This window comes from Cupressus sempervirens, chromosome 4, assembly GCF_028749045.1.
Source record: "Cupressus sempervirens isolate cs-2001-9-10 chromosome 4, ASM2874904v1, whole genome shotgun sequence".
Taxonomy (NCBI): Eukaryota; Viridiplantae; Streptophyta; class Pinopsida; order Cupressales; family Cupressaceae; genus Cupressus; species Cupressus sempervirens.
In genome coordinates this window covers 611,768,057-611,836,692 of record NC_143121.1, presented here as the reverse complement: position 1 = coordinate 611,836,692, position 68,636 = coordinate 611,768,057, and the positions used below count along the sequence as shown (strand labels likewise).

Genomic DNA, 68,636 nt, shown 5'->3' with positions numbered 1-68,636 from the left:
CATTGCATTGGAGGAGCATAGACATTGCATCGAAGGAGCATAGGCATTACAGCCAGTGAAACCATTTGTAAGAAGATATCTATCGTCAGGGTCTAAGTTCGGTTCTCATATATTAGAAGTCGCACCCAAGTAGACAATGACCATTAGAGAAGAATCATTTCCACAAACATTTTCCTGCCCTTAAAATATATATAGACACTCGGCAGTATTGTTTCACCGAACAGGAACTAGCAATACGAACTTTCTGATTCCGAAAGTTATTCAAATATTTCAAACAACCTGACAGTCTTCTGCCTGCAAATATTTATTTAATATATACTTCCACATATGATGAGCAAATCCATTCATCTTCACAAATCAATTTAAAGCCACAATAAAAATCATAATATTAAAAACCCTATCTCAAACTCAGGAGGTGTATATCTTTATTTCATTGAATACGATTGAAGCGTATATTGACTATATTTGTTTCAATTCGATCCAGGAGCGCAAATCTTGAACTCCATGTGACTAGAAAATTGAACACCCAATCCTTGTCATATGTAGCAGTATCTAAGAAGCCTATATATTTGGGCACTTGATTCCTGCCATACTCCTCTGATGAACATGCAGACCAATGCAACACCCAACTATAAATCTTAGTGCCTCTCTCTGAAAAAACCACTTTTGCGGTGATTTGGGGCACACCCTGTGCAAAACAAACATTTTAAACAGAGATGATACCACGATACAAGATCACCAATCTCTGATCACCACCGCTTTTCTTGTGGCCATGAAATGCAGTTCACAACTATGATGGGCCCTTTCCCTCAAATTTCACCTCGGATTTGACTAAATAGATACCTCATGGAGATTTCAGGTTGAGTCACAAGCAGTAACAGATCTCAGTCTTCTCCTGAAGTGGCATTCAACGAGGCACACAATTTCTAATTATCAGGTACATATGTTATCAACTAACAGACTTTTAAATAGGGTTGATCACCTCATAAAAATTATGTCTATCAAATGTTAGTAGTGTTGTCCTCTTGTATTCGATCACGCTTTAACTTCCTGACCAACCTGGTTCTGATAGCATGTTAATCTATTATGATTGTTATAAGTATATTAGCACTGTGCGTATATGGTATGTGTGTTCCAAGGACAACTCGTATTTTTATAGAAGAATAAACTATAAGGAGACATGTCAACTGAGACAGGTCTATTTGTTAAATTTGATATTATATATATATATATAGTAAGGTTTATTTGATTGAAGTTACTATACATCAGCAACTCCATACTTATTCAACCTTCTATTAGTAATAATGAAAAAGTAATAAAATAACTGCTACAATATTTTACACATATCAATAGTCATCTATTTGTAATCCAAGTGACTAAAATTTCACTATTTAGTTGGAGTTGTACAACTTTATTCATACCCATAACACCCAGTTGCTAGGCATTTGTGGCCAAGTAGTGGGAAAGATAGTTACTAGATGAAATGTATTGGTTTTTAGGGTTATATGCTTTGAAATAGTTGTGCAAATGTTTGTGATCATTTCATTGCACAATTATTTTAGCTAGTACCAATTGTTAGCTCTTAATTACCATTTTTTGACCTTTGTGCACATAATAAATCCCCTTTCATTCTTTGCAACCATCCAAAAGCTGAAATAATAGCTTTATAGAACGACACCATGATACCTAGGTATACTCATACATGTACATACATGTATGTGTATATATGCATGAGTCAGGTAAGATGTACACATCTATTTTTTTGAAAAGTATATATATATATATATATATATATATATATATATATATATATATATATATATATATATATATATATATATATAGGATTTATGCATGTAGGTGTATATACACCTATAAGTATAGCTTAGTACGAAGATGTCCTTATATAAAAACGTTAAGAGATTGGAATTGTTAATATTTTTTCAACTTAGTGATTGCCCTAATGTTTTTACCTTAAGTGGCCACCTTGCATATTCCTCTTATTCCATCGGACCTTATATTTGAATAATGAATCATCATAAATTATTCATATTCTGAACCGATGACCTTGTGATCACATTGCCTCCTTAAAAGATTCTTGCACAACTAAGCATGTAGGTACGTCATTTTCTTACATGTCTATATTCACCCATGGTGAGGGATTATCATCATTGTTTTTCACATATTCAGTCTGGAACACTAAAGATTCATTGGTGTTGAGAACCATTCTTGTCTTGCCATAGTTTATGATTCTATCTAAAGCTAGTGAGTGATCACCAGTGTTGCTCTAAGAGAGCCATGTGTAGGACTAGATATCTAGCATCCATATACAAAACTATACCATAAGTTTGATTTGCATGGGACATTTGGCCTACTCAGCTCTACCTAGTTATTTTTGTAAGTCAAGTTATACCTCTCACCAAGTTGTGCATTATAATATGAACTTCTTTGCATCTTTCCAAGATTATGCATTTGAATTAATCGATTCCCTAACAAAGAATGCTTCATTATTCTTCATAATCCAAATTTTGAAATGCTTTTCAGCCTACATATTCCCATTATGTTTCTCCCTCTAGAACTGGTACAATTAAGGAACCATCATGATAATAGAAATATATGTTTATTGAATATGATTTTCTATTCTTCTTAAATATCTGTCAAAAGTGACAGCTCTGATGCAAGGTTATTGTCAATATGCTCTCTAAGATGAAAGCAACACCTACATAGTAATGGATTAATGTGAAGGGAGATTACAATTCTCATTCATAATACCATAGGCCAGCTTGGGCATGATAAGATGGCAATGTTTATATTCCGAAAACCAAATATCACTTGAGGAATCACCAAGGAATTCATCCATGAGGACCAACATGGTCGTGATGAAGGGTGTGAATGGGAATATCCTTGGAAGAAAAATAAATATAAATCAATAGAAAATGTATAAATCTAAAATTACACTGTCATCTCATGGTAATCCATCAAATATATATTTTTGTTGTTCAATGGGTGATCGAGCTTACATGATGCCGATCTGAAATCCTTGGCCAATGTAGGTTAGTACCATGAATGTCATTGTGGTCAACAAAGGTCATAGTAGTAGTAGTTTGAAGATAGGTTGATAAAAGGTGTCCACAACCTTGTCACCTAACTAATTGTAATGCCTACCCCTACTTGACTTTTTTGTTCTATTCCCATATTTTTTAGGCCAATTTTTTGATTGTGTTTTATGATTATCCATGGTTGGTTGAAACCAGATTTAATTATATGGCATTTCATACTCAGTTGATTTTTGAGATGAGTTATTCAATTATTTCATGTGTTTATGATGACAGATGTATATCCATTTAATCACTTTCAATTATTTCATGATTTTATTTAGAGGAATGATTTATATGCAGTTTCCATGGATACTTAGCCCATACTTCAATGTGTATGGTGGGCATGTTTGTTTTCTTTATGTTTGACACTTCTGATGTGGTTCAGGAAGGGAGTCATTGTCACTTGCTAATCTGGATCTACACAATGTACCACTTCCTTCCATTTCCTATTTAGTTTAGAATATATGTGCTTGTACATGCATGGATTTTATGCAGATTGTAGGTACCAAGTATTGACTTCCCTGAATTATCCAGATGAGCATACCCTATCATAGTATCTCAATGGTATAAGTGGGGAGAAAACACTTGAGTCCAAATCCTAACCTAAGCCAATTGTCCTAGAAAGTAGGACAAGTATATGAGTTACTTTCACCTTTCTAAATTCATCAAACGACATGAATTGGTGACTTTGAACTTGCAGTTTGACTTTTTTTTTTACTTTCAGTTGAGTTGTCATATTTGGTTTTGTGGGTATATTGTGATTTTATGTTATAATTAAATCCAATTAAAAGATAATTTAATGAAAATTTAATATTTAATTATATTTAATTAATTGAGAAATAAAAGAAATAAAAGAATTAAATTTAAAAGATTATATTAAAGTTTCATTTTTGATGTATTTATATTTATTTAATTTAATTAAAAATATTTAAGAGTTTTATATTAACAATAAACTCTAAATAATGCTATTAATTAAGTAAATAAATATATTATTACAAACGTCTCATATATTAATTAAATAAAAAAATGAAACATAAAGATAAAGATATGGTTCTAATTTAGGTGCAATTATATTAATTTAATTTAATAATTATTATTTCAGAATTTAATTTTAAATAATACTCTAAATAATATTATTAGTTGACATAATAAATATATTATCAAAATTTCTTATAATTAACTAGAGAAAGAAAACATAAATTTAATAAAGTTTATTTTAATTAAATTGCATAAAACTTATGCATAAAATTAAAATATAATAAATTAATTAAAGTCAGAAATCTAATTATTTAAATAAAGATTATTTGTAATTAAATATCTAAAAGTTGTGCATGAAAATGTAAAATATAATAAAATAATAAAAGATAATGATCATCAAATTCCTTCACGTGATTGCATAATAAGAGCTCCAAATTTAGGAGAGAACTCTTTATCAAAGATCTACAGCTCATTTCTGGGAAAACGAGGTTTCGGAGAAACATTTTTTGGAGAAGGAAGTTTTTCTGAAGGAAGGGGTTTTCTCGCGCGCTTTGTGTATTTGTGTCTTTGCATGTTAGCATCAGATCTAGGTAGGAGTTCATGGTTTAATTTTACAGTGGATTTCTATCCTTTGGATTCCTATCTTCTCTGTGTCTATTGTATTTCTATTTTCAGAATTCTTCTAGGTTGAAACCCTTGTTTTCGTATTTATTTTTCTTCATTTTTAGAAACATCCCTAAGCAATTTGATGATTAAAAACCTTTTGTGTGGATTTGATTTTTCATCGTTCTCATGAAACATCTATATACAAATTGGAAATTGGAAAACCCTCATTTATGTTTTATCATTCTTCATTTCATGAAAACATCTATGAATGATTATAGTTTTGAAACCCTTGTTTGATGGATTTGAAGGCTTGTTTTGGATTGTTAAATCAAGTTGTGGGTTTTGTAAAGAAAATAAATTTTATTTTCTAGATTTTGATTGTTTAATCCAGGTTTCTCTATGAGTTTCTTATTTGGAAATATATATATATATATAAAATAATGCAATAATTTGTAATTACTATGTAATTTACATTATCAAAATTGAATTTAATGATTAGGGGCCTTGTTTTGTTTTTAAAACATCTTTAAAAATAATAATAAATGATGGGTAGAGGCCACCACTCACTGACCCCCCTTTGTTCCTTATTCATCTTTTATCGCTAGTGGTGATTACTACTACACTAAAAATATTGTTGTGACAACAGTAGGTACTGCTACAATAGTGCTCTACCGTGATAGTCTTACCTTTTAAGTCAGCGGGCTATAAACATTTGTAAGATGTTAAATATTTTAAATATTTATTTATTTTTACTAAATTTAATTTATTTTAAGTTCTATTATATTTTATTTAATATATATTAAATGTTATTAATTTTGACAATTAAATATTAACGATATTATTATCGTTATTAATAATAATGATTTATTATTAGATTAATAATTATGTTATTAATAATTGAATAAAAGTTATTTTTATTAATAAATAAATAATTATAATTTTTGATCATTTAATGATTATTATTTATTTTAATAATGTTCTTTTAAATTAAAGATTTAATTTTTAAGATGAAGATAATGCTGTTGCTGCTGACGATAGATGGGCTCCACCTGAGTCATTTACTCACCCCACCCTTGGCTAGGGCTCTAATGATAAGGATCCTCCTCCCTTAGCTAGTGTTGCACTAGCATCTTGAGGATTTCTCTATTTTATGGTGTTTTCTAAATTTTTTTTGATGACTAGTTGATTTTCGGCCTATGGCCATTTGATCTCGTAGGGTGATCCTATTTCCCCTAGCCCCTTTTTTGTGAATATTTAAATTTTTTGCATTTAATATAAGGAAGGGACTATTCATCAAAAAATGTATTTGGGGAGTAAAAATGATTATTGATTTTTAATAATATCTAATTAAAGTATTTCATTAAATTATTATTACAATGAATTAGAACTGTAAGTTGTGAATTGTTAATGGGTAAACTTGGGTTTTTCCTTGATGAATTTTATATGAAAATAATTTCTATCATGATTTGGGAAATATCAGTAAACTTTGGTTTTGGTTAACAATTCAAGGTCATATTTAATTGTGTTTTTAGAAGATCTATAAACATATTATTCTTGTGTACTCGTAAACATTAGAAAATCAACATTAGGGGAATTTTATGATTCGAAAACCTTTTTTTTTATCATACTTTGAAAAGATAGAAATTGAACTTTGATTGTAGTCAAGAACTTTAGTGAATCCATGACTAAAAATGAAATAAAAACTGAAACCCTAGTTTTGAACATCAAATCTTGTGTTTGTTTGATAATGAATTGAACTATGAAACTATGCTTAAGAAACTCCATATGATTTGATGTATCATCTAGGATTCTAGCAAATGTGGGAAACCTTAGTCAATTTGGTAACTAGAGAAATAAAAATTGAAACCCTATTATTGTATATCTTAGAAATCTTGTGCTTGAAAGCAAAACTAAAAACCTAAAACCAATAAGTGAGAATTAAACTTGTGTTTTCAAAACCTAATGTATTGAGAAAATGACTTTTGCATGTAATCCTTTTTCGATGTGTGATTTTACTATTGGGTGTTGGGTTGAGTTAGTATTTTGACCAAATCAAGATGTTTACCATAGGCTTGGGAGTTCTGTTTTGTGATGTCATGATGATTTTTTGATCATGATCTTTTGTACTCAACCATGGTAATGTGTCTTGTATTCTCCGATCTATTGATTGTTATTTCTTTCCAGTGTTCTTGAGTGAAACTGAAGTGAATGATGTGACCTATTTGATATAACTTTTGAGTCTTCAATCAATTGTATTTTGATAACTTTTCAGTTGTTGTATATGATTGAGGTGTTTGCATGTTATGACATGGATTGGTTTATGTGTACTTGATCTTTGATTAGTTCTGTTAGGATGACTGTATTGGTGGAATATGTGATTATGATCAGTAATATCATAGTGCTTTTTGGTTGCTTGTTTAAGAACTAATGTATTGTTTAAGGTCATTTGAGATCTCTTGCATTTTTTGAGCTTAGGGTAGGTTATCTGTATGTCATGTTGGAAAGTGACTTGCAATGGAGGCTAAGGCCCTAAAGAGGTTGATAGGTTACCCATTGCAGGTTATTTTAAAAAGTGATAATATTTCATTAAATAGGTTTAAAATAAATTAATAAGATATTGGTACCACAAAAAGTCACTAGGGAGCCATCAAGGTTCAAATATAATTGGGATGACGTTCTCCATTTTTGGCCTCATTGGTTCATAGCTCCAAGTCAAATCATTTACCCCTCTATAAAAAAAAGTCACTAGGGAGTCGAAGGATTAAAAGACTACTCAAGTAACCTTAGAGCTGACTCATTAGTTTTTCTTATCAATATGAAAGGATAATAGTATAGCATAGAGTCACTATGGGGCTAGAGGATTAAAATATTAGTTGGGCAACCTTAGATTTGGCTCGCACAATGACACTCACCCACATGCATAATAGATTCCCTACTTGTCATTGTTGCCTTTGGGTTACTTTGAGTTAGATTGCTTTGAGGTTTTTCTTGGCATAGATGATTGGATTTGACTTTTGATTTTGTTATCCTATTTGGGACTTGAGATTATCTCCTCAACATAGTGGCAATGGACCTTTTTAGGTTACCATTAGGTTGAGTTGTAGTACTTTTTCTTATACCATTGAGATTTGACAATTTGATGTCGTGACTGGAGTTCCCTATTTTGTATTCCTTTCATTATATTTTTGCGTACTATGATGGATGGTTACACCTTTTGTATTGTATTTGATTTCATGAAAATTATGAGATGCTGTTGTAATCTATTTTCATGTTGTATATTCTTTTAGCCTTCCATACCCTGTGACCTGTACAGTGGATGATTGTGCATTTTGTTTATTACCAAGTGAAATCTTATGTAATTGTATATTATTTAAATGGAATTTTTACTTGTAGTTATTCTTTAATATGGATGTGACATATGTTAGATTTAATATTAATTAAACTTAAAAGTGATTCAATGTCATGGAACTCTTAAGAATTGTAATCTGTTTATGACGTTTGTTATGTACATGAGTTAATGCTTCCACTATTATTTTATCTCTTTTTATTATTGGTTTTGCTATACTGTATGTTGTTGTTTACATTATTATCTTTCAAAAAAAATTTTTTGTCAAATTTATTAAAACTTTAGGTTAATTTGTTTTGGGTTCCCTGGTGGGGCATTACACTAATTGACAATCTAACACCAAGATTCTTAGTTCCCTAGGGTAGAGAGGACATTTCTCAATAGAGATTGTGTGGGATACGTAAAGGTCCACAGTTGGGAGGTTAAGCACGTGGAAATGCCTCTCCTATCTTCTAGATGCCAAGGTTTGTACAACACGGGGACAATACTTACATTTTTTGTGGGTATGTATTTTGTGTTTCCACATTTTTAAACATGTATTTAATTTTTTAATTTTTGTTATAATAGTTGTCATTATTCAATTACGTATAAATGTAAAGGATATGATAGGTATTATTGAATTTCATGTTAACCTAGAAGTTGAAATGTTAGTTTATCTTTCAGATAGATGAATTGTAAATTATAGTTAACTCATATTTTCTTTTTCATGTGAATAAGTAGAATAACTTATATAATTGTCACTCATTTCATTTGGTTAAGATTTAAATGGTATTTCATTTAATGAATGGTTGAATAATTTGTGAAAAAATAGCATGCTACAAGACATACGAAAGACAACTATTTTCAAAGGATACAGAGAACAAGATGTTATAAGCCCTTACCCAATGAGTTCTCTTAAGTTCCATAATGTGTTTCGAGGGTACAGGTTAGATAGAGTGAATGTTATTAAAATAGTGTCAGCCAGAGATTGTAGATTATACATGTATGTGTGTGTATATCTTACATACACTCAAATACATATATAACCATAGTCTAATACTACATCCAAAATCTGATCGAGCACTTCACATCAAACTAAGTTTAAATTAGTACATGTGTATTTCATTTGATTCCTTACATAATTCTCTTATGATCGATCATATATATATATATATATATATATGTATATGTATATGTATAACATAGAAAAGTCACATATTAGTTAGTGCTAACTAATTAATCTGATCTTGTAGAAAATTAGATTAGCTATTTAGTACTAACTAATTCATTTTCAAATCCCATTAATATTGATATTTAAGGATTGTGACTCTTCTATGAAGGTGTTCATTGGAATCATATATATGCACATTGATGCCTAAAGTATTAACATTGAAATTAATAAATGTTCAATACCTTCAACTACAAATTGATATATGTTATTGTTCACTATCGTTTGTATACCATTTGATATTATATTCCTTCCATATTACATTCACAATACTCTATGATTATATATATTGCAGATTGAGTTATATGATTAACCTATTGCAGATCTATTGTCAATCATTATTATATTGCAGATCAAAGATCAGAGATCATCCATATTGTAGTTTGGGCCTTTCACATACAAGATAGATTAGTCAATCTAAAGATATTATATAGAACACGTTACTCAATATTTGAAGACGATAGATACTATACTCCTACCTTCAAGGATAAGCACAAATTGGTTAGTATATTGGGACTAAATTTGAAAGATACTACAATCTAAAAGAAGTTTGATTAACTTACATGGTATTAGAGCACACATTATAACAAATAAAAATTAATCTTGATTATTCATACTACACACTTTTTAGTTTTAACATATAAAATTTGTATTTCAAAATGCAAAGTGCGATAAGACTCAAGGATTGCCTTGAGGGAGAAAATAACTTCACAGTTTGGATGCTACGAATTATGATGGTGTTAGATAAAAATAAAGTAGATTCATTAGTTAAAATTAAAATTATTGAACCTGAGAATGAGCCTAAAAAATCACAATGGATTAAAGAAAACAAAAAGGATATTCAATTAAAAGTTGATTCTCTAAGGAGTCACATTGTGCCCATTTTAGCAAAAAAAACTATGACATATCTCATGATCAAATCCTTAGAATATAAATTTGAGATAAATAACATCAGAAAGAATCTTGCATTCAAAACACAACTAAATCACATAAGAATGAACAAAGGTGAATCTGTAAATGCTTATTTATGAGAATTATACAATTAAGAGATCAATTTTCAAATTTTGGATATGACATAGACAGTAAAGAATTATCTCTAACAATAGTAGGTGGTCTTCCAAGTTCATGAGAAACATTCAAACAAGGCATTAGTACAAGATCTAAACTTCCTAAACTAGACTGATTGAGATCTAGTTATCTTCAAGAAGAAGCTATAATATCAACAAAATAGAATCAAATGAAAATCTTTAGATAAAGACATCCAAGTTCTCAATACAATTTTGAAGAACTTCAAAAAGAAGAAGAATTTTCATGGGGAAGAAAAATATAGAAAAGATACTTCTCAAGTTCAATGTTTTACATGTGACCAATATGGACATTATATTATAAAATGTCCTAACAAAAAAAAGAAACACACATCTTATGCCCATGTTGGAAAATTAAACTCACAAGAAGAATTTGAAAAGTTTTTATTTTATCTTGCACTATCAAATCAAGTATCAAACAAATCTTGCAACTAGGTAATTGATAGTAGATCATCTAGACACATTACAATATTTTGAGAAAATATGGAAACTATGGTAGACGAAACTAATGAAGAAGTAACCATCAAAGGTGATTCTACACATCCTATAAAAGGTGTAGGCACATGTATCATCAAATTAGAATTAGACATGGAAATTCAACTATGTTATGTACATACCTGAAATCAAAAGAAATTTAATATCCATTTCAGCTCATGAAGATAATGGATATAGAATCACATTTATGAATGTGAAAGTTTTGGCTTGGAATAAATCCACCACATTTAAGAAAGAAAAAACTTATAGGGATAAGAAAAGGTTATTTATATACAAATTGTGTACCAAGCATAAGAAAGCTCTCATCCTTGAATCATTTGACATAAATGAATTGTGGCACAAAAGACTAAGGCACTTACACTTCTGAGCCCTAAATTCCTTGGATAAATAGGTGTCTAGACTATCCAAATTAAAAATTCTCAGATACTGGAACTTATAAAGGATGTGCTCCAGGAAAAAATCTCAAAAGATCATTTCATTCTAGTACTAGAAAAACCAAGAATATATTGGAACTAATACATTTTGATCTTTGTGGACTAATCTCAACACCCTCTAAAGGAGGAACACTATACTATATAATCTTCATGGATGATTTCTCAAGAAAATCATGGATATACTTCTTAAGATACAAAGAGTATGAGGAAGTCCAAAATAGATTGAAAGAGTTTGAAGCACTTATTGAAAATTACTCTAAAAGGAAGGTAGAGACCTTGAGAATAAACAATGGAACATAGTACACTTCAAAATTGTTTAAAGAATATTGTATTAGTTTTGCGATTAAGAGGGGGTTCACTATAACCTACAATCCTCAACAAAATGGAGTAGCTGAAAGAATGGAAAAAATTGCCTCTCTAAGGTCTTAGATGGTGAGAAGCTACTCACAAAAAGCACGTTGCTCAACCGCTAGGTGGTTTGGAGTAATAGAAATACACTTTTTGAGGGCTTCCTCTTGAGTAACCAAATTTTCTTGCACTACAAACACATTTTTGTAATGGTGAACAAAAGATAGTTGGATGTTAGGGAGACTATCTAAAGAACATAAGTGCCTTGTTCGATTTTTATAATCTCAAAATTGGTATGACGGGCTCAAAGAGCCTGAAAAAACTCCTTCGAAGCTTTATCACCAACCTCCAACCAATGGAGGCAAGCTTTGATTTGGGCCCCTTGAGTAGCATAATTATTCACAACCTATTTTTCATGGTGCAGTTTGGCAAGTTGAATTTGTAAATCAACATCAAATGGGTTAAGGGTGAGAGCCTTAGAGGCTTTCTTGAGAGCAGTGGTAGTGGATTCATAAGACTGCCTTTTGAAAATTACCAAATGCCACATAAATGTGTAAAAATTGAGCAGTTATAGTAATGACATGATTCTACCACTGAATCCACCTTGTTCAAGAATGTGGACATGGCACCAAATTCTAGACACATAGGATATGAGCAATAGTGGAAGCATGCATCGACACTAGTGTATTAAAGAAAAATTGAGTCTTGACAAGTCACTGGACAACTGTGTGCCATGAAATAGAAAACATAATGGGACAACGATCTAATAACATCTAATCTCACAAGAGAATGACATATAAGTCATGATCCTTAGAAAAGGAGAAAAAATATTGTGTGGTAATCATGGCATGATCAAGATGTTTTAAAATATAGTCAGAGCCAGGTTGAAAGTTGGACCAAGTGTGCCAAACCCCACTATGTTGGTAGTGGTTAGTATTGGGATTCAAAAGGCCCAATTTATTATGCATGTAGTACTAGCTTCCCTTTCCTAGCTATCCAATGAAAAGAAAAAATGTCGTATTTGTCAGAGGCTAGCTCAACCATATTGAAGTCACTACACATAACCCAAGTAGCTAGAGGCAAGTTGTTAGTCATCCAACCCCATAATTGAGATCTTTCCACAACATCATTGGAAGCATAAACATTAACTACTCCAAAAGAATAATTGTTGATAGAAAGAAAAAGCCAAATGATTCTATGCATGGGGTCAGAACCATGTAAAATAATAGCAGAATGAGAATGAGGTGACAGAAGAGTAACTGCACCACCTCTACCATAATTGCGTTGAGAGGAAAACATAATGCCATTCGACCAAATGATGTGACGTGTAGAGGAAAGCATGAAACTAGGGATCTTAACTTCTTGCATATAGAGAAAATCTAAATTACCAAGTCTATGATGGGTATCCCTGACATAGTACTTTTTGGAGAGGTTTGTAAGACCTCACACATTTCATGATAAAAAATTCATGAAAATTATTCCATATCTTCCTCGTCCTCGAGAGAGGAGTACCTATTATGCAAGAAAGTTGAAACTTGGTTAAAGCCAAAAGGAAAATTCTCTAGACTGATGGCCTAACGTTTCTCCTTTGGTTTCTCAGCATGTTTGAGAGGATTGTGAGAATACCACACATTCTGAGTCACAATGGAGGAACCAACAAGAGGAGTGTGAATCACAACTAAGGTGTTAGCCCTGGCGGCCACCTTGATCCCTTGTGAACTAGGGTTTGAAACCTATGAAATACTAGGGTTTAGTTTCAAAAAAACTACTTGCATTCCTACAATGGATGGGGTTTGTGCTCCTGTTGAAATAGGAGGAACCGAAATGACAATCACACATGACTACTTAGGAGCCAACAGAGCCTTGCCCTTGCACCTAACAGTGTCCATTCTTCTTTTTTCTTTCCTTCTACTAGTTTGACAAGGGCCTCTTTAGGTGGGGGTTTAACCCTGGGCATAGGGAAAGGGAAATCCCTAATCTTGTGTTCTGTTGACTGGCACCTATAATAAGTGTTAGGCAGGTTCAAATAAAGCACCTTCTGAGAGAAGGTTTGAGAACCAATCTCTATCTCTACAAAATCCTTAAGATCCTTGGAGAGATCAACCTCAACGCATACACGATTCTAAGTATGAGCATTGAAATTTTTTCATGTTCCTTTGTAATAACTTTGCCAAGAGTATTGGCAATAGACTCAATAAAAGGCCAACATAGCAAGGGTAAACTCGGGAACTCTACCCACATAAGAACCTTAAGCTTTTTGTTGTCAGAGATAGTGAAATCTCTTGACCATCTTTGAAAAGCTAGCAAGGAAGAATGCACAGACCAAGGACCATTACTAAAAACCACATTTTCCTGCGACATGTTGGTAAAACGAAGTAAAAAAAACCTTTGGTAAGGTTTTACACAACATCAAGGTGGACTCCATGAGGATTTCAACTCTTGTTAACCCATTCTCAGAGCATAGCCTTAGGAGGAGTCCTATCCACAAAATACCCTATTAAGGTATGTTGCTCTAACCGGGGCCATCATAAACTAGCCTAAAAACTCTCACAATAAATGTGGTTTGATATGTGGAAAACACAAAAGGAAAGCTCAGACAAAGAGTCGTATGCAGGGAAACTCAAAGATCACATGAAACCCTAGCAGAGCAAAAATCCAAAAACCAAATATCTATTTAACTATTGGTTCCTAAAATTGAATCAACTTAAGCTCTCACAAATGAATAATAATTTACAGTCATTTAATGAACATAAACACAAAATAGAAATAGTGTACAAAATACTTAAATAAAATTCATAAAATAAGACTTAGAATTTACTTATATTTTATGTATATTTCAAATCATTCCAATAGTCTAAAAATTAAAAAATAAAATTTATCATCACACTGATTGGATGAGAATATAAAAAATAAAATTTATCATCATAATGATTGGATGAGAATATAAAATTTGAAAATTTATAACAATGAGAAAACATGCTTTGAATTTATTTAAAATAAATTTGAGTTTTTATTTTTTAATAAAAATCACATAGTTGTAATCATTAGGTTATAAATCATCAACACATGATTTTATTCAAAATATTTATTCTATTAATTGAAGAGTTCAATTTTCTAAAAGCTTGGTAGAAAATGACAAATGGAAAGAGAATATAATGGATGTGACTATCCTCCCTACTAACTATAGACCAATTATTAAAAATAAAAAAATCATGAATTTTTTTGAAAATTTCAGTATTTGATCTTCATGATCTGCAGTTTGGAGTCAAAAATACTGAAGAAAATAAAATTTTGACTTTATTTTGTTTTTAGTACATTTTGTGTGACAGCCTTGTACAACAACGTGTAGCTCCCCAACGCATACATTAAAAGCCCTATACAACGTATCCAGTGTACAAATTATAAGATTTCCTAGGCCCTCACCGGACATCGGTAACTTATCTGTTTTGTACGGAAATTAAAATAAAATTGAATTTTCGGTGAATTTGAAGATTCATTCAGAGTGCATCTAAGCTTAATACAGAACACTATGAAGTGAGAAGGGTTAGGCTGCAAAATTACTAGGAGATGAGAAAATAATTTGCTGCTAAGAATCCATGTCTATCTCTACGCAACTCGTCTAGGGCTTGAATCTCTCGCGTTTACAAATGGTTAGGAAAATGTACAGAAAAAAAGGAGCCTACCAGTATTAACTGTTGATCGCTTCTTAATCTTCAAAGATTATATTTTCCAACAGCTTGCAGATATCGTCGGTGGTTGAGAAAAAAACAACTTTATTCTGTGTGTCCAAGCCTCTACCTGCACCCAGTTTGTAGGGGTAGACTGCACATAAAGCCCATGGTCCGATTCATTCCGATCTCTGCATAGTGAGGGATGAAGAAATTTGGATCCATGTGAAATGAAAATGATACTACCTTTCAACATTGGAAAGAAAAAGAAGACCCAAATCTGATTGCCTATGTTTCAAAAAAGGCTTGTTGAACAATAACAATATGCCCAGCTTCTGTGTAGTGTTAAAATCCTCCATCAAGGAGGAGAAAAGCAGGAAATTCCACAAATTCTTAAATCTGTTCTTCTGAATTTTTGCAGAACAGAATTGACAGCTGACCTTTTATCATGATTTTAAAATTGAAAGTTTGGCACATAGTTGTAAATGTCGATTAGCTGTAACTCCAAATGCTAGTCGGCAACATAATAAGTGAAAGACCCTGCATCATTGTTATCGAAGCCCAATGTCGGTGGTTCTCCGCAGCCAGATCAATCACACCTTTTTGCCACCAACTTTCCTCATGCTCAATGCGAAATAAATGCATCTATATCTTGTCTTCACTATTTCCTATTTTATCAAATATTTAATTTTTACAAAATCAATAAATCCCAGCAGGAATTGTTTAGGCCAATCAGAAATTCAAATTTGACATTAGATAAGTATATTTTTTTAATCTAACTTTACAAACTTTGTAATATGATGCTGATTTAACAAAATAAGAAATAGGCAACGGGCAAAGGAAAACATTAGTTCCCTGCTTTATTTTTAATCAAACTTTACAAACTTTGTAATATGATGCTGACTTAACAAAATAAGAAATAGGCAAAATAAGAAATAGGCAGCGGGCAAAGGAAAACATTAGTTCCCTGCTTTATACAAGGCAGGGACTGACAACATAAACATGTTGAAGAAAACGAATTTAATTGTTTCAATAAAAAATTAAACAAAAATTCCAAACTCATCGAAAGTAACTCACGTCAATTTTTTTGAAAAAGAACTGTGAAAAAACTAAAATACGCTTATAAAGTTAAATCTGTTGAAAAATACTATAAAATAGAGCAGCCAATCAAATCACATTTGAAGTCCAGGTGCTTACTAAGACCGAACCAAATGCACTAGCTTTGATTTGTCTAAATCAATAAGCAGCGAACATACTCTCGCTTTAGTATTAATATTGAGTGATAAAAACCCAATTGAGAGATCATATAAGTCATTTAACTCTCAGCAGTAATAAATCCCAATTCAGAGATCATATGTATCATTTACTCTCAGGAATAATAAAACCTAATCCTGAGACGAGTGAAAGAGTCTTAGAGTACATATCTGAAGGGAACGAGAAATATTACGAGGATGATCACTAGCTAGGCATGTGAAAGCGGGAAAGCCAAGGGAGGAGTGGAGGCAGATGTGATGGAATGTGATCTTTTGGTGGATCCTCTTTCAGAGCGGCTGTTGTCAGCGAATTTGATGCTACCCTGGTGAAGACCCTTTTGTTTCTCTTCTTCAGACCATTCGGAACCGTAATACTGCTCCTCCGTAGCAGTGGGTGAGTTGGAGGCGGGGAAGATCATTCCTCCCCACTGGGGGAAGAGCACCAGACACACAGGCGTTGTGCATGCCACTATCATCACTCCCATCAACATGATTCCTCTTCCTGTTGAGTATGCGGAGCTCGTGAAGAAGAGAAGCTGAGTTAAGCCCGCACCCAAATTCCCTCCTGCGCCCGTCATCCCCGAAAGCACCCCAAGGGACCTGCGGGAGATGAAAGGGATGATACCGAAGGTTGCCCCGCAGGTAGCCTGGGCACAGACGGAGAAGGCGACCATGGCGACGACAGAGAGAGGAAGGGAAGACGCTCTTCCGAGCCAAATGCAGAAGAGGCCTCCTCCCGTCTGCAGGATCCACAGCAGCCAGAGGCGTCCTCTCATTCCGAACATGGCGGCGCTCTTGTCTGAAAGGTAGCCGCCCAACGGCCGGGCCCAGATATTCGCCAGCCCAAACGCAGCCGCGATAGTCCCCGCTGTGTGCAATGTCAGATTGAACTTGTCGAAGAAATACTCGGCAATCACATTGTTCGTCATCAGCTCCACCCCCATCGAGTATCCGTACAGAAGCGCAAATATCCATGTCCGGTAGTTGCTCACACCATGCAACAACACCTGGTGCATCGTCACAAATTCATTGTTATAAGAATGCACTGATGCTTAAACGAACATGAGGATCCATATATTATAAGTAGATGAGATATGGATATTTACCTTGGAGAACTTGTCTTTGACCTTGTCCCCGCTCTTCTGGAGGGCCTGGAAGTTACCATCGGGAAGGTCTTGACCGAGAGTGAGAACGAGAAGACCCATCAATATATGCAACGCACCGGGGACAAAGAAGGCGATGCGCCAGGCAGTGAAATCGGGAGAACTGAACTTGCTACGAATGAGCTCGAAAACGAGAGGCATGAGCAGCTGAGTGGCACCACCGCCCATATTTCTCCACCCAGCGGCGGTGCCATTGGCAAGCCCCACGATGTTGGTACTAAACATGGAGCTCATCGAGAACTGGCAGGAGACGAAGGTGGCGAGAGAGAAGCCGATGAGAAACCGCATAGCGATGAACCCCGCAGCGGAGGAATTGAGGGACATGGAGAAAACGGTGGGAGCGGCGAGCATGATGAGAAAAGCGCAGCCGTAGCGGGGGCCCAAGAGATCACACACGGCGCCCATCGCCAACCGCGAAAAGATGGACCCCGAAACGGACGCGATTCCGGCTTTGCCGATGTCCCGCTTCGTCAGATCCAGATTGTCTCTTATCATCGGCAGCAGCGGCGCAGCCGCAAACGTCGACACGAAGCAGACGCAGAAGGACATCCACGAGAGGTGGAAGGTCCGCATGTGGGGATTCGCGAATGAAAACAGCCTGAATTGGGTCGCCTTGTGCTCCGAATCCACCGCAACCCTAAATTTTCCAGGCGCCACCGCCATTTCAGTCCCAAATGCGGCCGCCTACCCCTTCGTAACTCCGTTCGTGGAATCATCGGCCTCCATGTCTTCATGACTGGATCACCTCTGATCTGCCATCTTTCTTATCTATCAATCAGCGCAGCTGATTTCTCTCTCTCTCTTTCTTTGTTTGAATGGGGGGAACCGTGCTCTTAAATAGACGGCTTTGCCCGTGCCAGGTTTCTAATATGGAATCTGAGCTCCATTTGACCTGGCAATGCATTTTTTATCATGGCTCTCCACGATCCGGAGAAGTGTCTCCTCTGGTAAGAGAGTTGTGATTGGCGCCGCGTACGTTGACGCTTGGAAGTTGGGAGCAGCAGCGTGTGTGTTTTCTTTTTGGGTCAACTTATTATTTAAGGGATTGTACTCCATTATTTCAGAGGTGAGGCGATTGAATTATTGGTACAGCGTGACGGTAGTGGCTATGCAGCCGTATAATATATAAAAGGAGTTGTTTAGACGTTTGATCAGTGTTGCGGTTTTGACCCAAATGGATAGCGGCGAGCCACAACCCTAATTCAGCTAGTTTTTCCATTGGAATCATTGCGTGGCTCTTCTGCGCGTGCCTGGCGCTATCCATTCTATAAGAATCACCACTGAACCGAATGTGGGAATTACATAGATTCTATGCAGTTTTTAAAGATCTATTATTGAATCCACAAGTCAACCATGGAATCCGATTTCTCATGATATTTATATAATTTAGATAGTTACGTAGGTACGTATAATAAATTGACGAGGAACAGTTATATTTGACTCTGTGATCAGATAAGAGAGCTCCCGGAGCTCATTTTAGATATGTACATACTAAAATTGATAAGGAGGAATAGGTGTATCAATTATATATCTATTTGATTTTTAATGAGAAAAGGTAGGAGTAGGGATATCAATTATATATTTATTTAATTTTTAATGAGAAAATAGACTTTTGTTTAGATACATATATGAACATGATAAATTATTTCTATTAAAGAAGGCAGGGAAAGGGTTTTGAATTTGGAAAGACAAATAGAAATTCATATGCAAGCATTCAAATGGACCATTACAGCTGATTAGTGGGCAAGCAAAGCACTGGTCATTAAAGTGAAATGTCAAACCTTCTTAGCAAAATTTATCAAAAATCACCATGTTTAAGCTAAGTAATCTAACAGCACTATCCAAGAAGAACCAAACAATATACCAAACTAGCTTGTAACTGAAAATTTTAAAAAATAAAAACATAAGAGTTTTGTTCTTGGAGATCATCTAGAAGAAGGGCATTATCTCCATCCACTAGTACTAACCAAAAGACATAATAGAGATAAGCATTAACAAAACAAAGAACTAAATTAGGCATTTTTAATTGCATCCCTTTCTTCTCCAAGCTTCCTAAGGTCGTCGCTCCAGTCCTTGGGTTCAGCTCCTTGTTCTGCTTCTAGCATATCATTTGTGTTTCTCCCATCTTTCTTCAACTTGCTTCTCCCAGTAATGGTGCCAAACACCACCTTTTTCATAACTTCCCTTCAAATATATTGTAGATGCTAGAGATAGTTGAACCCAAATTTGATGTTAGAGATACTCTCATTGATAGTGTGCTCTAGAATAGAGACTCTATTTTTGAAGGATCTACATTTTTCCCACAAGGGTATCTTTCAGCTTCACCATCACGCTCTACAATATGATAAATTGTTAATGAAGAATAGTTTAATTAAGCACTTTTTAATCATATGTATGTATGAATCTATTTTCCATTTTTAATTAGATAAGAGCTCAATTTTGAAACCTGCGCTTGTCTACACGTGCATGTTCATGTGCACCCACATTAAATTGGTATAGAGGAATATTTGGTTATAGATTAAATTGTGCAATTTATCTCACTTGTCAATCATAAGTATATAGAAAGTAAAGATGGTCCTCATTTTACAAAAATAGGTCATAGAGGAAAAATTATTGCTACTTTTAATGTTGACATTACTTGAGGATAACCAAAATTAAGAATAAAGAGAATAACAAAACAGGGAATCATGGGGGATTGGTTAAAGAGGATCCTTGTCTTGATGATTTTGTGGAGATTGTGAATCATGATGTGGATATTTTTCCGAATGCCTTGTTAATTCCAAAAAAGAGGGGAATGATTATATTGATAGTTAGAGTAAGGATTTCAATAAAAGGAACTTTACTATGAGTAATACAACAAACATGGATGAGGTAAATGTTAAGCTCCTTGAAGATGACCTAAAGGATTTAAGTGTTAAAACTCCTCTTGGTGTTTTTCATATTGTGAAGGTTATTCCTCTATACTCTTTCCATATGGAAGAATGACCCTTCAATAAAATTAAGTGAATAACAATCACTTGGCCCTATATGCTAAGATGAAAGAAATTATGGGCAAAGTGCGAGATTGGTCAAGGAAAGAGAAATATGAGGAGCCCATTGAAAAAGACAATGTAATTCTAACTTTGACTTAGAGAATTGAGAAACTAAAAAATTCCATGAGTGAGATAATGAAAAGTTGCCAAGGGATTTTGGAAGCCATCATTGAATGTAAGAATAAGCTTGTGGGGAATGTGGACCGAAATGTTGATAACCTATTGGTTATTGATTTAGAGGACCCAAAGTATACATATGATTCCCCTATCAGTATTACAAGAACCAAAGTGAGCACTAGGAAACTAAAAGCCAAGAGTAAGGAGAAAAACAATGAGGTCATCTAGGAGACCATTGAAAAAATCAAGGAAATCAAGGAGGAGTTGGTTATGGAACAAGCATAATCCTTTTTGAGTAGAATTTTTTTGTCCATTGTTGTTTTTTTTTTCCTCCATAACCTTGATTTTTAAAATCACATTTTTATTGTTTCTCACACAGAAAAGGAAACATCTAACTTTGACTTAGTATCAATGGGTAAATATTATATATCTCAATATGTATTTAATAAGTTCTAATCAAGATCTTAAAACTATAATGAAATATTCAATAGATCTATTAATCATCAAACAAATAATATATCTATAGGAAAATATAAAAAAAACTAATTAGTGGTGTAGAAAAGATAACTAATATAGTGATTGAATTGAATTATACTCAATGGTTATTTTCATCGATACTTATAAGGAATAATAGTTGTGCTTATATAGAGTATCATTTATATAGAAGGTAGATCCTAATGATAGACATCCATGATTGATTGATCTACACAAAGCCATGCATACATAATATATAAAGAAAACTAGATGAAATAATAGAGTAAAAAGAGTCTAAGACAATGTAGAATAGGTCATTATTAATTAGCAATTAAGAAAGTGGAAATTATTTATTGACGAAACTAACTACGTGATATTATGCTAACTAGATGTATGTAACACACAGTAGTAATAAAGTCAATTGAATTAATGCAAAATATATACCAACATATGTATGTTGTAATAATATTTTATGATATTGTGAAATGTAAAAGATTAATCAATGTCATGTGGCATGTATAAATAAATTAATAATATTGACATGACAAGTGTTGATCAATTTTTGTCATAAAAATATGATTTATTGTCTTGATAAATTTAAATAGAAATAATAGATCCAAAGTCAATCACACATGTTGGGGAGTAGGACATGAAACACGATTTTTTTTAATCTAAAAATAACTTTTTGACTTCTTCGAATGGGAAATTATGATTTGGTGTCTGATTTTAAAATGATATATATGGGTACAATGTTTTTGGCTAATGACTTATGATTTACCATGCATAATTTCCTACTTTACTCACCCAATGTATTGGATGGTAGGGTGGAATTTTCATATGTACAAATTTAGGTAACATTATTGTAGCATAACTTTTCCAAGCTTGTATATTGGTGTGAAGCTAATTAAGGGATTAAGCTAAATTATATTGTTATTGTTTCTTATTATTAGAAGTACAAAAAAAGGGTATTATCCCTTACAAAATCACAATTCAAAGGCATAAAAAGATAATATTTTATAAGAACTTAGATAAGATAATATCATTGACAACATACAAGCATCATAGAAACCCACATTAAGTATGGGTACACAACTTAGCCACAATAATGGGAGAAGCGTGATACATTATAGAGCCACTCTTCCTTTGTCAACATTCAACCTTATAAGTGATGCTCTCAATAGAATCCTTGAACAATTATGGTGGGACCTTTAGAGAGAGAGAATCAACACCATCACTAGGACAAGAGTGGTTGTGCAATGATAATTCATAGTAGTCATGGGTTGGACCATATCAAGATAAGTATCAGTCAAAGAAGTGTTACCACCACTAGAGAGGATCAAGTCAACAATAGGAGGTAGATATAAATTTATTAGGATGGAGGAGGTTGGAAAAAAATGAGCATCACCTAGGGGGGAGACATCATTGGTCTAAAGAGTGTCATCAAAGAATGAGTTAAAGCCTGGGATAGTCAAATGATCACCATTTACATCCTTTCATCATGTGTAGAACCTTTACCACATGAAAGAGAATAATAAATGACCAAATGACCGATAGAGAAGCATTTGCTACATCTGAAGGGAAGGACCTTAGACTTTAGTGACTAGATCTAGGGCTTGTCCACAACCATAAAAATGATATCCCTATCCACCTTAAAAATATGGTCAGTAGATTTATCTATGGCATAAAAGTAAAAATTATCCCAAAAATGAAGGTAAAGATTTGTGAGATGAACTCACATCGGACATACATTAAAATTTTTAGTAAGAGGGTAAAGGAAATTGTGCATTATTTGGTTGAGAGAGAATGATTATGTTACATCCACACTTTGTTATATATTTAATCACATTATTATTTTAATTGTAATTATAATTATTTTGATTCAACTAACCAATATAGGGATCAAACCAAAATAAAAATAAAAATCATGTCTTAGAGATAGTTTAAAAGGAATTCACAAGTAGTTAATTCAACCATAAATCAAAACAAAGCTACTAGTTAAAGAACTAGAAACATGATCAAATAGATGATATTAAAGAAGGAAAAGATTAACCTCTTTTTAATATTTATTAAGCTACTTGAACTTATCCAAAAAATAATTCATTTTGGGACAATGTACAATAGCATCTAAAGAAGCCCTTTCCTTTTCTATGATAGTAGCAATCTATAAATTTTCTTCTCTCTTAATTTATTGGTATTTCCTTTCTTCTAGATCAAATTGAAGAGTGGTAAAAGAGAAGAGAGTCTTCTCCATTATTTATTTTTGAAACACAAACAAAACCTATAACTTTTTATTGACCTGAGACTAGTTATCTTTCACACCAGCCAGAGAATTAAGCATTTCTTGTGTCCCCCTCCTTTGATGGAATGGTCCCTTTGAGTTCATTGTGAAAATAGCCACTTGGTAATTAAAATTTTAATATGGTAGATGATACATAACTCATCCACCTTGTTCCCAATTTCTATAACACCCCATTAGGAAGATAAATTAACCTAAACATGCTACTAAGTTAACATAATTATTATTATTTTTGTTAAAATTTAACACAAAAATAATAATAAGAATGTGCCTAGTTGACCAAGGTTTAAATCCTCATGTAGTTTCTAGATATTGTGGTTCTTATTTAAGAGTTAACTTATATAGTCTGAATATAGCATAAGCTACACCATTTGGTGAGGTCTCCTTATTTATACTATCCAAAATCCACTATACCATTGATGTATTCCAATTTGGAGCTTTAAGACATTTGTTGTGAGTTTTTGTAGCCATTTTTTTTTGTCCTCTTGGAAATCTGAATTAGAAGCTAAAAAAGTTTTGGATCTTTTCAATTGTTGCAAAGAGTGTTGTTTGATCCAAAATAAATAAGTAAGGGTTACATATGAACTTAATCTCCTCTAAAAATTATGTATGAAATTAATCTCTTCTAACACATACTCACAAATGTAGTAGGAAGTAGACATACAAATGAAGGTTAAATGATATCTTTAATAGTTTGAGGATAAATACTAATTTTCTTCTAATAATTTTAGTCTTCATATTACCTCATAAAACCTAAGGATCGTATAAATCTAGTAGTCTTGAAATATTTAAGGAAGTAGTTGTTGTTCCTTATAGCTGGATATTATCACATGCCATAATGTTGAAACAAAATAATTTTCAAGATCAAAATACATGGTCCAAAATATTTCTTCTCAAATATAAATGACCTAATTATGTAAATCTACTTATAGTATCATAATTTTTACATATGTTTGTTAATTTGATGTTTGAATTTAACAAATAGAGGGAAAAGATCATTGAATTTGGTGGAAAATATATCTCTTCATTGAGAAAATAGAAAATACTTTATTTTTTCAACATCAAGAATTCATTGTCCAACAAAAAAAATTTAATAGAAAATAGAGACATATGCCTCAAAACCATGAACATTTTATCTATACTCCATTTCTCCAAAACTGAACATAAAGAAGTTGCCATTTTCACTACATTCTACAAATAAAACAAAGATGCAATATATACATACCAATTTAAAAACAATCATTAAAATCCTTTTCTTAATGTAATATCCATTTTAATTCCAAAGAGATTTCTTGGAACCACTTCTTTTTTGGACACTAGAGCACTTGGCCTATCTCATTGCCATTTGGAGTGGACTTCTTATTTATAGGGCTAACTATCCCATGTTTTTTTTTTGTACGAATAGTCCCTTATCTATTAAAAAAATATTAAAGTTACATATTCACAAAAAGGGGCCAAGAGATACAACATCACCCTAAGAGAGTGCATATGACAATAAGCCCAGATATATTCATTAAAAAAATAGAATTAGAAACCTCAGGATGCAAGAGTAATGCCCATTGGGGGAGGAGAAGCTTGGAAATCATCAGAACCCCACACATGAGTGGGGTTAGTAGGTTGGTAGGGTAAGGAACACCCATCATCATTATCTTCTTTTTCTTTTTCTTTTTCCTCCTCAATCTTGGGAGTCAAAATGGTCAAGCCCAAGAGAGAAAAGGACCATTTAGAAGAAGTGGCCTCAGGTTGTTGTTATGTGAAGCCTAATAAAACTCAAAGGTTAATTTTTTTAGACTTTATTTTGTGCGATTCCCCCTAGATTATTCTTATGAGGTCTGGGGATAGTTCCCCCTAGATGGGGTCAAGGGGTATCTTCTCTTGCGAGTTCTTGGGGAAGATTCTTATGCATGCTCTATATCACGGTATAGGATAGGGTTGAGGGGCAATGCCCCCAAAATCTCAAATGACTTTATTATTGTAAAAGGCTTTAGCTACTATTTTTCAATTGGATAACTTATTGTAGCCATAATAAAGGTTTGTATAAAATGGCTTAGCATAAGGGATTTCATGATATCCGATGAGATTGCAACTTCTTACAGTGGTCTTAAGCTGTAAGGGATTACATATTGTAATTAGATAGTAATCACTAGATAATAAGAATTTTGGACTCTTTGGTGGTGGACATAGCCCAAGAATTTGGTGAATAATGTTAAATATTTTTGTCTTGTGTTCTCTTATGTGTGCTTTATTATTCTATGATATTGGTTATATTTGTGTGTAAATGTTATTCATGTCTCTTTAATCCTAACAGAGGCCACACAAAAGCACAACCAGGAGTGGCCCAACTAGGAGCACTAGCAGGAAGAGTAGGACTGTAATATCTGCTACAACAACAGAGTTAAGAATTATTTCAATTAATCAAACTTTTTATGACTAGTTACCCTCTAACCTAATCCCAAACCTTGAAGACATCTCTAGATCAGGTTTCCTAACCCTTAGTTATTCAAATGTATTTTTTAGAGTGCACCCCTTAAGGCTCACACATGCATATGTTGACTCCATTAGACTATTCTACCATTATATTTCCTTGAGTATGCTAATGGGAGGGAGCACCCATACACATTAACATACATTGGTGTTTGGCCAAATAGGTATAATACCTATCTCTGATACCAACACATAAATCCTTCCTTAATAAGTTGGCCAAATACGTATAATGCCTATCTTTGATACCAACACATAAATTCTTTCTTAATAAGTTGGCCAAATAGGTATACTACCTATCTATGATACCAACACATAAATAATTTCTTAATAAGTTGGCCAAATAGGTATAGTACCTATCTATGATACCAACATTAATATTTGCACCTTTACCCTTCCCTTGTACTAGCCAAATAGGAAAGCACCTATTTCTAATACTAGTACAAGGGATAGAGGTCTTCCTTATAATTTATTAGTTCCATTTATTTCCACATTATCCATCTAATTCCATATCTATATGTATTTATTAATTATCACTTCTATACATTCTAATTTTTGACATGCCAAGAAAATATAATACTTTTCCCTTTTTAAAATGTTATTTAAACAAGTCAATATTTTTTGCATGATTCTGTAGACTTACCAATTTTCTATCTATCTCTTCATATGGACTGGATTGATGGTGGGAGTTTGAGATGCTTCATTGACTAGAAGCTATTCTTTCCGCTAATGAGATATCATACCATATGCTACACTACTAGAGTGGTAGAAGAATGAGGTACTAGATGCTGCATAGTCTGATGACGATGTTATGTCAAATGTCTACCAATGGTATGTCCACTGTGATTGATGGCTTCCATTTACCTATTCCTATTAAAGGCTTCATACTCCTCTACCCTCTCTCCATTCATTCGAGAGTCTAAATATATATATTTTCTAATGTCGTGGCCCTTGGTAATTATTTTAGGTCATATGGTTTTGGTATTTAAAAATATTTGTTAATTTTGAAATCCTTTAAGATATAACCATTTTCCTTAATTATAAGTATTTATTATGAAAAACATTATTATATTTTAAGGAAACATAATATTATCAATAAAAGTAATCCATTCATTTCAAAAAAATTGGTATTTTATTATTCCATTTAGTTCTTAGTAATAGAAATTAATCTATTCAATAATAATAATTTATACATTTCATTGGTAATTTATGATTTAATTTAGTTCCACTGCAGTCCTTCTATCCTTAATTTGCTTGTCCTCAAGCAACTTAGGGGTTTCTTCCTTTTCCCACATAGCATCTACTTTAGGTAGATTCTTCCATTTTACTAAGAGTTCTTTAATAGTTATGTTCCTGAACTTCCTCTTTCGAGTGTCCAAAATAACTTCTGGTATTAATATGAGTCACCCTTCATCATCTAAAGGAGGTAGATCTATGGAGGGAGTTATTTTTTTCTTTCAAGGGCTTGCTTGAGTGACAAGAGATGGAAAACATTATGAATCCTACTATCTTGGGGAAGTTTGAGCTCATAAGCTACCTCCACCATCCTCTTTAATAATTTATATGGTCCATAGAACTGAGGTTTAAGCTTTTTTGTACCATTCCTTCTAAGTGAGGACTATTTATATGGTTGGAGTCGTAGAAATACCAAGTCTCCAATTGTAAATGATTTATGTTTTAATAATATCTATGTTTAGCTTTACGAACTCTTGTGCACTTGGTACTCTACTATCTTGAGGGAGTAGAGTCCCAAAGGAAGTAGCTTCATATCCATAGAGCGGCTTGAAGGGGGTCATTTTTGTCAACATATGATAAGTAGTATTGTAGCAATATTCTCCTAAGTGTAACCACTTAATCCAAGCCTTTTATTATCTTGTAACATAGTTCCTTGGGTATCCTTCTAGCCACTTATTTACCACTTCTATTTGTCCATCTATTTGAGGGTGGTAACTTGTATTGGGGGTTAATGTTGCTCTAGCTAGTCAAAAGAGTTCTTGCCAGAATTTGTTGTCTCTATTTTTTATAATTTTTTGTGGAAGTCCATGGAGTCAAGAAACTTCTCTAAAAAATAACTTTGCTACTTGATATGCTATATACTCTATGGAGATAGCGAAGAAATGCGCATATTTTGTAAGTTTGTTTACTACCACAAATATATTGTCCTTCCCTTGAATTTTTAGAAATCTTGTTACAAAATAAATAGATATACTTTACCATTTCTGGTTTGGAATGGGTAAGGGTTGTAGTCATCCTATTGGGTGATTTAGCTCTAGTTTATTTTGCTGACAGGTCATGCATTCCCTTACATACTTTAATACATCATTTTTAAAGCCTTTCCAAGAGTATTTTTCCCTAATGTTTTTGCATGTCTTGTAGTACCCTTGGTGCCCTGCTAGGGCGTTATCATGATACTCTTTCAAAATTTTCCTTTAACTTTTAACTTAGGTATTAAGTATACTCTTCCTTTGTAAAGGATGATTTTTTCTTAGACTCTAAAAATGTAACTAGGTAGGTTTCCTTCTAATACTTCCTTTTCTTGCGGATCTTGGATGCATTTTTTTGTTATCTCTTCCTTCCAATCCTTCGAGATGTTAGTGATGACATGAATGTGGGGTCTTCTTGAGAGAGCATCTAAAACTCAGTTATTTATTCCTTTTACATATTCTTTATCAAAATTATATGCCTAAATTTGACTAACCCATTTCTATTGTCAATCATTAAGATCTTTCTGATTCAGTAAGAATCATAAGTTGTTATGATCTATTTTTATAATAAATTTCCTGCAAACCAGGTATTGTCAAAATTTTACTAAGACATGCATTATGGCTAACATCTCATTATCATATATTGATTAATGTCTTTCAATACCTGTTAGCTTGTGTATTTCAAAGGCTATTGGGTACTTCCCTTGCATAAGTACTACTCTAACTCCTTCACTTGATGCATCAAATTTTAATTCAAATGGCTTTATAAAATCTAAAATTGGTAAAAGTGGGCAAGAGCACATGGTTTCTTTAAGCTTCTCAGAATCCTATTTTTCTTGTTGATTCCATGTAGGTGTACCTTTCTTTGTTAAGTTTGTAAATGGAGAAGAAAATTTGGAGAATCCTCTTACAAAACATCTGTAGTAGCTGCATAGGCCTACAAATCCCTTGAGTTGGGTAAGTGTTTTCAATTTTGGCCATTCTTTAATAGCTTTAATTTTCTCCTCATCTACACTCACCCCCTTTGCATTGATTTTGTGTCCTAGATATAAAATTTCCTTTAGGCCAAAATCACACTTTGAAAGTTTTGCATATAATGATTCTGTTTCCAAGATCTTCAGGATTTATTTGATATGTCGTACGTGTTCTTTCAATGATTTACTGTAGATATGTGTGTCATTAAAATATATCAAAATAATTTTTTATAATTGTTGTCAAAATATGTGATTCATACATGATTGTAAAGTTGTTGGTGCATTAGTGAGTTCAAATAGGAGAACCAAAAATATGTTCATAGTGGCACCTAAAAGCAGTTTTGGGTACATCTTCTTTCCTCATTCTTATTTGGTGATATTTGGATCGTAGATCAATTTTTGAGAAGTAACATGCTCCATGTAATTCATACATTAGTTCATCAATCCTAGGAATGGGATATCTGTTCTTTATAGTTTTCATATTTAGTGCTCGATAGTCAATGCACATTCTCATGGTATCACCTTTCTTTTTGACCAAGACTACTGAAGACACAAACAAACTGCTACTAGGTTGGATATGGTCCATCTCCAATAACTCCTTGATTGTTATTTCTATCTCTTATTTGAATTTCCTTGGATGTGTATAAGGGGTGGTAATTATAGGTCTCACTCCTACTTTTAATTCTATTGAATGTTCAAATCCTCTTTTTGGGGGAAGTCATGGGTGAATTTCTTCAAAGATTGCTTTGTATCTTTTCGATATAGGTTAAATATCTACATGAATGATTTATCCTTTTGAAACTGGTTTATCTAGTATCATACATTGGGAAATCCATCTTTCTTGGCCATTATTGAGTATTTTTGTCATTTTTTAACAAGATACCATCTTGGGGGACCCATCTAGTAATCCCTTTAATGTAATTTCTTTCCCTTCATGTTGAAAACAAATTTTTGAATTTGGCCCATCCATTATGAATCTTCCAAGGGAATTTACCCATGACATTCCTAAGATAATATCATTTTGAATGTTTGTTACATAAAACTTTCTTTTAATGGTGTGCCCCCTAGGGTGACTTCTAGTTGAGGCACTATTTTGGTGCAATTATCAATGGATCCATTCCCTAAAGCAACTTGAAACCACTAGTACATTTGACCCTATTTTTTGACCATCTATTAAAATGGTTTAGATTGGTTGCACTATGGAAGGAAAAATATGTTTGTTTTAAAATCCATGCCCGTGTTGGTCGAAATTTCAACCAACATAGGCTTCATATTGTTTTGAAAATGAAAAAGGTCGATGCCCTATTTCATTGTCAACTTGGTTGTTTGATGTTTTACTATTGGGGTTTCAGGGTTCAGAGAATAACATTGTGATTGTTTCCCTCATAAGATCCAACAATGATAGAAATATTGGATATCTGGCTAAGCAAAATAGGCTGTGCGTTTCTGTATCGCAGGCAAGAGGAGCACTATATTTCTGTGGCAATCACAACTTGTTGTTAGATTTCAAAGAACATGATTGTTTGAGCAAGGAAATATATTTTCATTATCCAAGACATCCTTGCGACCCTCCTTTTGTTCTACCCATTAAAGATGCATCTTCTTTCAATCCTCTGTTCTGCACATGGCCTTGTAGGGCTCTTCTCCAATGTTGTCACTTGTGTGAAAGCACTTGTCATGATGGTAAGCATCTTCTCTATGTCAAACAAGTTCTTTTTCACTTCAAATATTGTAGTCATGAAGCAACAAAGAATTTCTCACAAGATGAGGAAACAAAGCTTTGTTTGGAGGAAATAAGCTACGCATTTGATAAGTGTGGATCTTCATCAAATCTCTGGTTTCTCTAGCTGGTCCTTGGAAGCAGAATCTAGGTAAGTAGTTTGGATCTTCTTTTATTTTTTAGGCCAAGACCAAAGATATATGGCAGGATGGAAGATAGTACCTAAATATCTAATGTCAAATGTCCCTTCAAATCAAACAACTCATAAAAATTATTTCATACACTTGAATTGCAATAAATCTTCTCTTAATGCATTAAGTGTAGCTGGTAAATGCTTTTATCTACTATACTATAGATCATTTCCTTATGTGTCAACAAATAGAATCAATACCATGAGGAAAAATAAAAAACCTATAGCAGACCCCTCAAAGCAAAGTACCCAAAGGACATACCACTGAAAAGAATTTGAAAAATTCACAGTACTTTCCTATAAATTTTGCCCATCTTTTTCATGTATATACATAGACATAGGAAAAGAATCATTCTCTATACAACAAGCTTTGATCTTTTGATATGATATATTGACTCTAAGATTGGAACTTGTTATCTTCTTTTCATATTATCTAAATCAAACTATGTCTCCCAGCAAGCATCCAAAACTTTATCCCAAATTGTTAATCATATTTGCTACAACTCATGTGAAAAAAATGAAATTGTAGATGGGCTACTCAGATCCAACACTCTGTGCAGCCATTTTAGAACAAGAAGGATATTCATATCTACATTCTATCTTGTGTTGTGCTGCATTTAAGGAAGCCTTGCATATGATAAATTTTCTTGTGCGAAAGCTCCACAAATGGTTGTGTAGGTGTGTCTATGACATCAGCAACACAAAACAAAACTCAAGGATAGCTCTTCAAAGAGCAGAGGTAGCTACTTACTATACAGAAGCATTTTCCAAATTTTTTAAAGTTTATCAGCATATCCCTGCATCCTCTCTATGTAACTACTAATATTGAAAATAGATAAGAAAGACTTAGAATCAATTGAAAAACAACACATGATAATCTGATCAACTACATAAGAACTTCATTTAAATCAGGTCAAGTGACTTACACAAAGATTTTGCACAATTTTCTATTGTTGAGAATATCGATGGGAAAAAATGATCACAGGTTGCTAGTTGAATATTATGACCCAACCAAAGAAGAACTATTTTTATAATGAAATGAACCAAGACTACTTTCCTACAACTACCAGCCCAATCCATAATTGCTTATGCATAAATAGGTAGCATTAATAAATGTATAATATATGTTCAAAACAATGATTGATAAGATACAATCCATAAGTAGGAGGCATTTTTCCACAGCAAGTCAAATTGTGATATTGCTATCAAGGTTTAATTGTGTGATTTTTAAGTCAAATTCATTGACCCATATTTCTTGACTAGTGGTTCACCGAAACCATCTCTCATGAGAATGAATGGAACACTTAGCACTCATTGGATCTAGGTGGTTCTCACAAAGGTGAAGCACCGAGACTTCTTGGGAGGTTACCCATTCCAGTACTACTCCAGCTCGAGTGCGCTTAACTACAGAGTTTAATCCATGGTTCAACCCACTCTACTTGCAACCCCATTTGCAAAACCTTCACCAAGTGTTATGCCTTATGAACCATTCATTAGAAAGCCCCTTAAGTGTATCAATTGGTAAGTAAGAGTTATTTTTGCACTAGTCAAATTGTGATATTGCTATCAAGATTTAACTGTGTGATTTTTGAGTCAAACTCATTGACCCATATTTCATGAGTAGTGCTTCACTAAACCCATCTCTCATGAGAATGAATGAAACACTTAACACTCATTGGATCCAGGTGATGCTCATAGAGGTGAAGCATTGGGACTTCCTTGAAAGTCACCCATCCCAGTACTACTCTAGCTTGAGCACCTTAACTATTGAGTTTACTCTATGGTTAAACCCACTCTGCTTTGAACCCTATTTGTAAAACCTTCACCAAGTGTCATGACTTATGAACCATTCATTAGAAATCCCCTTAAGCTCATCAATTGATAAGTAGGAGATATTTTTCCACAAGTCAAATTGTGATATTGCTATCAGGATTTAACTATATTTTTGAGTCAAACTCATTGACCCATATTTCATGAGAAGTGGTTCACTGAACTGATCTCTCATGAGGATGAATGGAACACTTAACACTCAATGGATCTAGGTGATGCTCATAGAGGTGAAGCACTAAGACTTCCAAGGAGGTCACCCATCCTAGTATTACTCCAGCTCTAGCGCACTTAGCTATGGAGTTTCCTCCATGGTCAAAACCACTCTGGTTGCGACCCCATTTGCAAAACCTTCACCAAGTGTTGCGCCTTATGAACTATTCATTAGAAAGCCCCTTAAGCTCATCAATTGATAAGTAGGAGATATTTTTCCACAACAAGTCAAATTGTGATATCACTATTAGGATTTAACTATGCGAGTTTTGAGTCAAACTCATTGACCCATATTTGATGAGTAGTGGTCCACCAAATCCATCTCTCATGAGAATAAATGGAACACTTAGCACTCATTGAATCTAGGTGATGCTCACAGAGATGAAGCACTGGGACTTCTCGGGAGGTCACCTATCCTAGTACTACTGTAGCTCGAGCATGCTTAACTACAGAGTTTCCTCTAGTTAAACCCACTTTGCTTGCAACCCCATTTGCAAAATCTTCACCAAATATTTTACCTTATGAACCATTCATTAGAAAGCTGCTTAATCTCATCAATTGATGAGTAGGAGATAATTTTCTACAACAAGTCAAACAAAGGCAAGATACTCCTACAATGTATGCATAAAGCCACAAGAGAAAACAATGCTCAAGATGGGGCCATAACATAAACAAATAATTTCTCAAAGCTTTTTTACTTAAAATCTAAGTTACAGGCCTTCGTAGTGGTTTGGGTTTAGGTTCATAGGTCTGGTTTGAGGAGTTTATCAAAAAGAATCTAGTGGTGAATTCGTCAATACAAAAACATTTAAAATAAAAAATATGCATATTTGCAGCAGTATTTTAGTTCAAAATACTAATGATATATCAGTGAAACTCAAATGTTATAATATATATTAAAATTAAATAATAATAATGTCAATTGTCAATAGTGAGTCATCATTTAAAATAAATAAATATAGAACTTACAAAATATCATCACCATCTATATTAGATGATATAGGTAGTGGTAAATTAGAAGAACCACAAATAGGGCTCCACTAGCATTGGCATTGGCACTAGCACTCCAATGCCTACAAATTTTCCCATATTCATCATCAACATTAAGTGCAGCAAAGTGGGAAGTGGAAGATCCAAGTCAATATGTTATGGGCTTATTATCTCAATCCCTTGTGTCCCCTCTTAGCCAATTTGTTTATGGAGTATTAGATTTGAATGCACATAAACCAAGTCCTTTTCCTTTTTTCATTATAGCCAATTGCACTTTACTAAGTAGATCTAGGAGTGTGTGATCCAATTCCTCACAAGTGTAGATGAACTAGCAAGCTATTGTGACAAAATATAAGGCTTAAGAATTTTTTTTAAAATTATGATATTGCTATCAAGAAACTTTGTAGTTAAGTGTGCTCAAGCTGTAGTATTAGGATGGGTGACCTCCCATGAAATCTCGATGCTCGACTTCTATGAGCATCACCTAGATCCAATGAGTGCTAAGTGTTACAATCATTCTCATAACAGATGGGTTCAGTGAACCACTACTCATGAAATATGGGTCAATGAGTTTGACTCAAAAATCACATAGTTAAATACTAATAGCAATATCACAATGTGACTTGCTATGGAAAAATATCTCCTACTTCTCAATTGAGGAGCTTAAGGGGCTTTCTAATGAATGATTCATAAGGCACAACACTTGGTGAAGGTTTTGCAAATGGAGTTGCAAGCAAAGTGGGTTTAGCCATGGAGGAAACTATGTAGTTAAGCATGCTAGAGCTGGAGTAGTATTGGGATGGGTGACCTCCTGAGAAGTCTTGGTGCTTTACCTCTGTGAGCATCACCTAGATCCAATGAGTGCTAATTGTTCCATTCATTCTCATGAGAGATGGTTCCCATTCAATTCATTAAACATGTATCAACGATTTTGACTCAAAAATCACATAGTTAAATCCTAATAGCAATGTCACAATTTGATTTGCTATGTTAAAATATCTCCTACTTATGGATTGTATCTTATCAATCACCATTTTAGACATATATTATACATTTTATAAATGCTACTTGTTTATGAATAGGCATTTATGGATTGGAGCAGTAGTTGTAGAAGAACAGTCTTGGTTCATTTCATTATAAAAATATTTCTTCTTTAGTTTGGTCATTTTTTCCTATCAACATTCTCAATAGTAGAACAAAATCATGCAAAATCTTTGTGTAAGTCACTTGACCTGATTTGAATGAAGTTCTTATGTAGTTGATTAGATTATCGTGTGTTGTTTTTCAATTGATTCTAAGTCATTTTTTTGCTTTTTGTTATTGAAGAGTCATTTCATAATTCAATTCATCCTCACTGTGATCACTATCGATGTATTGGTAAGAATCACCAAATTTCTCTCTGCCAAATTATTATTATTTGTGCATCAGAAGTATTTAATGCTCATTCCTTGATTGTAGAGTTAATGATGACATTTTCATTTTGTTTTTAAGTTTAGAAGTTTGACATTAAGAAGTTTTGAGACCCCAACTAAGACCCCCAAATCACCTTGCCAACACATGAGGGTCACCATTCAAAAGGCACTTAATTAGTTTGGAAATAGTCAATTTATTTAAGCAACATCTATTTGACTTTTTTATTTGGTCTTAAACCACAACAGCAACAGATTAATGACTAAATGAGTCTTACTCATCTCAATGTTAGTTGAATTTTCTTTAGTATTTCTATCGTAACAAATCGTAGTTGAACTTAGAAGCTCTAAAAGCATGTGTAGTAGGTCAAGATATGGGCAACCTTAACTTGTAGGTTGATGTATGGTAGCAGTTTCAATATTGTTCCAGCAATAGATGTTGATCTTGTAGAATAAATACTGAATCAGATTTGAGTTCCACCTTAGATTTTAGGCATATTGCATGTATTATGAGTTAAGTTGAATTTACAATATCTCATTTTGTACAAAAAAATCTAATGTATATTGTGATGTAAACATAGATAGTCTATTCTAGTTATTGTTTTGTATAATTTCAGTTAAAGACACACAAGTCAACAAACTTCCTATTGCTGTACTTTGTTGGATTAAGTGAAAAGTTAATAATCAATTGTATTTGTCAACTTTTAATAAAGAAATGAAGCAATGGCTAGACTACATTTAATATGACTATTTTCTTTCATTTATTGATGATTTTTTCCCATCATTTATTGACAACATTTTTATTACTTTTCCCTGTCATTGGTTAAAACTAAGGATGAAAGATGTAGAATACATATAATATTTTTTTTGATTTAAGTACAACATAATCCTAATCAATAGCATTGTCCTAGTAATGATGTAATAAATATCTGTAATATGGATTCTTTAGAACATTATATGGATTTTTCTAATACAACTACACAGATAAAGTTTTAACTAAAAAAGATATAGAGTTCACTCTTATGTGCAACTCCTCTTTCAGCCTAAGGGTTGGCTATGAAAAATCATCTAGTACCATTTTGAAAGAAATTGAAATTTTAAACGACAAAGAATAGTCCACAACAATTGAAGTTGAAATGGGATATCTTGACTGCATGAGTTTAAGAACACTTTTTAGTTTAGAGAGAAGCTTGTGCATTTTTAGCTAAATCTCTTATGATATTTTTTGTCTGGCATTTCAAAGCGAAAACTCATAGATCACTTTCTTTATTTTGTAGGTACTTGATGCAACAAGCGATGAACCTTGGGGTCCACATGGGATGGTTATGGCTGAGATTGCTCGGGCTACAAGAAATTTGTAAGACAATCTTTACGGTTTTGCATTAGAGCTCTCACATAGATTTACATTTCTTTTTGGTAGTCATCCAACAAATAATGGATTAAGCAATTTGTATTTGATGCAACAAAGAAAGCCAGTTGGTTATGGGTTTTCTTTGGAAAAGGGTTAGTGACACCAGTAGAAACTGGCATCATGTTTACAAGGTAGATTGTTCTGATCCTTCTCTGGCAGTTAGTAATTTCAAGCTGCATATACTTGGTTCATGCCAAAAGTCAACAACAGAATATGACTTTCCTGAGCTAACATTTGTAATTTTTAAAAACATGTTTTTTTATTTGCAATGGAAGTGTTCCTTTTTTTATCTTCTGTCAAAACTAAAAACTTGATTTTGTTCTCAGCTTATGGCACCTTTAGAGTTGTAAAACATTCTTTTAAGAAACTCATCTTTTGTCATTTCAAGGCATTGACTATTCTAGAATATCTTGTGGCAAATGGATTTGAATGTGTCATTGATGAACTATTGGAACACACTTTCTAAATTTTAGTATAAGATGTCCCAAGACTGTCTTTTTGTTGGCTAGGAAACTTATGACAATGGTTAGGATTAGGGAATCGATGTGATCGACACTAGTACATTTGACCCCATTTTTAGACCAAAATTTTTGACCATCTAATAAAATGGGGTCAAATTGGTCGAAATATGCAAGGCAACATATATGTGTGTGTGTGTGTGTGTGTGTGTGTGTGTGTGTGTGTAATACAAGCTCTTGTTGGTCGAAACTTCGACCAACATGGGCTTACACTGTGTCAAAATAAATGAAAACTTTGTTTTTTGCCCTAGTTTCATTGTTGCTGCCCTAATTTCTCATTTATTGTTACACGAAAGACAACTTGAGTGGCTTAATCATTTTCCACAGTGCATTTTGTGGCCAAGAGTATATGCCAAAAGGGTTTTATAGCTTCAGCACCAACAAGGTTTGACAGCTTGGGTTCTTTGCTGCTTCATTGTAGTAGAGGAGAGCTCATGAATGCTTCAAATTAGTTGACATTGAAAGAGATTTCAGAAGCGAAGGCTCTTGCAGCATCAAAGAGTCATAGTGAAGATGAAAGAAGGTGGCGTGAAAAGATTAATTCACACCTGGCAACGTTGAAGAGTTTAACCACACTAACACAAGCTATGTCATTTAGGGTAAGCTTGGGTTGGTGTTAAAGTCTATTCTTTAACCATATTTCTATCATTTGTATTGTTTAATGGTTGGATCATCTACCTTCAATAACTAACACTAATCACACAACAACTACAATACAATTTCTTCATAGGAAAGGCCACTAATGTGGGACTAGTTATGTTCTGGTGTCTCAGGGACCTACAACTGCTTGTTGTCAATGCAAAATACATGCTAGAAGCAACAACTTCTCATTCAAATGAAACGAAACTGCAAACTGACATCATTTTCTTCTTGCATATTTTGCTAGGCCATGTGTTAGAAGACATTCAACAATCATTTCCACAAACTTTCTTTTGATGGTAGATAAATGTAAAATGGAAATAACATCTAGCAGTGTATTTCTGTTAGAGCAACCATTTCACTAACATAGGCTTGATGACAGAAAAAGGAGTGGCTTATTCTATGTGTCATCATATACAAGAGTCTAGCAGTGTAGTGGTTGTGTCATTTAATTACATTTTAATATTCTAGATTTTAAAATTATATGTGGTAAACCAAGATCAATGAGGTCATTCCCAATGGATCAACAGTTGACTTGTTGGTCTAAATATTTGTTTAGAATAAATCCAACCTGCTTAACTACCAATCATGGAAAGCCACACAAATGCATGATAGGTTTGTGAGTCAATATCCATGATTACTAGGCCAGTTCTTCATCTGTTCCAGCATAAGCCTTATTGTAAACGAAAGGAGAAAAAAAAAATAGAGGAAATAATAGAAATGAAGAGTCTCATGCTCAACATATATCCTCTTATAACTAAAATAGAGCTTTATGGATCATGGATCACTAGTCCACAAAAGTAACAATGATAAAACACATACACATTAGACATTCATAGACACAATTAAGAGTTAGACTTTTCTGAACAACCATCTACAATGTAAGACACATACACTTAGGTTCCTTTGTTGATTAATAAGGAGTCAAAAAGTGTTATATATATGAGACTCAATAGCTCATTTACATGAAATAGATTCTCCATTACAAATGGGCATAGGGCTGCTCACTTATAATAATATCTCAACAAGCAATAAATTCTCCCAAAAAATGGGTTTGAATTTTGAATCCATGGAGGTAGAAGTCATATTGAACATGGGTAGCATAGATCTCCTTTGCTGATTGTTGGAGCACCTATAGGATGGGTGCATGGTAATTAACCTTGAACTTCAACTCTTTTTTTCACATATGCAACTAATGGGGTTGCATTTCTTGACAATGCTTAGAGCATGGCCACTGAGCTTTGAAATCTTTTCAAAAGCCGTCCATGATATTGTCAAGATTTGCATATGAAACAACTCAATTCTTTTTGGTCCCGCCTAGCATAGGTGGAGACTAAAGTTTTCAACCTTCTTTTTTCAATTAATCCATTCCTTAAAATTTGTGCACAATTGTTTTATCCATGGTGCCTCGAAATTTTGTATTAAAATGTAAATATTTCATTTTATTTCTTTTTCGTCATTGGTTGTACTTCCTTTTCCTGGCGGTCCTTTCATATTTTCTTTCAAAAATTTAGAAAAAAGAGGGGTGTAAAAAAGTGGCATGTGGCATGTGGTTTTTTTTCATTCATACATTTTGCCTACATGCATAAAGGGTAGATGCATGGCAAAAAATTAGCAACAGGTGTGGACATCTTCACTCTCTTATGTGTTGATGGAAAACTCTCTTCACGGCCTTATTTCAAAAATAGAAAGGAGAAACTATGTTTATTTGTCTATTTTAGATCAGATCAGATGTTGAAAATCTCACAACTGTAGAAATATCGATTAGTTTAGGGCGAGTGCCAACTTTCTACTTTATTTCTGCAGTCTATCACTTTACAAAGAGGTCACACCTTTTGTGGTAGGTCTTTCTTTTTGTCAATTCTAAGGATTCTAGGTAAGTAATGTGCCAAGGTTTCTACAAATCTTGAGATGAAATTCTTCTTTTTCTATAACATTTAATTCTTCCTTGCATTATGCAAACATTGAGGGAAATCCTACTATTTTGATTCAGATTTAGGGTTTGAATTTGGATATTGAAAAATATTTTACCATTTTTTCGGCACATAAACAACATTAGCAAGCTACTGGCAGCAACCTGGTAAGGGTGTCAATCTTGCAGACATTTTGAACATATTCAATCATACCCACCTTCCTCCTACTAACATTTGAGAAATATGAATCTGTATCTAAATTCTTGTTCTTTCAAATATCAATTTCTATTGATCTATCTGAATATGGTCGTATTCTGTTTAATGGAAGCTACAAAAGGCTTTACTGTGAACTCTGTGCAAACAAATTCAAATAAGAAAATAGCTCTTCCTGCAAGCCAACTATTCCACATTATGCTCAAGGGGGAAAGTAGAAATTTGAGTGAAAATTAGGAGACTTGCAAATTATAATGCATTATGATGCTCATCCTATTGTTCTAATTTTTTTAACCAAAAGTATAACACAATGTTTATCGTAATGTAGAGGTGAGGGATGGAATGTGAATATTGTATTAAACAGTGTCGACAAATGACACGGATGCATTCATCTGGAAACCTAATTCCATGATCTGTAATCACTGTTCATCTTTCGGTTCAATAGATCATTACTTATTCTTGTACATTTCTCTCTCATCCCATATTGAGGGCAAATAATTACTGATTCTTGTTGATGAAGAGTACAATATTATAAAAGAAAAGCAGAAAGGTTGTAGGGCATAGTTGTTGAATCATAAACACATGTAATAATTAATATTGGCTAGCCTAGATGTGTGAAAAAAACTTATTTTGAAATTTTATGTTCTTACCCCAAATTTAGTAAGATATTAAAATTTATATGATTAAATTCAAGACAAGGGGAATGTAGCTGACAATTAATTTTATTATGTCCATCACTTGTCTGCCCATGCCTCGTGCCTATTTTGGGGGTTGTAATTGTGTGATGTGAATTTCAGGCATCCCACAGGCTACAGCACGAGCTCTTCATCCCTACTGAAAGAATCTACAGTGGCCAATTTGTTTATGTTCTTAAGAGGGCTAATTTGAGTGTGGGAAATGTGCTGCTCCTCAGATGTATTCCTTAGGATGTCATGGTCTGCAATGTAGAACAACATGTGGGAGATCATGGCTCCTTTGTTTGGGCCTCTAGAGACTACGCAATCATCATTAGTCATAATCCAGATAATAAAACTTTCAAGTAATAATAATTTCCCGTTAGCATATATAATAATCAAATATTCTTTCTTTCTTTGTTCCTCTTTTCGTCTTTTGTTTAGTATATTGATTCAAAAGTTGATTTTTAGTCAATGTTTATACTACATTTTAATTTTACAATTATCTTATGCCTTAGATCAATACTTGTTTGAAATCAGCTTCAATTTATAGGATAGAACCTTTTTTTGGAGCTAGAAAGATTGTGCCTAGCAGCTATAGAGCCATGATCGGTCAGAATGCTGATGGTGGTCGGACTGAAAGCCAATGTTGAAAGCTCGCACTGCCTAACCCAAAAGAAACTATTGGCCCAAGGTGTGTGGAGCCGCGATGAATCCAATAGAACATCCGCATGGTGGTGGAAACCACCAGCATACCGGGTATATATGAGTACTGTCTACTGCTATGCTTTGTTGTTTGGTGCTTGAATTGATTTTACTTCATGATTTTTTCTAAGTTAATCCATTATTTCCCTAAACTGATATTATTTTTTACTTTGTAATGTTTACAAGTTTCCAAATAATTTGTTTAGGTTTTCTCGCATATGCTTATCTATTCAAGTCTGCTATCAATTGATTCCCTGAAAATATGACCTTTATCCATCAGTACTGACTGTAGCATTTTGTGGGTCTCCTGTGAATGTTAACTAGATGAGTGTGTGTGACTAGCTATTGATTCTCCTTATCATGATTCCAATATGCTCTCATTTTTTTGTATACATGTTCTTAATTTCCACCCCTCTCCTATGTGGGTGGTGTGTAGTCCTACTTATATCTTTAAAAAGATTACTTGCATCCATCTCAGGTTGAGTAAATTTGTGGCCAGACTTTTTAAATTTTATTTTTTTCAAGTTTTAAAAATTGGATCCTCCTATCGAGTGGATTTAGAGCACAATGGACTATAGTGTATGCCCATAGTCATTTTGAGTTGAAAATTCTTATAGCTTTCTTGTTTCCTTTAAACCATAGAATAGTCATAAAGGTTATATTTATAGGGAGGAGATTGTATGTGCGCATTTCTTTCTTTAAAACTATAAAATGATAAAAAAAATTATATGTGTGCATTGTATGTTTTCAAGACTAAACTATAAAGGCATGTATTGAAGTTAAGGGTATTGTAATGTTAACATGCACCTAGGAGGCTATTGAAAGGTTAATTTTTTTGGGGATTTAGGCCTAGTAAAGGTTGTAAGGGTTTTAGGTGTCTTTGGAAGGGTTAGTGAAGTTAAAAAACCTTTGAAAAGGTTAGTGAAATATATTAAAGGCATATATGATTGTAAGTTGTCAAAGTTGACAGTTTGTGTCAACTTAGACAACAAATTTCAGTTTATAACTAACTGGTAATCATCAGATAGTTATACAACAGTGGTTGTTTACTGTTGTTTGGTTATTTAGAAGGGATTTTTCTAGTGTTTGGGGGAGAAATAGATTTGGGGTGGTGAGACAAGGCATTGTGAAAATATTTTAATCAATAAAATAATCCTGTTCTCTGCAATTCAGTCTCTGTCCCATGGAACAATGAGTTCCTATGATGTATCAAATGCATTTTGACTAATATTTAATGTGAGAAAATTTTATTATTTTTGTTATCTTTTCCACACATTCTTTTAATTTTCATTGTGGGTTGAGTAAGGAATAATAGACTGGTGCATTCAAACCAGTGACTGGTTAGGCACAGTCAATTTTACTTATTCTGAAGTTTCCAATGTAGATTCTCTCCTACCACCTATAGTCACTATTATCGATGGGAGACAATGAGGTTGTGATAATTGATTTTTACTATATTAACCAAATGTAGGAGAGTGGGTAAACTTGGTGTAAGTGCAGTGTTGGATGGTAATTGTTGATGGAGGTTTAGCCTAGATTAGACACTAGTCTAATAGATAGTGGATCATTTCATGTTTGAAGATGTTTTGGGGGTGAATCCTTCATGTTTGGGGGGTGTCTTTGTTACCAAAACTAAGACAGTAGAGCACTGCTAGTGTTATGATGGGCAAAATATGTCTTTCATTGTGATAGACTATTTCTAAGTCATCTGTGTTGTTTCTTGCTATTGTCAAGCAGTCTTTGTTTTCCTTGAGACCATGAACAAAATTATCTACCATTTTTTCTAATGATAAACTTTTGACTTGAACAATGATAAATTTTATTATTAATCATTATAGTGGAACAACTTTTGACTTGTTCAAAAATTTTAGTCTAAGGTGTTGGAATTGATAGTGAACCCCAAGCTCCTAGAAATCATCTGCAACCAAAATGCATGTTACATCTGTGTCTGAGAGAGAATATGATCCAGAAAGCATGCCTACTTTGGTGATTTGGCTATTATTGCAGCACTACAAAGTGTCTTATAGTGTTTCTCATTTTCTTAAATAATAGGCAATTAGTTCATGATTTCATCATATCTTATAGTGGAACAACTCCAAGAGTCTTGGGTAAATTGCTGCTATAAGACTTTCTTGTAGAGGACACTCAATAATGTGGGCTAATTGGTGGGCACAAAGAGGAACAAGAAAGGATCTCTACAAGTGCACAGTGCAGTAGAATTCAAAAATGAAATTGAAGTGCTCTCATATATTCATTATAAGAATCTATTCAGGCAAATTGGCTTTCATCTCCATTCATGATGGAACTTATAATGATGCATATCCACAACAATCTTTAACTTCTAGGAAACAAGTTAAACCTGAAGATAAGCTGTTGGAAGACCTAGTTGACTTTGCCAAGGCAAAAAGTAAAACTTCACCTAGTAAAAGTGAAAGTTTTTAAAAATTAGAGGTTGTTCTCTGGGATGGTTTGTACTGCATATCTTCAAGTAGCTTGCTACAAGTGATGGTTTAGGTGTAGCATCAGTTTTATTGAAGCCACTGTATAGTCTTTTGCTCAATTGAGGTTTAGTATTCATTATGTGTTATATTATTCCTAGTGCACTACAATTTAATTTATTTCTTGTTACTTTTTTTTTTTCTGATATGAAATTCCTTTTGAAGATTTGTATATTGAAACAAACTTATGTTCTTACCTAGAAGGTAAATGATTTTAGTAACAGTGCCAAAAGATCCATATATATATTGCAATGTATTGCTGAAGCTTGTTCTATTTCAGATCTCAAGTAGTGTGTGAGCATTATCTTTTCTTATCATAGTATTTGTGGGAAGTAATTGCCTGTGTGGCCTTCCACTATTCTCTAGTTCACAGTTCAATTGTAGCATTTTGTTCAAAGAAAAGCTTTATAATTACAAATCTAGGATATTTTAATAGTTCATTTACTTGTGTGAGGGGATAAAACCTATTTTGGTGCCCTAAAATAAGATAACTATATATAGAAACTCAATCATTGAGACATTTCATATGGACTTGAGCTATCTTGATCTAGGCTTAGATTTGTTTCTATGCATTTTCTATAACTATTTTTGGGCTTTGATCTGCAATGTGAGACACTTATTTTGTTGGCAGGTAATTTAAATAGGAAGCATTTTCTACCGCTAATGTCTGAAATTTTGTTTTATAAATGATATCTAAGTTTATTATTATCAATATGCATGAAATCTTATAATAGGAGAATATTATCAATATGCATGAAATCTTTAAGATCATACAAGTTTTTCTTTCATCTAGAGTTGCATAGGTGTTGAAACTCCTTTATTATATACAGGTTGTTGCTAGAACTAACTATTTGAAAACATCATAATGTGGGTTATTTTCATATTGCAACATTGTTAGCCAATCATAAAAGATGTAGATTTGAAATCTGTTTCACTTTTTTTCCATCCTAAATTAAAATACATCTACATTATTAATAGTCTTCTTTTTTTTGTTTTAAGTGCAATTTATCAGATAACCCCCTTTTTTATATGTCTTTTGAGTTATTCCTTTGCTTAAACAATAAATTAAAAGATCATTTTACCGTAGGGCCCTAAAGTTAGAAGTGGAGATCTACCATAGCCTATCATGCTCACAAAGGGCCAAGAGTTTACTTTCACAATCAAAAGAGGAGTGGGCTCTGAAGATTGTGGAAGCATGAATTATGATGATTTTGTGAATGATGTGGAGAGAGGAGATACACTACTTGTTGATGGTACGCTCTCTTGTGCTGGCTTGAAAATTCATTTATTAGCTGAAAAGAATAGAGTTACTAATGTTATTCACAACATTTTCGTACCTTTCTATTTCTTATCATTATTTGAATTTTTCTAGGGGGGATGATGTCACTACAAGTGAAGTCAAAAACATCAGATTCTATAATTTGTGAAGTAATCGATGGAGGAGAGCTTAAATCACAATGACACTTAAATGTGCGTGGAAAAAGTGCTACCCTGCCTTCCATTATAGGTTAAGACCATTTTATCAACTCTCAGGCATGCATAACAAATTAGATTTTTGTTGCTTATTTGACATGTACATCTCAATCCACTTCTTTCTCAGGGACTTTGATTTCATTGTGATTTCCCTTTTTTGTACCTAATATTGATTGATTGAAGTTACCTAGAATATAATTGAATGATATGTTTATCAATCTTGAAATATGTGTAATATTTTTATTTTGTTGTTGCTTTTATATGTGATGAGTTGTTTTGACCAACACATCATCTGAGATAGCTTAATTTGGTATTTGATAAAATCTATTTCTTGTCTTTTTTTTCGTAGATAAAGATTGGGACGATATTAAATTTGGAGTTGAGAATGGCATAGACTATTATGTTGTTTCCTTTGTTAAAGATGCTAAGGTGGTGCATGAGTTGAAAGATTACCTTTGAAGCAAAATTTTAACTTTCTAGTGTAATATAATCCTTTGCAGAAAGTATTGGGCTTGATATAGCATGTTCCCTTAATTTATATTTTAAATCAGAATTTAAAAAGTGATAAAATATCAATGCATTTCTATTTTTAATTATGTGAAGGTTGTGGTGCGGATATCCATGTGACTATGAAGATTGAAAGTGTTGATTCAATACCAAATCTTCATTCAATTCTTTCTGCATCAGATTGGGTAATTATAATCTCCCTAGATTAGAGGTTTTAGTTGGATAAGTTGTTATTTTATGATTGGTGATATTTCTTTGAATGGGGTTAATAAATTATGTGAAGTCATGCTTGTCAACCATTATATAGAAAGTTAAATGCACATGCTACTTTGTTTACTATTTAGTCATGCATGTATTTGTTTGGATGTTGGTGCTTTTCCATTGTTGGTTTCTGATGGTTTTTGTACGACTTTGATGTAAAATATGAAATATAAAAGCTTTACTTGTGAATATGTTATAATCTTCTTTAAATTTTTGGCAAGGACTACGAGCTTTTGTAAAGATGTTTTTAAATCATTTTTTTTTATTCTCTATCATTCAGTGAAGTTAACTAGAATGAGGCCATCATTTAGCTATTTGACTGATTCCTGGCTATTGAGTTTTCAGATTGTAGTTTCCTCATAGAGCTCAAGATGGTTCTGTCAAGAAATGAGAGAGCAAAACTTAAATGTGGACAGTAATATCTAAATTGACACTTTGAAAGGATGGATAGATATATTCTTTATGCTATAATTTTCACATGAAATAAATTAATGTGATTTTTTTCTTGTGTGAGTAAAATTTGTGAGAACATATAGCCTTTGGAGATTTTTCTAAATGTGACATAAGTTGGTTAAAATGGCATAACTCTCAACTGTGAAAATCTTGACATCTTCCTCATTCTGAGATTGTTTGCTTCTGATGGGCATTTTTTTGTCATCACAACTTCTCATAATTGATTGTACTAGGTACATTCCCATGCAAGACTTGTTGGTATCTTATGCTTATGAAATTTTAGTGTATGTATTTAAACATGGCATTCTCTTTAGATTCCACTGTCGTAATTCATAAATTTGACATTAGTTCAATCTCATAAATTATGCGTTTGTTATCTTTGTCCTCTCCATATTTTAGCTTCGCATAAAAGGGCTTAGAAGTTGTGAACTATCAAGAAACATTTTTCTATGAGAGGAAATGCACTTATCCAGTTCCTAACAGAGATGTTGTGGCATGCAAGGGCTATGGGTATTTTTGTGTAGCTGGCATACCATGCATGGGAAAAGATCTTCTATTTGCCATAATTTTTTTCAGTGCTACCTTGAGAAGAATTTAGGGTTAGCTTTAGGTTCATTCTAGCTCTAATTCCATCTTGTCACCTTTTTTTTGGGTATGAGATGCCAGATTTTGAATACATAGGATACAAGCTAGGTTTTAAAAGCTAAGAAACATTGTCTTACAAGTTAGATTTCAACAACTAAGAAACAATGATCTTATTGTTTTGTTAATTTTTACCTCCTTTTGAACTTGGTATCCAAGATTTGTTGTTTTGTCTCTCATAAACACCACTTAACAGTACTTGGCTAGTCTCTAGAATATCTCACACACCCAAATATTCAATCGGCTCAGTTGAGGTTGAAAGATACCACCTAGAGGACTGACCAAGACAGTGTCCCAAACAACAACAACCTTGTCTTTTGTCCCTATTTTGGTAAATATTTAGCTTTCCAAATGTCCAGAGTCCATATAGCAGTTTATATGTCAATCTGATGAAACTATGAATGATCATGCATCTCTTAGTATTCAGGGCTCCACTATTTGTCTAAACACCAGTGTCAAAGTGTAGAATTATCGTGGAGTAGTGTTTCTACAAAATAGTTTGTGTTCTCTATCTGTAGGATCTCCATTCTTTAGTACATGTGTCTAGTTTTGTGATTTGCAAAGGGAAGGGAACCATTCTTTAATGCAAGTGTCTATTTCTGATGGCCATACAAGGTTGGAGCACCCATATATTGTGCAAGTGACCTGTAGTGGTGAATATAAGTTGTGTGTCTTTGTCCTAGTCTCTGTCCTACAGAAGCATCCATCTTGAATGCTAGTGCTCCATTTGATTCTCCAAAATAAAAAATTTCTTGGATCCTTGTTCCTGTGTTTCTATTCCCTTTTCTTCTATCTGCTACAACCTACAACATACAAAAGAATGCATACTCTCTCTCTCTCTCTCTCTCTCTCTCTCTCACTCTCTCTCACACACACACACACACACACACACACACACACACACACACACACACGCACGCACGCACGCACATACATACACACATGCACGTGTGCATACATCCATGCACAGATTTACTTGTTTACATTTTACATTTCCTAACTTTGTATTGATTATAATCTTTATTAAATCTGAAATATTTTTAGAGTACGCTATCATGTATAATATGATTTAATTTAGATTTGAGTGAATATAGTCAAATACAATGAAGGTTTAAATTTAGGCCTAGTTCGAATCTGTAACTTCTTGTGACCCAAGACTTAATTTTTGTTCTTTCAGTAGCATAAGCTGCTTGCTTTGAGAACCCTTTTGGCTTTTTTTGCTAAATTCTTAGTTTCTTTTAACCATAAGGTTATTGCTTGGCAAAGGGGTTGGTGATATGATGGTGATGAGAGCTTCTAAACATACTATCCTTAAAAAGCAATAAAGAAGCACAAGTATCATGACTCCCATGAGTTTACTTAAGAAGACTTAATTTCTATTCTTTCTGTAGCATAAGCTGCTTGCTTTGAGAACACTTTCAGCTTTGTTCCTGAATTTTTAGTTTCTTTAAACATAAGGTTATTGCTAGTCTAGGGGTAAACTTTTTGCACGAGTTTACTAAAAAGTTCATAAATGGATAGAAATTGTTGATCTAGACAGTTGTATAAGCTTATAGTTTTATGAAAGTACTTCATTGGAGGTTTTTCGATATTTATATGCTGGTGGTCCCTTGGACATTATTGAATGTTTTCTTTCATTTAGTTTATTTATGACAAGCATTTACACATTGCTTGCATGCGAATGGTCATAGCCACCTTCATTTTTAGCCACACTCATTCAAGTTATGCATGTATTGATTTTTTTTATGGTATTTGTATGTTGTTTAGGATTCTAATAGTTATCTCTTCCTTCCTCTTCTTTAGGCTATGGTAGCTCAAGGGGATCTTGGAGCAGAGCTTCCTATCGAGGAAGTTCCTTTACTCTTGGTAATTTTATAGAGTTTTTTTATCATCAATTAAAATGTTACACATATCAATGAAATTCATTTCTTGAATTCTGTGTTTGCAACCATTCTTATTGAATTCCTTGTTTACTACCCAAGATCAGGCTAATATTTCAAATCACACTGGGTATGATGTAGTCTTCCATGCTGACACAAGTAGTGTTAACTTGGAAGGGCTTTCTATGCTTCCCTTATCACAAGGTGCACCTTCTTCTGCTATGGAAGTCCAACTAGATGCTCTTGGCCTTGGAATTCAATTAAGCTTCTTGACATTATTCATCTTACTTTTTAATTATTTGCAAGCCAAAAAAGCAAAGATGGAGGCCAGTTTCAAAATGCCCTCTAATTTGTCATCTTGCTTGGTTTTTTAAGAATTTTTTTGTCCTTCATTGTACTCATAATGCAATTTCCTAAGTAGAATTTAGTTTTCACTTGCTTGATTCAATAGAAGAGAAAAATTGGGTGTAGAAGAATAGAATTTAGTGTTAAATTATTAATTCAGCTAGCTGAAGAGAACTACATATTACTTAGCAATCAAGTTTGGAAGCCTATCATTGGATCCATGATGTAACCTACAAGAGTGAATGGTGGATTTAGCATTTAGACTTTGATCTATATTTTTATTTTCTTTTTATAATTTCTAAAATGAAAACTACTTTTATCTATTTAGTATGTAAAGTTTTGATTTTTTTCACAGCAAGTTAAATTATGATACTTCTGGAACTAGAATTTAATTGTGTAGTTTTTCAGTTAAATTTGTTGGTCTATTTTTCATAAGTAATCAGTGATAAGAAACCACTTAACTGATCCATAATAAATTGTCCATTTATTGCCTTCCTCTTTATTTGTCTTTTTATTGCATCCATCTACTACCATCATTCTCATGAGAGAGATTCTTGTATACAACTACTCATGAGAAATGAGTTCATAAATTCAACTAAAAAGTCATAGATTTTTATATACAGCCGATCATTTATTCATGTAAATGAATCAATAGATTGGATTCAAAAATTATATAATTGAATCCTAATAATTGTCTTATAGTTGGAATATATTTATACATAAGTAGAAAACATCAGTCCATAGTAAATTGGTACATATGAAACTGAGTTTAACTATGAAAAGCTTTGTGATGCACAATTTTTCTGTTAAATTAATATGTACCAAGAATTGTTCTTTTTATTTCTTACCAAGCCAGACTTTTCCTAAGAGCGGCAGGGGAGGTGGAGGAAAAGTTCATGGAGAACATCAATAAGCTAAAGGCAAAAATGGTGAAATTGGAGGAAGCAGGACACATGACAAGACTAAGAGATTATAGAACTAAATGTGTGAGGATGAAGATTGTATACTATGATGCCTTCAAAGAAGTGAATTTCAAGGAAGAAAACGAGAAGCTAGATTTTCATACCAACCTTAGTAGGCTTAACCTTGTTGCCTTTTATGATAAGTTAGAAGATATGGTAGAAACCCATGATCGAATGGGGATTATGAGTCAGACCAATGGGGATAAATATGATGGGCAATGGCTTGATGGGTTGAAGCATGGCCATGGAGTCTACAGATGGGCAGATGGGAGTTGTTATATGGGGACTTGGAGTAAGGGGCTCAAAGATGGGAAAGGTACATTTTATCCTGCATGTGGCAATCAAACATTTCATCCTCAAGGAAGTTGCATCATTAGAAGAACTTACTACAGGAGTGTTATAAACTATAGTAGAAATTGCCTAAACCTATTTAGTTATCCTATTCTGAATATGAGTTTTTTTATTGCATTCTGATCCAAAGCTGTGTAAAAGTAAACATGTTCTACTAATAAAATGTTCAACTGAGCATCTAATACCATCTTCATCTGTAGATATGGGATATCTTGAGTTGGATGTGAAACTGTTTATGGGTGTAGTGGGGTAATGTAGAAAATGCATTTTAGTATATTTGAGTTTGTGTGTTTGTCCCTAGACATACTAGATTCACAGAATTTTGAATTTTCCACACTTGGTTTTGGGTGTACAAGAGATTTACATTTTAAACACAATGCATACTAATTTAGTCTCATCTATGCAATTTTTGCAATTAGTCGAAGAAAGTGGGAGTTATTGTTCTTAGTTTATTTGGAAATTTTTGTCAGCATCCTTGGAAATTGATGCATCTTTGTATCTTAAGATGCTAGCTATAACTAAACAAGTCCTTTAAGCTATACATTTAGGTGTGGTAGCCAACTTATGCTAGTTATAAGGTACACAAATTTTATATTGTGGGATTACTCAGTTTTTCTTAATGTTTCATAGGGTTTCAACATCCTATTATTTTTCTTTTCTTCATTGTTTACCAGTGTGACCATTTAATAGGTACTTCTTCATATGCTGCCAAATTACTATAATCATGTTCATACTTATGAAAGCACATTGATCACTAAATTTTTTGGTCTACATAGTATCAAAGCAGTAGGAGGACAAAAGGTATTTTCTATACCTTCTTACTCTGTTTTCCATTTAATCATTGACATCATATGTCAATTTTTGGTAACTAGATGTTATTTTCAAAATTAAACATGGTGAGTGGGCTTAAAGTGGCAACTTGGTGGGGCAAGTTGGTGAGCTGACTTAATGAGGCCACTTAGAGACTTGACATGGCGAGCTAACTTGGTGAGCAAGCTTGATGAGCAGACCTCAAGACTGACCTTGATGAGGCACTTTGGTGGGGTGACTTGATGACCGAACTCAAAGAGTCAACTTGGCGAGCATACTTGAATAGTCAACTTGGCGGAGCAAGTTGGTGAGCCAACTTAGCAAGTCCACTAGGTGAGGCGAGATGGTGAGTCGACTTGGTGTGGCGACTTGGCGAGCTAACTTAAAGACTGACCTTGATGAGGCGCTTTGGTGGGGTGACTTGATGAGAAAACTTAAAGAGTCAACTTTTTTAGTGTACTCGAATAGTTGACTTGGTGCGCTAGCTTGGTGATCCGACTTGGTGTACGTACTTGAATAGTAGACTTGGTGAGTTGACTAAAAGAATCAACTCATTGAGGTGACTGGGTGGGAGTGACTTGGTGATCTCACCTGGAGAGTTGACCTAGGGGATGGGCTTGGTGAGAAAAATTAAAGACTTGACTTGGTGAGCGCACTTGAATTGTCGGCTTAGCGAGTAGACTTGGGGACTTGGTGGGACATGTGGGTGAGGAAACTTGGTGAGCTAACTTGGTGAGAAGATTTAAGTATTGACCTTGATGAGGCACTTTGGTGGGGTGACTTGATGAACGAACTCTAAGTCAACTTGGTGAGTGCACTTGAATAGTCGATTTGGCGAGCGTACTTCAATTGTTAGCTTGGTGAATTGAATTGGGGAGTCGGCCTAGTGAGCTAACATGGTGAGTGGGCTTAAAGTGGCAACTTGGTGGGGCAAGTTTGCAAGCCAACTTAGCGAGGCCACTTAGAGACGTGACATGGTGAGCTAACTTGGTGAGCAAGCTCGATGAGCGGACCTAAAGATTGACCTTGATGAGGCACTTTGGTGGAGTGACTTGATGACCGAACTCAAAGAGTCAACTTGGCAAGCATACTTGCACTAGTAAATTTAGGTTCAATTTTTGACCTTTATTAGTCAAATTTTTTACCCAAATTTTGACCAAATTCGACCAACCCATTGGTCAAAATTTTTTTGCTCAAAATTTTGACCAACTCACTGGTACATGATTTTTCTCAATCATATAACTAACTATATATTCTTCATATTAGTTATTGTCGATGTTTTTCAGGCATTCTATAAAATAGTTCACATGTCTTATGTATGATATGACATTTTGCATGCATCCTGCACTCTCTCTCATCCAGCTAATGATGGATTACGCAGAGTGATCTAAAACCATGATGCTAAAAAACACACAATCAAATCCAAAATGAACTTGCACTACAAATGGATTGTGGAAATATGATATTGGTAAAATTGCACACATGTCTACCAGGACAATCACAACTTAAGCATATATTTTTCCTAGTAGACATGCATGCAAAATTAACAATGTCAGATTTCCATAATCCATTTGTAGTGCAAGTTCATTTTGGATTTGATTGTGTGTGTTTTTTAGAATCATGGTTTCAGATCACTCTGCATAATCCATCATCAACCGGATGAGAGAGTGTAGGATGCATGTAAAATGTCGTATCATAAGCAAGACATGTGAACTGTTTTATAGAATGCCTGAAAAAAATTTACACCTTCCTGTTGGTGGAAATTTCCACCTTCGTTGGTTGAAGTTTTCACCAACGCTTGGGTTTTTTCAACCTTTGTTGGTGGAAATTTCCACCAACGCTTAAATTTTTTTCTACCTTTGTTGGTGGAAATTTCCATCAACACCTAAATTTTTTTCTACGTTTGTTGGTCAAAATTTCCACCTTCATTGGTCGAAATTTCCACCAACGCCTAATTTTTTTTCTACCTTTGTTGGTCAAAATTTCCACCTTCATTGGTCAAACTTTCCACCAATGCCTAAATTTTTTCTACCTTTGTTGGTCAAAATTTCCACCAACGCCTAATTTTTTTCTACCTTTGTTGGTCAAAATTTCTACCAACACATAATTTTTTTTCTACCTTTGTTGGTCAAAATTTTGACCTTCATTGGTCAAAATTTTGACCAATTCCTATATGACCTTAGACAATGGCTTCAGTGGGTTTTCAACCAATAGATTGGTTGAAATTTTGACCAACCAGTGAGTTGGTCAAAATTTTGACCAAAAAAAATGGTCAAAATTTGGTCAAAAATTGCATCGAAAATTCGACCAATAAAGGTCAAAAATTGAACCCAAATGTACTAGTGAACCTTTGAACTCTTGTGTTTTAAGTTTCCTCTTAGTGACCAGGTGTTTACTAATGAAATCATGAGTAGCACTGGCATCCACTAATACAATTATTCTTTGTCCTTTAATTGTTCCCTTGAGTAAGAAGGTCTTATTTTCATTTTCTTAGGTGTTCAAAGCTATTATTCAATATTTTTTTTCCTCAGTTCTTGTTCTTTTCTATGGGCAATCATCTTCTCCTAGCTCTTCCATTATGTTTATTTTTCCTCTTTTACATCAATGACTAGGTTTCCATGGTTCCTTGCATTTAAAACATAATTTTGTTTTTTGGAATAACTCTTCTTTTTTTTGGCATCGGTGTTCCTTATTCCATGGTTCTTTATAGATATAGTAGGGTCATTGTTGACGATCTTTCTTATATCCTTCTTGTCTATAGGGGTTCTAGAACCAAAAATCTTATTCTTTTCCATGGGGTGATTAAATTCAATCTTTTTTTGCTTTCTAATTGCTTCCTCTAGGTTCTGTGGTTTGAGGGGTTTTACTTGTTCCTTAATAGAATCCATGAGTCCTATAAACAAGTGGGTAAGTTGATTTTGGAATTGATTTGCAAATTCTTCTATTGATCATGATTGCTTGAGGTGAGTGAGTTCTTGAAAGTATCACTCCAGATCTCTTTGACCAAATCTATTCATCAACCTTTGAGTGAATTCACCATAGGTGGTAATTCTCTTCTATCCTAAGGAATTTTTTCCATAGTGCAACCATTTATGTGATGACCCCCTTAAGTGGAGTATAGAAAACTTGGTTGCACCCTCCTTAGTGATAGGACTATATGACAGTTATGTATCTAATTTTTGGATCCATGACTAAGCAATTTCTTCTCCTAAACCATTAAAATATGGCAGTTTAACTTTATTCACCCTATTTTAAAGTTCTTTATCTATGTGGTTCTTCCTACTCTTTTCCATGGTTTTTGTTTTGTAGTATTCTTCAAAAGAAATATGTTGTCAAATGTTTGGTTCTAAGTTTTCATATAGTTGCACAATTTCTTCCATTGTATTTGCAGTAATCTCTTCTTCTATACTAGCTTCTCCTCTTGGAATGAATGAGGGAAAGCTATCTCATGGGACCAAACTTTGAGATGAGGGCTTATTGTCTTCATGATTGGAGTGGAAATCCCTTTGTGGATTGGTTCTTTCATTATAGATATTGTTTTTGTTTATTCTTTCTATAGCTTCTAGTAATAATTTATTAGAATTTTTTATTCTTTCATTAGTTTGTTCTATAAAGTTCCTTAGTTCTTGGGCTAGTTGTTTGGCCATTGTTTATATAATATGAAAACTTCCATAGGATGAAAGGACTATGCTTTGATACCACTATAATATCCTCTGCAACAACAAAGTTAGAATTCTTTCAATTAATCAAACTTGTTATGACTAGTTACCCTCTAACCTAATCCCAAACCTTAAAGACATCTCTAGATCAGGTTTCCTAACCCTTAGTTATTCAACTATCTTTTCTGGAGTGCACCCCTTAAGACTAATATATGCATATGTTGACTTCATTAGAATATTCTAACATTATATTTCCTTGAGTATGTTGATGGGAGGGAGCACCCGTACACATCAACATACATTGGTGTTTGGCCAAATATGTATAATACATATCTCTAATACCAACACATAAATTCTTCCTTAATAAGTTGGCCAAATAGGTATAATGCCATCTCTGATACCAAAACATAAATCCTTTCTTAATAAGTTTGACAAATAGGTATAATGCCTATCTCTAATACCAACACATAAATCCTTTCTTAATAAGTTGGCCAAATAGGTATAATACCTATCTCTAATACCAACATTAATATTGCACCTTTACCCTTCCCTTGTACTAGCCAAATAGGAAAACACCTATCTTTGATACTGGTAAAAGGGATAGAGGTATTCTTTATAACTTATTAGTTCCATTTATTTCCACATTATCCATCTAATTCCATATCTATATGTATTTATTAATGATCACTTTTATAGTTTCTAATTTTTTACATGCCAAGAAAATATAATACTTTTAGCTTTTTAAAATGTTATTAAACAAGTCAATATTTTTGCATGATTTTGTATACTTACCAATTGACTATCTATGTCTTTGTATAGACTAGAATGATGGTGGGAGTTTGAGATGCTTCCCTAATTGAAATCCATTCTTTCTGCTGATGAGATATCTGACTACATACTGTATGCTAGGCTGCCGGAGTGGTAGAAGAATGAGGTACTAGATACTACATAGTCTGATGAAGATATTATGTCAGATGTCTACCAATGGTAGGTGCACTATATTTGGTGGCTTTCATTGACCTCTTCCTATTAAAGTCTTCATACTCCTCTGTCCTCTCTCTATTCATTCAATAGTGTAAATATATCTTTTCTAACTCTGTGGCCATTGGTAATTATTTTAGGTCATATGGTTTTAGTATTTGAAAGGGTCTGTTAATTTTTAAATCCTTTAGGATATAAGTATTTTCCTTAATTAGAAGTATTTATTATGAAAAACATTATTATATTTTAAGGAAACATAATATTATCAATAAAAGTAATCCATTCATTTCAAAAAAATTGGTATTTACTATTCTATTTAGTTCTTAGTAATAGAATTTAATATATTCAATAACAATAATTTATACATTTAATTGGTATTTTATAATTTGATTTATTTACATTGCAAGGACCCTATTAGTTTTATGAGGATCTCTACAAATGTACTAAGCACTGCCATGTTCTTGTTATGTATTTTATAAAGACATTTCTCCTTATATAAATAAAATTAAGACAAGAATAGACATGTCCCTTTAAGGGACATGTCTATTTATTAATCAATAATTAAAACTATAATAAATTTATAACCATAGTTATATATATTATTATAATATTAATTTATCTCATATAATAATAAACACACATACAACTATCTCTCATAGGTTATCCAACTGAAGCTACCACACATCAACACTCCCTCTTAGCTAGGGAGGATAAACATAGGATCATTTATCACCAAAATATAATAATATATTTGATTAGAAGATATTCAATATTTTGATATCATGAGTCTTGGTTTCCCAGAATATCGACATTTGATATGCACCATGTACTCAAAAAGTTTGATATCACATATGATATCATGAGTATTGGCCTCCCAGAATATCAATGATATTCACCAAATACACAATAAGGTTTGATATCATATTTGATATCAAGAGTATTTGTCTCCCAAAATATCAACATTTGATATTCACCAATTACTCAAAAATGTTTGATATCACATCTGAAATCAAGAGTATTGGCCTCCCAGAATATCAATGATATTCACCAAGTACTCAAAATAAGGTTTGATATCACATCTAATATCAAGAGTATTGGCCTCCCAAAATATCAATGATATTCACCAAGTACTCTTTGAGCAATGGCCTCCCAGAATGTTGAGATGCAAGATATTCACCATATACTTAATTGTTTGATCTCATAATACAAGTTATTGGAAGATCGTCACCTTACAGTAACTTCTAAAAATACAAGTGACATCATTTGGAAGTTGTCACTTCCTCATGATGTACATAGGGTGTAGTCCCATTAAAATCACATGGTCATGATGCATGAATCATGTTTCTTTTGAGTATGACAATTTATTGATCACTAGAGAATCCATCTCAACATTGTTTACTCCCTCTTAATCAATACGATCAAAATCATTAAAGATTAACTAAATAACATCCTTAGTCTTCTCCCTTTCTTTCAAGGTTTCCTCTAATAACATGTTAAGCTCCCTCTGAATCTCAATCTCTTTCTTCCTACAGTAACGTTCTTGGAGGAAAAATTAAGGAAAATGCTCTTATAGTGCATAAGTAAGAATGTTAAAATTAATTAAGATGTTAGTAATATAACTCTTGCTTATTACTAAAAATAACATAAATAGTTTTAACATAACTCTTTATTTTATATTTCTAATAAAAGAAACAAGATAACATAATACTAAATATTACCTTTCATACTCCCATAATGAATCTCTTTATATTTAACAATATTATAAATTGTCATCATTTCTTTATACTTATGAGTCATCGACTCCTCACCATGGCCCCACAATCTCATTGTTTTCTCACATATATGGAACCCTTCTTGTCCCTCCTCTCAACTAATTGGCATTCACTCCTCTTACTTTGAGTCTTGCAATTATTTAAGGTAACACGTTGATGACATTGGATACTTATTTTCTAATGTGTTTGATTTCTATGACTTTATTTGGTGTTCATTTCATGTGTCATACATTGTTTTTGGTGGATTTAATTTGGAGTCCCCTTTGTTATATTTGCCAAGTCAATGTTTGAATTCTCATGCACTACTTCCTCCACACATTTCACAACAGCTAGTATGTTGTCAACTTTGTTGATGAGAATAAAAGTGAGAATATATGACTCCTTAATCTGGGGATGCCTCCTTCAAATTGAAAGATCCGATAACATGGGACATTGGAAGTTATCTACTCCACTTATTATATGGAATGATATCTATTTGTATCAATCTTTATTCTTCCTATGGTTGACATTTACACAGTCCAAAGGCATAGGTTTGAGTGCAATGCTATGATGGTGTATCCTCCACATTAACAGGTCATGTGAAATTATGGTCCTTGAAAGTTTGAGCATTCATTTTCAAAGATGTTATTGTCCTACTTGGGTGTAGTTATCTTGATGTAGACACACCCTATCACCTCTGATCCTTCCTAAAATAATATGAAAACTTTGACTTTCCTAATAATGAGCATGATAGTAATCTCATCCAAAAATCAATGCTATTACGGACATACTTTTTTGGTGTAAATGTTTCCTTCCCAAGTCATTGATGGTGGATTAGAAAGATGCAATGTTTTCTCTCTAGTTCAAGGTAATTTCCATTGTGTCAGAGTGATTTTCATGAGCAATACAAAAAATTCAAATGACTATTGTGAGCAACACAAGCGACACTTGTGTCCACAAATGCCTTGGACAACTGTATTTAATATAACTTAACTCCATTAGAAATAAATCTTTCTTCCTTGGGATTAAATAAGATCATTCAAGGTAGGGGAATTAATCTTCTCAAAAACTTGACTACCATGATAACTATTAGCAGAATCTTCTACATCCAAAATAATTCCTTTAAGGCTTTAGTACATCTATAGTAGGCTCTAATACCATGTTAGTTTTTTCAGGATCACTGCAAATGTACTAAGCACTGCTATGTTCTTGGTATGTATTTTCCAAAGGAAAGTTTCCTCATATAAATAACACTAAGAAATGAATGGACATGTCCCTTTAAGGGACATGTCTATTTTTTAATTAATAATTAATATTATAATCAAGATAACCATAGTTAAATATATTATTATAACCATAGTTATATATATTATGATTATATTAATTTATATCATATAATAATAAACACATACACACACACACACACACACACACACACACACACACACACACACACATAACTATGTCTCATAGGTTTTTCCAACTGAAGCTACCACACATGAATAGACCCAGGGACTAGACAAAGCCACACGATGATAGAGAGGCCAAGCGGTGTTGCTAGTTGCCATTCCCACCACCAAAAGAATGGTGAGGAGCTTGAGACCAAGGTTTCTATGAGTAGAAAAAAGGGAGCTATGGCCTTGAAAGAAACCATGAGGTAAAGTGAGATCACCAGAGCCAAAATTTGGTGACACTTTGGCCATCGTAAAAGGTGCCTTCCTTGAGTTGTTGAGAATAAGTTGCAATATTACATAGACCAAATAAATAGAAAATAACTTGATCATTGAAACATGTATGATTTTGTAGAGCTTGGAGTAGTGCTTTGATTGTTGTGCATTCTCTAGTATAGGTAACTATGGAGAACTTTGCAACTGATTGGAGTGCCTAAAAAATTTCAAAGTTATTCTTAGCTTAAATAAAAGTAAAAACTAAGCAACTTGTAACCTAAAAATATTCAAAATAAAGTTGATGTAAATTAATGGTAGCTATTTTTTTGGTTGCACAAGATAAGATTAATCAACATTTAATAGTATAAGCTTTCGATATAGTTTATGTACGGAGTTGTAAAAAATCCAATGGTAACATCTTAAACATTTTTTGTAAAAAAAAAATCTCATCATATGAAGAAAAACTTCATTCCAATTGTTTTCGATTTCACACGAACCATCTCATCATTTCAATTAGAGAGGAAATGTCAATAACCTAAAAATAAATAAATAGCATGGAGAATTTATTTTTTAATTGAAGGAATGTAATTGAAGTTAAAACTCAATTTATAATTGTTCTTGCATTTTCACTTAATTCAACTTGAGCTTACCTTTCTATTATTTATGAAGCCCTCAATTTGTAGAATTCTTTAAGGGAAATGTTCAACAACATTAAAATCTTATCTATCATCTATCTATCTATCTACTTGTAATAAAACAATAAAATCACTTGAAAGGTTCCAATGAAAAATGAATTTAAGAGAAAAATTACAGACAATCATATGTGGTCTTGTGAGATTACATCAATCCAACTCAACGGCCTTCCCACCCACATGAAAATAATGCTTCTTTTTAAGGATGCTTCTTGTTATAATTATTTAAAAGAATAAAACAAAAAATTATTGTAAAACAAAATGGACAACTATTTAAAAATGCTTCTAGTTATAATTATTTGAAATAAATTCACATTATTCAATATTTTATAATGGAAAAATGAATTATTGATGTAAAAATTTCTTTAGCATAGTTATAGTTAGAAAATTAAATAATAGTTTGGATTATAATTATTTTTGCTCATTTATAATTTTATAGTCAGAATATTTTAAATTTTTTTTGTTAACAGTTATTTGAAAGAACAGAAAAAATTACATGGCATTGATGTCAAAACTATTAGATAATGACAACAATTAAAGAAAAGCAGAAAAAATAAGACTTTGAAAATAATCCTTTTTTATTTTAGAAAAAGAACAATATTTATCTTCAAAAGGAAACTTTAAGTTTTTTGAGGAATAAATCAAGTTTGATTCTATGTTGAGAAGTTTTCTCTCTTATCTTAAAGAGGTTATATATTTCTTCTATGTGAAGGCATAAAATCAATGTCTGAATAGAAATATTACAACATCAATTGTGAAGTTGGAGAAGTAATGAGTTTCTTCTGAGCAATAAGGATACCAATACTTTCCCTATGGATTTTTCCTTGACATATTGTCAAGGTTTTACCACGTATATATGTGTATTATCATTTCTCTTGTTATTTCTATTTATTTCTCTTATTATTTCTTTGTATCCAACTTGTGTTGTAAGTATATTATTTTTGATTAATGCTTCTGCATCCATAACAAGTGGTATTAGAGAAATTTATTTTTACAGTAGCTATGTTAGAATTTGTTGTTGATTTTTTTACATCATCAAATGACAAAGGTTTCAAATGAAAGGTTCAAGGTGGAGAAATTTAATGGAAAAAACAACTTTGAGCTATGGAAGCTCAAGAGTGATTTGTTAGTATAGTAGGGATTGCATAAGGCATTAGCAAGAAAGTCAAAGAAACCAATTGCTATGATAGATGAGGTTTGGGAAGATTTGGATATGAGAGCTGTAAACACAATCTAGCTGTGTTTGGAAGATGAGGTTCTTTCTAATATTGTTGAAGAAGATAGAGCTGCAAGTTTATGGGGTAGAATGGAGAGTCTTTATATGACAAAATCCTCGACCAATCAAATCTACTTGAAGAGACAATTGTGTATCTTGTGAATGAAGGTATAAAAATCATCAGTTATTTAAATGTTTTCAATACTCTATTTTTTCAATTGGTTAGTATGGATGTAAAAATTAAAGATGAAGACAAAGTAGTTGCACTATTATGTTCTTTGCTTGAATTTTGGAATCACTTAATTACTTCTATTAATTTTAGTACAATTGTCTCCCATGAGTTTAATTATGTTGTGGGAGCTTTTTTGTCTAAAGAGGTGTGAAGGGATTCTAATATAGAAACCTCCACACCAGAAGCAATGGTGGCTAGAGGTTGTTCCACCAGAAAACTGAAAGGATCGAGAGGTAAATCTAGATCCAAGTCAAGAGGAAAAAAGAGTAAAGGAAAATGTTGGTATTGCAACAAAGCAATGCATCTCTAGAAAGATTGCTAGAAAAGAAAATAGGAGAATGATGAATTCAAAAAGGAAGTGAGTCTAGCTGAGGAAAATTCAGGTATGGTTGGTGAAGTGTTATCTGTTTGTAATAACTTACAAAATCAACATGAATGGATTTTAGATTCTGGTGCTTCTGATCACATGTGTCCACATAGGAGTTTGTTTTCTTCTTACCAACCTATTGATGGAGATGTTATTTTTATGGGAAATAATACTTCTTGTAAGACTATTAGGATTGGGAGTATTAGAATCAAGATCTTTGATGGTATTGTAAAGACACTAATAGGGGTAAGACATGTACTAGAACTAAAAAATAATTTAATTTCCTTGGATGTTTTGGATTTTGGTGGGTATAAATTCTCTTCTCAAGGTGGAGTTCTTAAAGTTTCTAAGGGAATTTTAGTGGTGATGAAACCTATTGTGGTTTCACAATGCATGCCCCATTTCGCCTAGAAATGGGGACCCCTACTTTATTTTTTGGCTTTTCGAATCCCTAGTTCAGGGTTTGAGTCTTTTTAAGGTTTTTATCTAGTGTTTCTAGTTAGATCTAGGTCTTGGTTCAAAAACCCAGATCTCAAAAATCAAAATTTTGAGAGGACAAGTCATTTTGCAAAACAAAATGGTGCACCAGTGCACCTCCCTAGGTGCACTAGTGTGCCAAACCACTAAGTAAAAGGCATTAACCCTTGGTTATTTATAGTAGCACAATATCACATCACCAAGGGGTGCATTGGGTCCTAGGTCTATAAAACTTGGGGACCCCCCACCCCCCCCCCCCCCCAATTCCATACTTCATTCTTTTAACTTCGAGCTCCAACCCATAGGACCGCACATCTGAGGTGCACTTCCTCATTGCTTGCCATCACCTATACTAGCAATAATCAACTCTAAGTAAACCTAAAAGGTGCATAGTTGTGCACCTTTTTTCTATGTTTAAAAACTTAAACTCAAAAAACATAATAAAACACCTATTAACAGTGCGTAGCAACACACCTTTAGTAAAATTTGTCCCTTTTTTTTTTCCCATCAAAGTAGTATAAGGGTGCGCACCAAGCACACCCCATGAGGTGTGCTAGTGTGCACCTTCATGTGTTAAGATGCTAGTGTGCACCCTCATGTATTAAGATTAACAAGGATAAAGGTACACTAGGTGCACTCTTTTTTGGCATATAAGGGTTGCAAATCAAGTTTTTTAGATGCTTTTGTTAATTTAGGTTTCTAGGGTTTGTTCATGTTTGTATTAAGGCTTGAATGAATCAATTTTTCTTTGAGTCCGAACTAATAAAAGTTATTTTTGTGCAGAATCAATGGCTTCTTCATCATCCTCCCTTGCTAAAAAGATGGTCTCAAAAACCATGGTGTTCAAGTTTCAAGGTGTTTCGGCCAAGTCACACTTTCAAGATGATTATTTATAAATTTGAGACACCGAATTGGGTCATACAAATTTGAGCATATTCTTGGTATTGTGCAACAAACTAACAGAAAGGTCTCCAATGATATTTTCTCTTATCCAAATAGCGTTAGTCAGTACAACATCACATCCAACATCAGTACAATCCTCAGAGCTGATCATGACACTCTCTGAGAACTATGTTTTTGAAGAAAGGGTCATAAAGAGCATAACTGGAGAGATCATCCTAGATCTTTGACCTAAAAACATAGAGAAGGCGTTCCATCTTCCAAGAGAAGATCAATTCATCAGATTGACCTATCACCAAGTGAAGAGATGGTATAGGGAACATGTAGAGGAAGCTTCCAAAATCATCCAGTCCTCATACCTTATTAAGAAGACTCCTCTAGGACATAAAGCAAGCAAAGTGGACATGACAAGGGGTTACATGAAGGAAGATATTGGATATTCTATCACACTCTTGAGTAGAGTCATGGGGTTGCTAGCATCTAGACACTTGAATATATGGGTGGTGCATTTTATTTAATTGATCAAAACATCAAAGATGCCAATTGATTAGGCTTCCATTCTTAGTGAGAACTTGGGTGAGCAGTTGGTGGTAGTTAAGAATAATTGAAAGTTCTATATGACATCATATTTTGGTATACTTGTTAGATACAAGGGCAACAAATTATTCAAGATTGTTTAAAAAGGGTAGTATGCAAGATGCAAACACATGGCCCTATATAGTATATCCTTAGTTGGTGAAGAAAAGGCTTCCTGAGCATAGCAAGGAATACAAGATAGTAAATGATGCATTTATAATTGCAATAATCTTGTTCATTGAAGGGAATTATGTGAAGAGGATCTCAGAAGAGGCAACTGCAAAGATATCAGAAGTTGTAGCCTACTACATTCAATATTAAACATTCACTTATTTAAAGGTAGTGGGTACAATTGTCAATCCCAAGAAGCTCCCAAGGTATCCAAGTGACAGACTTATATTGCTAGAGATAACTCGACAACTCTTGTCTGCCTATGATAGAGTAAGGAAGTAACATAAAATAACTTGGGTGTGGCCCATTACTATATGACTATTCAGTGTGGTTCAGGAACAAGATATTCCATTCTTTGAGTCTAAGTGGGATCAATATCCTTTGGATGAGTATAATTCTCCTTGTCCCTATTTTCATAACATTGGAAGGGTACAATACTTGGCTAGCAAGACATTTCAGCATGAAGATATAGTTGAGGATCACTAGATGAATGTAGTAGAGGACTACGATATCCAAATAAGAGATTATTGTAGGATGACTCTCTATCTAGCAACCAATTGTTTGAAGATTAAGGTTCCTTTAAAGGTTATGCAACAAGATATTGAAGATGTTCTTGATCCATTGTTCAATAGGGATAAGATTGGTTATCGACCCATTATGAATGCTAAGGTTGATAAGGAAGAAAACTCAGACATCAATCATAGGGCTAGGCACGTTATCAAACTGACAAAGGATTGGATCAAAAGAAATTTCAAATTGGATCAAATTCCTCAAGCAGTAGTCTTCCATGCTCAAGCCTGCCCGACAAAAGTTTGAGGAGCTAAAGTCACACTACCTACATTTACAACTCAATCCCTAGTGAGGCTAGAAATAGTGTACCAATTTGATAGAGAAGTTGGATATTATAGGGCTTAGAAAGGTAAAGGAAAGAGAAAGAGAACTTCTCCCAAACAACTTGAGTCACAAGAGGAAGCCACTCAAGCACATCCATAGCCAGGGGCAGAAAATACACAAGGGCTAGAGAATATTGAAGCTATTGAAGTCCAAGACAATTCTCAAGTGCCACCAACTAAACAAGGGCAAGGAGGAGTTGAAACAAAAGCACTAGAGCTTTCTCCACCTCAACAGGAGGTACAAGCCTTCCCATTTGCTCCTAAGAAAAGAAAGATCAAGACTCTTGTCAAGAGGAGACAAAAATTAATTAGGAGAGTGATTCCTTTCCCATCAATCCCAAAAGTTATCCTAGAAGAGGAAGAAGAAGAGGATGATGAGGGCAAAGAGGATAACCTTTTTTTGAACTGGAGGACTCGTCTTACAAGAGCCACAGAGCAAGAATGAAGAAGAAGCTCTATGATTATGCTACCATCCATTCTTGGGTAGTCTATTCAGTCCATTACATTAGAAGATTAACTATAGAAATGGATTGATGAGTAGGATGTTGAGGGGACTGATGTCTTCAAGATGTTAGATTTTAATTTTATGCCGGTTGGTACCAAATTGGTGGGAGACAAAATTAGAGACACTCCAACTAATCAACCTCAATAGGAGGATTGGAGTTAGTTGCCACTTGATCCATTAGGGCCTAAAGTAGCTCCACCATCACCCATTCAAGTCACATTTTTTGTAGATAAAGGTTCAATTACTCCTCTCCCTTCAAATAATGAAGAAGAATAGGTTCAAACAGAATAAGAGGAAGATCCACAACAAGTATCTGCCAATGAAGTGTTAGAGGAAGGTCAAATAAGTGAGTATCCTCAGTAAACTTCCCAAGACACAGAGGTGAGAATTTTGGACTCCACAGATATAGAGACTCTTAGTATGGATGTCTCATAGAAGGAGAAGAATCTAGAGAGGAGTGATAAGGGGAAGAGCATGACAGAGAAAAATCCATCTTTAAAAGGCAAATCTCTGACGGAGCATATCTCAAGATGACTAAGAAAAGATGTGATAAGAAACAAGAGGCAACAATTCACTATTGAGGAAGAGGATAAGATGAATTGATTGAAGTTCTAAGGAAACTTGAGTCACCACCAAAGGATGCACGGGCATTAGCCTTCATTATGAGTGATCATAACTAGGACTTATTTGCTCACATGGCTATCCCTTCTTTACATACAGATGTTGAAGAATTGAATCCAAGAGATTATCAGATTAGGGAGATCATGCTTGGGAAACCTACTTTGGACACATCTAAGTTGATGGTGACAACAAGAATTAAAGAAGTGTTTAAGCACTTAGAATAGGATGGGGTAGAATTGGTAACACTTCAGAGATAGAATGAGATCCTAAAAAGATATTTGAACAAAGTTGTTGTTCCTTTAGATCCTAAAAATCTTGAGGAGACTTTGAATACAACATTGGAAAAAAGGGATATAAGGAGACAGTGTAGTTAGATCAATTTTTATGATCTTGTAAGCAATGGAGAGAGAGTTTTGAAGAGAAAGGTGTACAAATTATATAGGAAAATTTGAAGCTGCTACACCATATGTAGGATAATGCGGATAGGCTAGTGGCCATTTTGAATCAAGATTTTGGTTTGATGGATGAAGTACATACCTGGGGCAAGGACTTAAAAGAACTATAGTCCATTAAAGGCAAGAGGTACCGAATGCTAATGGAAGTATATACATCAGATGAATTAGATAAAATTGATGATTGGATAGAGAAGATTGCAGATGGCGATAAAGTAATGGAAACATTAGCTATGGAGATTCATAAGCTCAAGGACCCAAGAGCAAATTTTGGAGGTTAGACACCTAAAATTTTCCTAAAACACTATATTAATTAATTTAATATCTCCTTTGACACTTTGATTAATTATTAATTAATTAATTGTATTTTGTCATATTCTTCTACTTATTTAATTTAAATTAGTTCACTTCCCTAATGTATTTTTAATTTAATTCAAATACTCCCCTCTAATGTGTTAAATTCATTTAATGCATAGTGATATCATATGTTCCCTTTTAAATAAATTCAATTTATTTAAATTATCCACATGCTTAATCTTCTCAAACCTAATTAAGATTAATCTAAATTAATGTTAACCCTAATCCATCCTCCATCAAATTTAATAAATGATTTCTGAAAATCATTTATTCCCCCTTTATCCATCTAGCCCTCAAAATGAATTTTTAATTCATTTATCCTCCATGTTTTCCACTCACCTCATTCTTTATTCCTCCATTATGACATGTCTCTGACTCGCCTCATTCTTTATTCCTCCACTATGACATGTCTTCCACTCCTCATTTATTTATTCCTCCACTATAACATGTCTCCCACTTTCTTCATTTTTAATTCTTCCACTATGACATGTCTTCCACTCTCCTTATTTCTTTATTCCTCCACTATGACATGTCTTCCACTCCTCATTTATTTATTCCTCCACTATGACATGTCTCCCACTTTCTTCATTTTTAATTCTTTCACTATGACATGTCTTCCACTCTCCTCATTTATTTATTCCTCCACTATGACATGTCTTCGACTCCTCATTTATTTATTCCTCTACTATGACATTTATTCCACTCTCCTCATTTCTTTATTCCTCCACTGTGACATGTCTTCCATTCTCCTCATTTCTTTATTCCTCCACTATGACATGTCCCCCATTACCTTCAATTTTAAATTGATCCCACCATCTCCCTTTCTTTATTAAATTTCTTTGCCACCCTTGCATGGCTTATGTGTCTCCTATGTGGCTCCTATGTGGATGCCACATAGGTTCCACCTCCTGAAGGCCTCTCCAAAAACCAATAAAGAGAGCCCTTCTCTCAAGAATTTAACATCTCTTCCATATACATTGTTATCATGCCAGTATAGCATTAGCATCTCCTCTTTTGCATTGTTATCATGCTAGTGTGTGCTTAGGACCTCCCTCATTTTGCATTGTTATCATGTTAGTTTCATTCTAGAGCTTATAGAAATTTGTATGCATTGTACTAATATTTGGTAGTTGATTTAGATTTCATTGTTTGCATTACTTATATTTCTAGCTTTTGCCTTAGTTTCATGGTAGTATGATGTTGTAGGTTTCTTTCTTCATTGCATTCCATTCACCTCCATATCCATGGAATCCTTT

General features: G+C 33.5%; 1 protein-coding gene and 1 pseudogene across 1 annotated transcript; one reads left to right on the top strand and one right to left on the bottom strand.

Moving 5' to 3' along the window:
* Positions 1 to 16,727: 16,727 nt before the first annotated feature.
* On the bottom strand, positions 16,728 to 18,344 carry LOC149562720 (high-affinity nitrate transporter 2.1-like). The gene is made up of 2 exons (XM_089828015.1): positions 17,625 to 18,344; positions 16,728 to 17,525 (listed from the first exon to the last, which is right to left on the bottom strand). The coding sequence occupies exons 1-2, from the start codon at positions 18,342 to 18,344 to the stop codon at positions 16,728 to 16,730; spliced, it is 1,518 nt and encodes a 505-aa protein (XP_089684141.1).
* Positions 18,345 to 18,496: 152 nt separating this feature from the next.
* Positions 18,497 to 41,745, top strand: LOC149562719 (large ribosomal subunit protein uL2-like; annotated as a pseudogene).
* The last annotated feature ends 26,891 nt before the right edge of the window (positions 41,746 to 68,636 follow it).

Coding starts and splice junctions, on each gene's coding strand:
- LOC149562720 (XM_089828015.1), bottom strand. CDS start 18,344: ATGGCGGTGGCGCCTGGAAAATTTAGGGTTGCGGTGGATTCGGAGCAC. Junction 17,526..17,624: donor TCAAAGACAAGTTCTCCAAG/GTAAATATCCAT, acceptor ACGATGCACCAG/GTGTTGTTGCATGGTGTGAG.